Genomic DNA, 72,089 nt, shown 5'->3' with positions numbered 1-72,089 from the left:
GCTGATCTTGGTCATAAAACTCAAAATTCAGATACGATTCCTATCATGCCCAGTCTGACCCAGACATATAGGCTAGGCCCTGGGATTGATGCCAAAAGATGCAAATATTCTGTGAATGTAGGCAGGCATTGAAAGAATATACTCTCCTTCAAGCTTCTTCAGATTAGCCACAAATATTAATGGTACTGCCACAGAGAATATAAACATTATAGCAATAGAAGAGTAATAAATGTTGGAGACTTTTAAAAAATTCTGTTTTGAGACATAGTATGGGAATCAGGAGAGGATGGTGTTGATGAGACTAATAAATGAAGATTCCAAGAAGGAAGTGTTCAGATATGTCAGATGCTCCACCCGTACTAAAAAGTAAAAGAAAAAAAAAAGACCCATTCTTTCCCAAAACATCACGCTGTGTAATTGACCACCTCAAAGTCAGTGTGCATAATACTTCTTTCTGAATTTTTGGCAACCAGAACAATGTCTGGCATAAAATAAACAACTGGAGAGGACAAGCATCAGTGAATTTCAGTCTGAGATAATTATATGATTATGATATCCCTCTGTGCAGTTTGTCCAGAGTGCTGATTTGGAAGCATATCTGTGATCAACCTTAAACAGAACATTTTTTTCAGGGAAGGCTTTTCTTATGTTCTCCAATTCAAACTGTCCTACGTGTTCAGGCCCGCCCCCCCTTTTTTTTTCTGTCTTTTGGAAATGATTCCCTATGTGATTGCTTGCTGACTTTTTTCAGATTAGGTAGAGTAATGAACAACAGTCCTTGCTTACCCTAAAAGCACAGAGGAAGAGAGTTAGGTCTAAAAGTCTGTATCTTTATAATTACATTGAATAAATACATCTCTGTATTCTAGGACAATCCAGATTTTTGTTTGTACTTCAGCATAATTATTTAGTGGCACCCACACAGGACCTGCTTTAAAAAATACATTATACTGTCACTCTGATAGCTAATGCCTCTAATGATCCCATCTGGAAACCAGCAGGGGGCAGAAGCAGGCCATGAATTTTTCCCTTTCTTCAAAGATGCTTAAAGCAGGTTTGTTTCAGAATTGAATAAATGTAAGTGAGGCCAGGCCTTTAACAGTTTTGGAATAACTGAAAAGATGAGAAACTTCTACAACCCTAGTCCACGGAGCTAGATGTTCAGGGGTTCTAAATATGTTTGCATCAAAGAGAGCTTATTCACCACAAACCCAGAATGGTTTTAAAATCCCAGTTTACATGAATGGTTATAACTATTCATTTTTGAATGTTCTCCTTTATTCTATATTATTTGTATATTTATATATATTTATTATTTTAATTATTATAAATTGTATATCAATAAATAGTATTCTCATGATTAAAATATTGGAAAATGATTATCCATTATTTAGAAGAATGATAAAAAATTATGTTGCATGGTGCATCTAACTGGAGCCATCTGGGTGTCTGAGAAGTTCCCATCAGGATTTGTATGATTTGATTAGCTTATGACATAAATGAACTTCTATGCTCTTATTATCTGTTCTTGAAAATACTCAGCAACAGCAAAATATAAAAGAGAGCATTTGATGATCTATGTATCAGTCAACTGATTCACATTTTTATATTGATTATTGATGTCTTCATCTCTTTGTTTTTGTTTTGTTTTATTTCAACTGGACTGTTTGGAAACCCCTTTCTATCATCAAATCTTTTTCACCTTTGATTTGACCTCATAAAACCTTCGACTTAAAAATGAGAGACTTTTCTTTACCTTGTGAATTCCAGATGTACATATCAATTCAACTTTCTTCTAGACCTGGATGCTGCTAGCATGGTTGCCTTGTTGTTAAGGTCCATTAAAAATGAGGCTCCAAAATTCCCTACTGTTCAATACCGCCATCTCAGCCTGAGAGCTTTGGCATTTAGGAAGACATGTTAAATGAGTCAACTCACACTTGGTAAATTCTCATCTGGCATACATTTTTGTTAAAAGTCAAAATAGGGAACTTCCGTTGAGATTTTTTTTTCATTTCTCTGCTAAATTTAAAGACTCTATATTTACATACTAAATTATTATATTTTACTGTGATCTATTTCTTAGCTTTCAATTTTTTCCACTGACTTGCACGTTAATAATATTATTTTAATATGCATTAAGAATGGAGAAAATTAAGGCATTTTCAGATAAACCAAAACTAACAAAAATATTTCCAACAAATAAAAATAATATTAAGCATGTTCAGGAAAAAGGAAAATGATTTTAAGGGGAAGGTTAGAAATAAAAATGTATGTTAAGCAAATACATAAATAATTACAAATATTTCTTCACTGTTTAAAGTAATAATAATAGAAAATTTAGGGGATAAAACTACAAAATATTTAAAACATACAACAAAAAGGATAGATTGGAAAGGGGAAAAATGGAGATAAATTGTTCTAAGTCCATTGCATTATCTTGGAAAAGAGTAAAATAACAAATGGATGTTTGTGTCTGGGAAATTAAGGATGTAATTGTAATCATTGAGATGTACTTATTTTTGTTTCATTTGTGTAATATATTTTATAAAAATTGTCAAAACACTCCAAAATGGCACAAAACAAAATCTATATAAAGGGAAACACATGCTATCTTAATGGATAGTACAACTCAAGATTTCTATTCTCCCCAAATGTGTCTCTAAATCCAAGGTAATCTCATTCAGATCACAAGCTAATTGATCAAAGAAACTGTCATTCAGAATACAGATTCAGATAGCCTCATCCACCAGAGGGCAGACAGCAGAAGCAAGAAGACCTACAATCCTGCAGCCTATGGAACAAAAACCACATTCACAGAAAGATAGACAAGATGAAAAGGCAGAGGGCTATGTACCAGATGAAGGAACAAGATAAAACCCCAGAAAAACAACTAAAGGAAGTGGAGATAGGCAACTTTCCAGAAAAAGAATTCAGAATAATGATAGTGAAGATGATCCAGGACCTCAGAAAAAGAATGGAGGCAAAGATTGAGAAGATGCAAGAAATGTTTAACAAAGAACTAGAAGAATTAAAGAACAAACAGAGATGAACAATACAATAACTGAAATGAAAACTGCACTAGAAGGAATCAATAGCAGAATAACTGAGGCAGAAGAACGGATAAGTGACCTGGAAGACAGAATGGTGGAATTCATTGCTGCAGAACAAAATAAAGAAAAAAGAATGAAAACAAATGAAGACAGCCAAGAGACCTCTGGGACAAAATTAAATGCAAAAACATTTACATTATAGGGGTCCCAGAAGGAGAAGAGAGAGAGAAAGGACCCAAGAAAATATTTGAAGAGATTATAGTCAAAAACTTCCCTACTATGGGAAAGGAAATAGCCACCCAAGTCCAGGATGTGCAGTGAGTCCCATACAGGATAAACCCAAAGAGAAACACACCGAGACACATAGTAATCAAATTGGCAAAAATTAAAGACAAAGAAAAATTATTGAAAACAACAAGGGAAAAATGACAAATAACATACAAGGGAACTCCCATAAGGTTAACAGCTGATTTGTGAGCAGAAACTCTACAAGCCAGAAGGGAGTGGCATGATATACTTAAAGTGATGAAAGGGAAGAACTTACAACCAAGATTACTATACCTGGCAAGGATCTCATTTGGATTCAATGGAGAAATCAAAAACTTTACAGACAAGCAAAAGCTAAGAGAATTCAGTACCACCAAACCAGCTCTACAACAAATGCTAAAGGAACTTCTCGAAGTGGGAAACAGAAGAGAAGAAAATGACCTACAAAAACAAACCCAAAATAATTAAGAAAATGATCATAGGAACATACATATCGATAATTACCTTAAACATGAATGGATTAAATGCTCCAACCAAAAGACACAGACTGGCTGAATGGATACAAAAACAAGACCCCTATATATGCTGTCTACAAGAGACCCACTTCAGACCAAGGGATACATACAGACTGAAAATGAGGGGATAGAGAAAGATATTCCATGCAAATGGAAATCAAAAGAACGCTGGAATAGCAATACTCATATCAGATAAAACAGGTTTTAAAATAAAGACTATTACAAGAGACAAGGAAGGAAACTACATAATGATCAAGGGATCAATCCAAGAGGAAGATGTAACAATTATAAATATATAGGCACCCAATATAGGAGCACCTCAATACATAAGGCAACTGCTAACAGCTGTAAAAGAGGAAATCGACAGTAACACAAATATAGTGGGGAATTTTAACACCGCACTTACACCAATGGATAGATCATCCAAAATAAAAATCAGTAAGTAAACAGAATCTTTAAATGACACAATAGACCAGATAGATTTAATTGATATTTATAGGACATTCCATCCAAAAACAGCAGATTACACTTTCTTCTCAAGTGCGCACAGAACATTCTCCAGGATAGATCACATCTTGGGTCACAAATCAAGCCTCAGTAAATTTAAGAAAATTGAAATCATATCAAGCATCTTTTCTGACTACAACGCTATGAGATTAGAAATGAATTACAGGGGAAAAAACGTAAAAAACACAAACATATGGAGGCTAAACAATACGTTATTAAATAAGCAAGAGGTCACTGAAGAAATCAAAGAGGAAATAAAAAATACCTAGAGACAAATGACAATGAAAACACGACGATCCAAAACCTATGGTATGCGGCAAAAGCAGTTCTAAGAGGGAAGTTTACAGCTATACAAGCCTACCTCAAGAAACAAGAAACATCTCAAATCAACAATCTAACCTTACAGCTAAAGGAACTAGAGAAAGAAGAACAAACAAAACCCAAAGATAGCAGAAGGAAAGAATTCATAAAGATCAGAGCAGAAATAAATGAAATAGAAACAAAGAAAACAACAGCAAAGATCAATAAAACTAAAAACTGGCTTTTTGAGAAGATAAACAAAATTGATAAACCATTAGCCAGACTTATCAAGAAAAAGAGGGAGAGGACTCAAATCAATAAAATTAGAAATGAAATAGTGGAAGTTACAACAGACACTGCAGAAATACGGTGCATCCTAAGAGACTATTGCAAGCAACTCTATGTCAATAAAATCGATAACCTGGAAGAAATGGTCAAATTCTTAGAAAAGTATGCCCTGCCAAGACTTAACCAGGAAGAAACAGAAAATCTGAACAGACCAATCACAAGTAATGAAATTAAAACTGTGATTAAAAATCTCCCAACAAACAAAAGTCCACTACCAGATTGCTTCACAGGTGAATTCTATCAAACATTTAGAGAAGAGCTAACACCCATCCGTCTCAAACTCTTCCAAAAAATTGCAGGGGAAGGAACACTCCCAAACTCATTCTGTGAGGCCACCATCACCCTGATACCCAAACCGGACAAAGATACTACAAAAAAAAAAGAAAAATACAGACCAATATCACTGATATATATAAAAGCAAAAATCCTCAACAAAATACTAAAAACAGCATCCAACAACACATTAAAAGGATCATACACCATGATCAAGTGGGATTTATCCCAGAGATGCAAGGATTCTTCAATATATGCAAATCAATCAATGTGATACACCATATTAACAAATTGAAGAATAAAAACCATATGATCATCTCAATAGATGCAGAAAAAGCTATTGACAAAATTCAACACCCATTTATGATAAAAAAAACTCTCCAGAAAGTGGGCATAGAGGGAACCTACCTCAACACAATAAACGCCATATGTGACAAACCCGCAGCAAACATCATTCTCAATGGTGAAAAACTGAAAGCACTTCCTCTAAGATCAGGAACAAGATAAGGTTGTCCATTCACACCACTATTATTCAACGTATTTTTGGAAGTCCTAGCCATGGCAATCAGAGAAGAAAAAGGAATAAAAGGAATCCAAATTGGAAAAGAAGAAATAAAACTGTCACTGTTTGCAGGTGACATGATACTATACATAGAGAATCCTAAAGATGCCACCAGAAAACTACTAGAGCTAATCAATGAATTTGGTAAAGTTGCAGGATACAAAACTAATGCACAGAAATCTCTTGCATTCCTGTACACTAATGATGAAAAATCTGAAAGAGAAATTAAGGAAACACTCCCATTTACCATTGCAACAAAAAGAATAAAATACTTAGGAATAAACCTACCTAGGGAGACAAAAGACCTGTCTGCAGAAAACTATAAGACACTGATGAAAGAAATTAAACATGATACCAACAGATGGAGAGATATGCCATGTTCTTGGATTGGAAGAATCAATATTGTGAGAATGACTATACTACCCAAAGCTATCTACAGATTGAATGCAATCCTTATCAAATTACCATGGCATTTTTTATGGAAGAAAAAATCTTAAAATTTCTATGCAGACACAAAAGACCCCGAATAGCCAAAGCAGTATTGAGGGAAAAAAACGGAGCTGGAGGAATCAGACACCCTGACTTCAGATTATACTACAAAGCTACAGTCATCAAGACAATATGGTATTGGCACAGAAACAGAAATATAGGTCAATGGAACAAGATAGAAAGCCCAGAGATAAACCCACACACCCATGGTCAACTAATCTATTACAAAGGAGGCAAGGATATACCATGGAGAAAAGACAGTCTCTTCAATAAGTGGTGCTGGGTATACTGGACAGCTACATGTAAAAACATGAAATTAGAACACTCCCTGCCACCATACACAAAAATAAACTCAAAATGGATTAGAGACCTAAATGTAAGACCGGACACTATAAAACTCTTAGAGGAAAACATAGGAAGAACAGTCTTTGACATAAATCACAGTAAGATCTTTTTTGATCCACCTCCTAGAGTAATGGAAATAAAAACAAAAATAAACAAATGGGACCTAATGAAACTTCAAAGCTTTTGCACAGCAAAGGAAACCATAAACAAGACAAAAAGACAACCCTCAGAATGGGATAAAATATTTACAAATGAATCAACTGACAAAGGATTAATCTCCAAAATATATAAACAGCTCATGCAGGTCAATGTTAAAGAAACAAACAACCCAATCCCAAAATGGGCAGAAGACCTAAATTGACATTTCTCCAAAGAAGACATACAGATGGCCAAGAAGCACATGAAAAGCTGCTCAGTATCACTAATCATTAGAGAAACGCAAATCAAAATTCCAATGAGGTACCACCTCACACTAGTTAGAATGGGCATCATCAGAGAATCTACAAACAGCAAATGCTGGAGAGGGTGTGGAGAAAAGGGAACCCTCTTGCACTTTTGGTGGGAGTGTAAATTGATACAGCCACTATGGAGAACAGTATGGAGGTTCCTTAAAAAACTAAAAATAGAATTATCATATGATCCAGCAATCCCACTACTGGGCATATACCCAGAGAATACCATAATTCAAAAAGACACATGCACCCCAATATTCATTGCAGCACTATTTACAGTAGCCAGGCCATGGAATCAACCTAAATGCCCATCAACAGACGAATGGATAAAGAAGATGTGGTACATATATACAATGGAATATTATTCAGCCATAAAAAGGAATGAAATTGGGTCATTTGTTGAGACGTGGATGGATCTAGAGACTGTCATACAGAGTGAAGTAAGTCAGAAAGAGAAAAACAAATATATATTAACGCATATATGTTGAACCTAGAAAAATGGTACAGATGAACTGGTTTGCAGGGCAGAAATTGGGACACAGATGTAGAGAACAAATGTATGGACACCAAAGGGGGAAAGCTGCGGGGGGGAGGGAGGTCGTGGTGGTGTGATGAATTGGGCGATTGGGATTGACATGTATACACTGATGTGTATGAAATCGATGACTAATAAGGACATGCTGTATATACAAAAAAAAAGAACCAAAACATCTAAAACAATTTTGAAAAGGAAGAAGAAGATGTGGTAGTGACATGTGTGGAGACTTAATTTATGCAATAATAAGACTTTTAAAATAAAACTTGTGTAATGTTGGCATGGGAGTGGGCAAGTACTGTATGTCAATGTAACAGTTCAGAGTGCTCAAGAAATGACCCACATATAATGAGAACTTGGTGTTATTATAAATTGGCAGTATATTGATTAATCAATATATTGTGCTAGATAATTTTGTATGAAAAAAGTCAACTTAATTCTATTTCTAGGTCTTTTCTTGGAGTTTCAGACTCATACTCAAACAATGTATCCCAAACTGAATTGATTGTAACTTGTCAAACTATTCCTTTTGTATTCTGTGTATCACTAGCAAAGAAATTTGAGAGCCAGTATTTATTCTTCTGCCTCCTAAATTTATCTCGCACAACCAAGAAATAAAATATTTTGTAGAGTTTAAAATAAAAAAATACAGATTCATTCTAAATGTATGTGAATGAGTAATTTAGAAAGAACACATTAGATATTTAGACACACTCTAGAACGTATTTAAAAATAAAGATTTTAAAAATATGATACTAATGGAAGAGTCAACAAACAGAATAATGGAACATATGGAGAGTTCAGAAATAGATCCATGTACCTCTGGGGCCCTGAGCAGTGACAAAGGTGACATCACAAAGCAAAAGAATAAATTGATTAGTAAATGATATTTGGGAAAACCATTCACTACTTGAAGAAAACTGAAGCGATATTCCTGTCACCCTCTATATGCAAATCAGAATTTCAAGTAGAGTATAAACCTAAAAGTTAAAGTAAATTGACAACAAAATATTAAGGAAAAAATATTTGTATTTAAATATTAGGGGAAGAAATTTTAACCCTGATATCCAGGTACAAAGAATGAAAGGAAAATTAATCACTTCAGGTCAATGAATGACACCACAGACAGAATTAATATAGAGATGACAATCTAGAAAAGCATTTTTAACATTTAAAACCAACTAAAAGAATTCTTAAATTTTATCCAAAAATAAGACAATAATAAAAAGTTGAACAAATTCTATGAATAGAATTTCACAAAGACTGAATTGACAAGAGAATTAATGATCCTTAAATAAAGTAGTAATTAGGTAAATTCTAATTTTAGAAAGATGTGATATCACTTTTCACTCCTAATAATATCACATTAGAAGGTTGAATAAAATCAAATGTTGGACAGGAAATTCTAATAGGAATATAAACAGTATACACAATTTTTGAAAGCAGTTTGCTAATGTTAACAAATTAGCAGACTTTATTTTATATAAAGCAACACCACCCATGTTTATATTACACAGGCTATTTGGTTTCGTATAAAAGAGCACATTGGAAGATATTGATTTTATTGGTGTTCGTGTTGGTGGAAATGGAGACCATCTCACTGTTCATTATAAGGGAAAGGCTAAATAAAGCATAATAAATGGATATTATTTTTGCAGCTGTAAGAACCAATCAACTGTATTTTCTTTTTTCTTTTTCTTTTCTAAACATCTTTATTGGAGTATAATTGCTTTACAATGGTGTGTTAGTTTCTGCTTTATAACAAAGTGAATCAGTTATACATATACATATATCCCCATATCTCTTCCCTCTTGCATCTCCCTCCCTCCCAGCCTCCCTATCCCACCCATCTAGGTGGTCACAAAGCACCGAGCTGATCTCCCTGTGCTATGCAGCTGCTTCTCACTAGCTATCTGTTTTACATTTGGTAGTGCATATATGTACATGCCATTCTCTAACTTTGTCCCAGTTTATCCTTCCCTCTCCCCGAGTCCTCAAGTCCATTCTCTAGTAGGTCTGCGTCTTTATTCCAGTCCTGCCCCTAGGTTCTTCATGACCACTTTTTGTTTTTTTTTTTAGATTCCATATATATGTGTTAGCATACAGTATTTGTTTTTCTCTTTCTGACTTACTTCACTCTGTATGACAGACTCTAGGTCCATCCACCTCAGTACAAATAACTCAATTTCGTTTCTTTTTATGGTTGAGTAATATTCCATGAGATATATGTGCCACCTCTTCTTTATCCATTCATCTGTCGATGGACACTTAGGTTGCTTCCATGTCCTGGCTATTGTAAATAGAGCTGCAATGAACATTTTGGTATATGACTCTTTTTGAATTATGGTTTTCTCAGGGTATATGCCCAGTAGTGGGATTGCTGGGTCATATGGTAGTTCTATTTTTAGTTTTTTAAGGAACCTCCATACTGTTCTCCATAGTGGCTATATCAATTTACATTCCCACCAACAGTGCAAGAGTGTTCCCTTTTCTCCACACCCTCTCCAGCATTTATTGTTTGTAGATTTTTTGATGATGGCCATTCTGACTGGTGTGAGGTGATATCTCATTGTAGTTTTGATTTGCATTTCTCTATTGATTAATGATGTTGATCGTTCTTTCCTGTGTTTGTTGGCAATCTCTATATCTTCTTTGGAGAAACGTCTATTTAGGTCTTCTTCCCATTTTGGGATTGGGTTGTTTGTTTTTTTGATATTGAGCTGCATGAGCTGCTTATAAATTTTGGAGATTAATCCTTTGCCAGTTGCTTCATTTGCAAATATTTTATCCCATTCTGAGGGTTGTCTTTTCATCTTGTTTATGATTTCTTTTGCTGTGCAAAAGCTTTTAAGTTTCATTAGGTCCCATTTGTTTATTTTTGGTTTTATTTCCATTTCTCTAGGAGGTGGATCAAAAAAGATCTTGCTGTGATTTGTGTAATAGAGTGTTCTTCCTATGTTTTCCTCTAAGAGTTTTATGGTGTCCGGCCTTACATTTAGGTCTTTAATCCATTTTGAGTTTGTTTTTGTGTATGGTGTTAGGGAGTGTTCTAATTTCATTCTTTTACATGTACCTGTCCAGTTTTCCCAGCACCACTTATTGAGGAGGCTTTCTTTTCTCTATTGTATATTCTTGCCTCCTTTGTCAAAGATAAGGTGATCATATGTTTGTGAATTTATCTCTGGGCTTTCTATCCTGTTCCATTTATCTATATTTCTGTTTTTGTGCCAGTAGCATACTCTCTTGATGACTGTCGCTTTGTAGTATAGTCTGAAGTCAGGGAGACTGATTCCTCCAGCTCTGTTTTTCTTTCTCAAGATTGCTTTGGCTATTCGGGATCTTTTGTGTTTCCATACAAATTGTGAACAATTTTTTTCTAGTTCTGTGAAAAATGCCAGCGGTAGTTTGATAGGGATTGCACTGAATATGTAGATTGTTTTGGGTAGTAGAGTCATTTTCAGAATGTTGATTCCTCCAATCCAAGAACATGGTATATCTCTCCATCTGTTTGTATCATCTTTAATTTCTTTCATCAGTGTCTTATAGTTTTCTGCAGACAGGTTTTTTCTCCTTAGGTAGATTTATTCCTAGGTATTTTATCCTTTTTGTTGCAATGGTAAATGGGAGTGTTTCTTTAATTTCACTTTCAGATTTTTTATTATTAGTATATAGGAATGCAAGAGATTTCTGTGCATTAATTTTGTGTCCTGCTACTTTACCAAATTCATTGATTAGTTCTAGTAGTTTTCTGGTAGCATCTTTAGGATTTTCTATGTATAGTATCATGTCATCTGCTAACAGTGACAGATTTACTTTTTTTCCAATTTGGATTCTTTTTATTTCTTTTTCTTCTGTGATTGCTGTGGCTAAAACTTCCAAAACAATTCAACTGAATTTTCATGTAATATACTGAGTGAGAGAAACAAGCAAAAATGATATTTTATAGGAAAATTCAATTTGTATAAATTACATAAAATCATTGTGCATTTTACAAGGATACATAAACAGTTTCTAATTACATTAGAAGTGATAACAATGTAAGGTTGAAGGATATATTGAAAAAATAAAAGTAAACCTTTTACAGAGTGGTTGAAAATCTGCTATAAAGTAAGACTCTGCTTGAATTTCACAATTATCATCATTATGCTCGTCACTGAAACAGAAACAGAACAGTGGAAGTAATGTATACAATCTTTCTCTTGGATATGGGAGTACAGAATACATACTCTTTTTGTTTGCCCAGAATCTGAACAAGTTGAAAAATATATCAAATTTATACAGAGGAGAAATTGTTAATCCAAACAATGATAAAGTCTGCCCTACTTCTTTTACTAATTTCTTAATCCTCTAAGCACTGCTTTATCATTTGCTAGTCCTAATTGCATTTTTCTCACATATTGCCCTATGTACTCTAAGTGACACAAGCATTTAGTGTAGGCCAGTGGCGGGGTGGGGGGGTGTCAGTTATCAATTGTCTCTTAATTCTTAATCCACTCTTAATTGCCCATATTGTGATGATGGATGTAGACTCTGAAAGAAGCTCTCCTTTTCAAGTTGGCACGATGTTAAGTTTTGTTAGTAGAGTGTTCTGGAGAGGCACTGGAGGAGGAAGGGGATTCTCTTCCTAGTTCTGCTGTGATTCTCTAGTCAGGATGCTGCAACCATCTCTGTCTGTACAGCTCCAGGCTTCAGCAAGGTGCTCAGCTTCTCCAGGGCCAGCTTCCAGCAACACACATGGCTTTGCAGCGGTGGACTGCTAAGGCAGGATCTCCGGTAAATGGCTCCCTCTGACACCCCAGGAGTAATTCTGTAATCCAGTGTTGCTTTTCTGGAATTTTCTCATGAATCATTTCTCCTGTTATACCCCCAGGCAGTTTCATAGGAACATCTGAGGTGCAGTTCCTCCTCCTGGGTGGCTGCCCCTGGCACCCCAGGGAACAGATTTTCAATAAATGCTGCTGACATGGCACTTCCCAATGGATGGATGCCTATGTACCTCACTTCAGGTAGCTTTGCAGCCTGAAATTTTTTTCAACCATGCATTGAGCCTTGGGCATGTTCTGTCTCAAGAGATCTGGGGAAAAGACCTCTCTCATATTGTTTCTTACTTGAATGTTCTATCTCAGCACTAGGAACAGTGCCTGCTTCCTATATCTTCTATTCTTAGCGATTTAGAGTCCTCTTTACTCCTCAGTAATCAGTCTTCCAGTTCTCCAATCTCTTGTTATAATTAACAATGTGATTTCTTTCTCCCAGCTGGACCCCGACTTGTACATTCAGCTGTGGCTATTCAGGAATGAACAAATCACACATATCACTGAATGTAAGAGGTTGGGGAGTGGGGCATGGCTTGTACCAGATAAGAAATAATATTTCTAGTCTTCCCTGGTGGTGCAGTGGTTAAGAATCCGCCTGCCAGTGCATGGGACACAGGCTCGAGCCCTGGTCCGGGAGGATCCCACGTGCCGTGGAGCAACTAAGCCCGTGAGTCACAACTACTGAGCCTGCACTCTAGAGCCCACAAGCCACAACTACTGAAGCCCGCACACCTAGAGCCCGTGCTTCACAACAAGAGAAGCCACTGCAGTGAGAAGCCTGTGCACCACAATGAAGAGTAGCCCCCGCTTGCTGCAACTAGAAAAAGCCCGTACACAGCAACGAAGACCCAACGCAGCCAAAAATAAATAAATAAATAAACAAATTTAAAAAATAACAATATTTTTGGTTATGTTTTTTCTCTTTAATGAGACAATTCTTTCAGGTATCATCATCGGTATCAATGATGCCACTTCTACCCATATTATTCATAATAATTATAACAAAAATGCTATTTAGTTTACATTTGCTGAGCTGTGTGTCAGGCAATGCGAAGTGCCAGATGTTGCAATGAACTTTTTTGTGCACTTTATCTCATTTAATCCTTAAAATCACACCATAAGAATGATATCATTTTGGGTATTTTACAGGTAAGAAAAATGAAGTTCAGCAAAGTTAGCTAATTTTTCACAAAGTCAGAGCTAATAAGTAGTAGAGTTTTTTTTCGATCCAGGCTGTCTGATTTCAAAATTATGTTCTGAACTGTTATACTATCTTACTTTACATGTCAATTAGCAGTGCAAGCATCTCATGAATAATGAGACTGTATCCTCTTGTTTGTGAGTTTTTAATTTTAAGTATATCCCCCACAGTGTTCACCAAAATTCATATACTCTTCTATTCAAATTCATATTCATAGCTTATTCTATTCTATTCCATTCCAGGCAGTTTTGCTTCAATTCTCTTTCCTATTTACTTGAAATTCTCAGAATACACAAACACATTATTCATCGATGATTTGGCATATGTTATCCTCCCTTTCTTTTCTGGTTTTTTTCCTCTTCTCTTTTGGACAAGTATCTACTTATCTTTATCACCCATTTCATACCAAGAGCTTCACTCTCTGATCTCATAAAGCCTTGTACACACTCATCTATAGTCACTTGTTAGATGCATTACCTTCAGAATCTTCCCAACTAGATTCAGAATTGGGATGCAGCAGGGGACAAGGATTACTTGAAATTCATATATTATTTCCAGAATCAAGCATCCACATAAGTGACTATTGAATAATAAAATTAAATTGGCATGTGTTGCTGCTGGTAACACTATGTTAATAACTACAAAGGCAGAGAAACCATCAGAGACAGGATAAGGAAGAGAGCAGACCACCAATCACTTCCTGGATGTAGATGTTAAACCATCTTGAGGAGAATGGAATTCCATTTGGTGTAAGACCATGAAAGAATTACAAGACAGCAGTGAATATCAAGCCACAAAAGCCCCTTTTTACATTGTCTTCAGTCCTATATTTATCACAGTATTACAATACAAGGGAAGAGGTAGCAAATCTACCTCCCCCTGGTTTCTGTCCTTCATGCAGATCTTTATAAGATGACAGAGGAAACTAGGATAAGAGCGGTCAAAGGAGGAGGAGCAATAAGGACAGTAAAATACATAAGGAAAATCTTAGGAGAACAGTGGTGTCTTTAGGCAGAAGAACTTAGTGGAATTATGGCTGTTAGTTTCTGGACAATTAAAGAGAGAGAAGACATTTACAAGGAAGGCTAAATAAAATAATTGATTTAAATAAAACATAGCAATGATCTAACTCCCAAATCAAACTGCAACTTGAATTCTTTAAGGGAAAGTAAGAATAAGCAGCAGAGTCTGTTTTCCACTTATATTAGCTGTTTACAACAACTCCTGTCATGGAGTCCAACATACAGATATATTTTCCCAAGGTCTCAACTAGCCCCTTATTTGTTTATGAATTAAATGCCTGCCCTCCCGTGTGAGAAACATCTGAGTGAGAGATGTGAAATAATTTAAATACACCAGTGCAATGAAGATAAATGTTTTTATTAGGCAGAGACCAGATGCTCAAAACTCTTCTTTATTTTTCTGTGTCCAGATTTTGGGCTCTGAGGACAAAAAGGTCTTTCCTGAAAATCAGGAAAGGGAGCTTAGTGGTAATTGTGGGCCAGGGCATTAGCCACACCAGGCGCCACCTTCTGATAGGCAGCCTGCAACTCCGGGGTGAATTCATTTTTAAGGTTCTCAGCCAGCACAACCACCAGCACGTTGCCCAGGAGCTGTGTGGAAGAGTCGAGAAACAAGGGCGTGGTTATAGAGGGACCCAGCTTGGACTCAGCATATTTCAGTCTCATCACAAACTGTGCCCCTATAATATAATATAATTATGACATTCATCCAGAGATGTGCGGTTTTATCATCTGTTTGAAAAATTACTTTTCAGTTAGAACTCTTTTGTACATGCTCTAGTGTTCAATTTTAATTCTCCAAGTAGACCATTTCAGCAAACTAATCTATATTTTTCTGGATAAAGCAGTTATTATTTACTCTTCTCTCCCAGATACACAATATCTTAGTTACCACAATTTGGGCATTCTTCCAAAAATAATAAACTAAAATAAAATATAACAAAATCAATTAAAACTAAATTAAATGAATACAATTAAATAAAACAAAAATGCTCCGTGAAGAGCAGAACTCATAGAAACAGAGGTCATACACACAGAATAGTTTAAGAATAGTATGGTTTAACTCATTTAAAAAGAAACAAAGTCATATTTCTGTCTATAAAACAATAAATTCAGTATAACCATAACTTTGATAAAGGAATTATATTCTAATTATTACAGAACAGTTAATGTCTCAGTTAGTAACTTCCTTATCAATACTTCCTCTATTGGGCTCAGATTTTCATTCAGAATTAGCTTTGTTTACCTCACAAGTGGGCTATGGTACTGACATATCAAGAGCAAAGGGACAGTCTCTCCCAAGTTAAATCTGGAACTGTACATCTTTAGAGGCAGAATCTTGGCTTCAGTCTGGAAACTGTTTACAAATATGTAAGGCATTAAATCCTAAAGCCAAACCTTCAGGGCCCTTCTCTGAGGCTCAAGAGATGGATAATCTAGAATGTTATGCTGAATTCCCTTGACATTAAATTAGTTTATTTTAAAATGATTATGGAACGCACAGTATTAGTTACTTCCCTTTCTCTCTCATCACCTTCCTTCTCCCCTCCCCTCCCCTCCCCTCCCTTTCCCTCTCTCTCTGACTCTCTGGCTCTGGCTCTCTGTCCTTGCCTCCTTTTGCTTTCCATCTCTCTTTCTTCCACACACATACCCCATCTTCATGAACACATACTGAACATAGTCTATAAAGCAACATGGTAGCAGAAAATAGAAATAACCGTTGGGTAACTTATCACATAAAACTGAAATTAAATATTAAGGGATTAATTTTACTCCTAGACTTTTATGGAAGCTCCACTTTAACAAGGAATGAAAGCATATAACAAGCTGCCAGAGTCTCCTTCCATCTTTTGACCTCCTCACTCCCGATGGGGAGACACCAACACCTAGTATATAGTAATTGTTTGAGCTGGATCCAAGTCTTATCCCAGTGATGTTCTCTTGAATTCTCCAGTATTGGAGATTTTCAGGCCCAACTTCTTGTCTAGATTCATTGGCCAGTTTCAGAGGTGAAGGAACAAAAGAGAGTGTAGTAAGTCTTTATATAGTTTTTATTTTTTATGACCATTTAGAGGGAAGAATGGTACTTTCTTTCCTCATTTCCAGATCGTGAAACCCACAGCCTCTCTTACCCTCTTTCTAATCCTTGGAAAATCTCTTTGTCTCCTAAGGTCTGATTCTTATGATGACTTTTCTGTGCTCAGGAGTGTGAAAGGAAACTTCCTAAAATTCTCCTGAGGCTCCTCTGCTTCTGGGATGTAACCAGGTGGTTCTTAAACATACAGTTGAGATATAGAGCGTTCTCAGTGCCTACTGTGTGCAATGACCTGAGAAGAAACAAATAAACACTTAAAAATCTTCTGCCTTCAGTTAATTCACAATATAGTGGTGAAACAGTAAACTGTAATGCATTGTCTATAACCTGGTGGTAAAACAGAATTATTATAAAAACACCTTTTATAGATGGAAGCAACATGTTCTGTTTCAGGTAGTCAGGTAAGTCTAAAATTAATCAACAGGAACATGATATAGATTTAAAGAAATGCATATAAGTTAGAAGGTTCTCTAAATCCTTCTAATGTTACATTTGACAAAATTAATGCTCAAAGATACTTTATTACCTATGATGACACAGCAAATGTCTGATGAGTGGTTTACTTTCCTATATGCTTCCTCAGTGGTTTACTTTCTTTGTGCATTAACACAAAGAAACCCTATGCAATGGTCTATTGTTTGGATTGTCCTCTACTCCCAGGAGTTCTAAGACAAGAAATAATTATTCATTCATTGATTACTTCATTTAATAAGTATACATTTACTGTCTATGGAGGACCTACTGTAAAAGGCACAGTAGTCACGTAGGATAGTACAAAATACACAGAAATGCTTATACAGCATGGAGGGTGAGTGTGCTTGATAGGAAGAAAAGTGAAAAGTGGGTGAAGGTGGGTGGGGGGTATGGAAAAATTTCCTTAGGCAATACTGGAAAGTTCATTGAGACCAGGGTCAAAAGATATGTGAGCAGGTGGAATGTGAGCAGGGAGGGTAGGGTTAATTTTGAGGTCTTTTGGGGCTAATGAGAGAGGGAGGTTATGCCTTAGAACAGGAACGTCTGATGTAGTATAGCATTGCTGCCTACAGCATGCAAGCAAGAGAAGTAGGACAAAAGGAGACATAACAAGACTTTGAGCAATCATTATGTCTCTGATTAAGCACATTATTTTTTGAGTAATTACTGAAAATGGATCAGAGCATTAACCTGAAGTTTCTCTCTTAGGTTTGAGGTCTACCATAGAGCCCCTGTAATGCCGGTATCCACTCTATATTTCAAGCCTTCTTGACAGTTTTTACGCTCTAAGATAGAAGTTTCATCCATTACTGACTGTGTATGGCCCCCTTCCTTTTCTCATTTCCCTTGACCTCTTTGTATAAGACACAAAGACACCCTATCTGCAGACCTTCAGGGACCTTCCCATATCCTTAGGGAAAGAAATGAGTAAAAGGAATCAGGAAATTGTGCTGAAAGTTCTTTATTAGGCAGAAGCCATACCCTTGAGGGTAGACATTATTTCCCCAAGTTCAGAAAATAGAATCTAGGGAAATATGGTCTTCCGATGGTCACCAAGAAATAGGCCAGGATCTCAATGGTACTTGTGGGCCAAGGCAGTAGCCACACCGGCCACCACCTTCTGATAGGCAGACTGAAGCTCCGGGGTGAATTCCTTGCCAAAGTGGCGAGCCAGCACAACCACCAGCACGTTGCCTAGGAGCTGTGTGGGAGAGATAAAAAGCAAGAGCATGGTTAGTAGAGGGACCCAGCTTAGAGTATTTAAGTCTCATCCCAAACTGTGTCCCTAGGGTATAAGCAGAAAGGTAGCTGAAGTGTAGGTGTTACTACTGATGTGAACCCATCCATATCAGCCTGAATTTATATTTAGAAAGGTTTCTCTCTTTCTGCCTTAATCCAGAACGTGTTTTCATTTTTATTCTTTAGGACCATTTCAAGAAGCAATACAACATTTTATCCTCCTTCCTTCAAAAGGAAGAGATAAGAGGAAAATATTAGATAACATTTTTTAAGTGGATAAAAAAAGAGAGTCTTTTTTAAAAATTAGACACTCAAAATAAAGTGTGATTAAAAAAGGAGAAGCCATTGCAAGAGAACAAACGAGGAGAACAAGAATGAATAAGAGGAGGTGATGGTTGTGAGCAAACAGGGTAAAATAAACTAAAATAAACAAAATGGTCCCAAGGAGTCCATAGTGCCATAACCAGAATACCTCTCTTCCATTCTAAACTGCATCCTGCCATTGAGCCCTCTCCCCATGACACGAGCTTGACCACAAAAAGAAGAAGGAGAACATTGATGGTCCCATAGACTCACCCTGAAGTTCTCAGGATCCACGTGCAGCTTGTCACAGTGCAGCTCACTCAGCGCAGCAAACGTACCCTTGAGGTCATCGAGATGCTTCAGGCCCTCACCAAAGGAGGCTAGCACCTTCTTGCCATGTTTCTTCACGTTAGGGTTTTTCATAACAGCATCAGCAGTGGACAGGTCCCCAAAGGACTCAAAGAACCTCTGAGTCCAGGGGTAGACAACCAGCAGCCTAAGGGGTGAAAACAGCAAAAGGACAGAGGGAGTCAGCACCTGTCAGAATCTCAGGGGCTTTTTCTGTCCCCACGTGCCCAACTGCCATTCACTCTCCTTAAGCCTGCCTTGTAAGCTGGATACCTACCTGCCCAGGGCCTCACCACCAACTTCCTCCACGTTCACCTTGCCCCATAGGGCAGTGACGGCAGACTTCTCCTCACCAGTCAGATGCACCATGGTGTCTGTTCGTGTAGTTGCTAGTGAACACGGTTGTGTCAGAAGCAAGTGTAAGCAGACGCTGGCCTCGCTCTTCCTTTTATGCCCAGCCCTGCCTCCTGCCCTCCCTGCTTCTGTGACCAGATTGGCCCAGCCTGGGGTGTGGTTCCACAGGGTGAGGCTTGAATGATGACAGCCATACGTCTCCTTGGCATTCCTGGCACTGACTCTAGGCCTTCAGCCCTCTCTGTGGGTATCTCCAGGTCCCACTCATTCCAGCAATACAAATTGCTCCTAAAATCATCATCCTTGGCAAGTTTACTTGTACAATTTTTAGAATCACAATGTAGTAATCTCTTAGAGACTGCCTCCTCTATTTTCTTAGTACACAAATGAAGAATCTGAGGTCCAGAATGTGGAAGGGATTTGCCCACTGTGATTCAACTGAAGACTCTATGGATGGATCATATCCTGTGCCTTCAGAATATGCAAAATTATTACAAGGACAGCATGGCTAAAACCTCTGCCCTAGTTCTAAGTATGTATCTCTTTTCTTCTCTTGATTGGGATTAAATCCTTCTGGTAAGAAAACAAATATTCATTCATTCATTCATCTACTCATTCATTTTTTTCTTAATTTATGACCAAATAAATAATGATAGAAATATGAATCAAGAGGTCCTGTGAGATAGTTCGTCTATTAGAGTTTGGGATGAAACAGAGATCTCTCAGTATAGTAAGAAACACAAATAAGTAAAAAATTGATCACAACTCCAAGGTTTTAGTAACCCTGAGGGAAGCAATGTTTTCAAAGACTAAACAGAGGCATATAACTTGTTTCTTCCTGGACTGACCTGGGAAAGGATCTGGGAGAACAGAGAAGCTTCTCCATGATTTAAAAGGAGGGGTAAAAATGTGGAAAGGCATTCTAACCTTGGCTCAGATTATTTCTTTTCCTCCCCTAGGCCACTAAGAATGCTGTGTTTATAACAATTTCTCTTATTTAAATTCATCACCCATCATTCTATTTTTCTATATATTTTTGTTTGTTTGCTCCTTCTTTTACTAAAATTCATTCCTCTATATGTACGACTTTTCCAATATGCCTTCTCCCTCTTTTTTCTCCATGTAATAAATCCTGTTAACTTCTTAGGCAGGAAAAACTTCTCTATAAGTATAGAGTTCTGCTTCTTACTATTAAAAAAGTCAATGAAAAAAGCAAAAGGAGCAAGCATGTCTGAGCTCAGCAGAAGATCTCAAGTGCCCCTATTAGTTATTTTCCCTACTTTTCCTCATCTCTACCTTCTGCATCTTGCCCGCTTCCTGAATTCTAATTTCCTTTCAGTAAGGAAAGGGCCATACAATTTTTACTCACCATGTTTCTCCTACCTTAGAATCTCCTGATTCGGGCAGCTTGATGTCTAGAATCACCTTTCTCTCTCCTTTGTCATCATTGGCAACACATGTTTAACAAAAATCTCTCATCCTTTCAGCTCGAAGGCTCTGAAACTCCAACTAAAATAATTTTTAGGTGAACTAGAAGAAAAGGACGTCTCTATTTCTTATTGTTCCAAAGAAATACATACAATTCCCACTTTCATGTCTCCATTTTCCAAAATATTGTCTCCATCATTGCTAGATAAATAAAGATTCCTCAACCCTTTGACCTGTCCCAAGCCCCATCCAGCGCTTTGAACAAATTCACTCTGATTATTCTCAGACATGTAAGAAAATCTTGGTTCTTGCTTTGCTATCAGGAGGTTAGGGCAGGATTATATGCCCAAAAAAGATTATCAGGGTAAAAAAGATAGAATTTAAACATTTTCCATTTATATTCATTCTTTTCTAAAACCTTGAAGCAAAGAGGATCTTACTATTGTGCTATCCTTGGGAAAAAAATTTTACATGTTGACTTCTGGGGAAAGACGTCTTTCAAATGTTTGAAATGTTAAAAACAAAAACAACCAAAAAAACCAACCCCACATTTGGTTTGACCTTTAGGTTTTGAGTTTCATTTTATTCAATTGAAACCTCTGTTAACTTTATCATTGTTTTACATTTGTACTCTTTTCAAGACCCTATTTCAGACTCCTGATATCAGAGGTCAGGCATATGTACATGAAAGGACCACTTCTGGGGAAGTTTGGACGTATCTTTTCAGGAAACCTGTGTCATGGAAAACTCATGGAACTTACTAAATAATAGTGTAGAATAGGTCTATATTTTCCTGTAAAGAGCCAAATTATCAAGGCTACAATTTTGCCGTCTTGACTGACAGAAATAGCACCTACTTAAAGAATTCCCCTACCATTTCCTGTTTTCAGAGGTGGTTTCCCTAAATTCTTTTGATTTTAATTTTAATTTAATTCATTTTAATTGAAGTATAGTTGATCTACACTATAATATTAGTTTCAGGTGAACAGCATAGTGATTTATTTAGTACTTTTATAGATTATACTCCATTAAAAGCTATTACAAGATAATGGCTATAACTCCAGTGCTATACAATACATCCTTGTTGCTCATCTATTTTATACATGGTAGTTTGTACCTCTTAATTCCCTACCCCATCCTGACCCTCCCCTCTCATCTCTTCCCACTGCTAACCAATAGTTTGCTCTCTATATCTGTGAGTCTCTTTTTCTTTATTTATATTAATTTGTTTTGTTTTTCAGATTCCACATAAAAGTGACAACATACAGTATTTGTCTCTCTCCGTCTGACTTATTTAACCAAGCATAATACCCTCCAGATCAATCCATGTTGTTCTTATGGCTGGGTAATATTCTGCTGTATACATATACACCTAAATTCTTCAATTGTGTCTTCTTTCTTTTTTTTTTTTTTTTAACATCTTTATTGGAGTTGTGTCTTCTTTCTTATGCCTTCCTCTGCCATGGATGGCCTATGAGCCACTCTTTTGTATGGACAACTGTGGCAGCCACCACCATCCAAGCCTCAGGGCAAGAGTTGCTGCTTTGTTTCACTGTTGCTACTTGGTATGATTAAAGAGTGAAACAGGTTTCTCATTCTATTACCATAACCCTGCAGGGACAAGGCTTCAAGTTGTAATAAGGCATAAAAAGCTCAGACATACCAGGCAAATATAAGGAAGAGTGAATAGAGTGATAAATGGTGTATGTTCAGAGCCTCAAGCTCAAATCAAGGTCAGCACTCAAAGGTTCTGGAACACTTCTCAGGCCCACTGACGCCTTCATCATTGTGAGCTAATTTGTAGTCTGTGAAGGGATCACAGCATGTCTGCTCTACTTTGATTCCAGCCGCAGTGAGCACTAAACACACACATGCCTGGCCCCCCGCACACACACACATGCTACAAGTCCCTGAGAGAGAGGGTTTTTTTTCTTTTTCCTTTACTCTAGTCGGTCAAGTTTAACTAATTCCAAATGTTCTATACCAGATGGGCCTAGTCTGAATATAATTAAGAGGATGATTATTAACTTTCTTCAAGAGAATCATGACATTCATCCAGAGATGTGCGGTTTTATCATCTGTTTCAAAAATTACTTTTCAGTGAGAACACTTTTGTACATGCTCTAGTGTTCAATTTTAATTCCCCAAGTAGACCATTTCAGCAAACTAATCTATATTTTTCTGGGTAAAGCAGTTATTATTTACTCCACTCCCAGATATACAATATCTTAGTTACCACAGTTTTGGCATTCTTCCAAAAATAATAAACTAAAATAAAATATAACAAAATCAATTAAAACTAAATTAAATGAATACAATTAAATAAAACAAAAATGCTCCGTGAAGAGCAGAACTCATAGAAACAGAGGTCATACACACAGAATAGTTTAAGAATAGTATGGTTTAACTCATTTAAAAAGAAACAAAGTCATATTTCTGTCTATAAAACAATAAATTCAGTATAACCATAACTTTGATAAAGGAATTATATTCTAATTATTACAGAACAGTTAATGTCTCAGTTAGTAACTTCCTTATCAATACTTCCTCTATTGGGCTCAGATTTTCATTCAGAATTAGCTTTGTTTACCTCACAAGTGGGCTATGGTACTGACATATCAAGAGCAAAGGGACAGTCTCTCCCAAGTTAAATCTGGAACTGTACATCTTTAGAGGCAGAATCTTGGCTTCAGTCTGGAAACTGTTTACAAATATGTAAGGCATTAAATCCTAAAGCCAAACCTTCAGGGCCCTTCTCTGAGGCTCAAGAGATGGATAATCTAGAATGTTATGCTGAATTCCCTTGACATTAAATTAGTTTATTTTAAAATGATTATGGAACGCACAGTATTAGTTACTTCCCTTTCTCTCTCATCACCTTCCTTCTCCCCTCCCCTCCCCTCCCCTCCCTTTCCCTCTCTCTCTGACTCTCTGGCTCTGGCTCTCTGTCCTTGCCTCCTTTTGCTTTCCATCTCTCTTTCTTCCACACACATACCCCATCTTCATGAACACATACTGAACATAGTCTATAAAGCAACATGGTAGCAGAAAATAGAAATAACCGTTGGGTAACTTATCACATAAAACTGAAATTAAATATTAAGGGATTAATTTTACTCCTAGACTTTTATGGAAGCTCCACTTTAACAAGGAATGAAAGCATATAACAAGCTGCCAGAGTCTCCTTCCATCTTTTGACCTCCTCACTCCCGATGGGGAGACACCAACACCTAGTATATAGTAATTGTTTGAGCTGGATCCAAGTCTTATCCCAGTGATGTTCTCTTGAATTCTCCAGTATTGGAGATTTTCAGGCCCAACTTCTTGTCTAGATTCATTGGCCAGTTTCAGAGGTGAAGGAACAAAAGAGAGTGTAGTAAGTCTTTATATAGTTTTTATTTTTTATGACCATTTAGAGGGAAGAATGGTACTTTCTTTCCTCATTTCCAGATCGTGAAACCCACAGCCTCTCTTACCCTCTTTCTAATCCTTGGAAAATCTCTTTGTCTCCTAAGGTCTGATTCTTATGATGACTTTTCTGTGCTCAGGAGTGTGAAAGGAAACTTCCTAAAATTCTCCTGAGGCTCCTCTGCTTCTGGGATGTAACCAGGTGGTTCTTAAACATACAGTTGAGATATAGAGCGTTCTCAGTGCCTACTGTGTGCAATGACCTGAGAAGAAACAAATAAACACTTAAAAATCTTCTGCCTTCAGTTAATTCACAATATAGTGGTGAAACAGTAAACTGTAATGCATTGTCTATAACCTGGTGGTAAAACAGAATTATTATAAAAACACCTTTTATAGATGGAAGCAACATGTTCTGTTTCAGGTAGTCAGGTAAGTCTAAAATTAATCAACAGGAACATGATATAGATTTAAAGAAATGCATATAAGTTAGAAGGTTCTCTAAATCCTTCTAATGTTACATTTGACAAAATTAATGCTCAAAGATACTTTATTACCTATGATGACACAGCAAATGTCTGATGAGTGGTTTACTTTCCTATATGCTTCCTCAGTGGTTTACTTTCTTTGTGCATTAACACAAAGAAACCCTATGCAATGGTCTATTGTTTGGATTGTCCTCTACTCCCAGGAGTTCTAAGACAAGAAATAATTATTCATTCATTGATTACTTCATTTAATAAGTATACATTTACTGTCTATGGAGGACCTACTGTAAAAGGCACAGTAGTCACGTAGGATAGTACAAAATACACAGAAATGCTTATACAGCATGGAGGGTGAGTGTGCTTGATAGGAAGAAAAGTGAAAAGTGGGTGAAGGTGGGTGGGGGGTATGGAAAAATTTCCTTAGGCAATACTGGAAAGTTCATTGAGACCAGGGTCAAAAGATATGTGAGCAGGTGGAATGTGAGCAGGGAGGGTAGGGTTAATTTTGAGGTCTTTTGGGGCTAATGAGAGAGGGAGGTTATGCCTTAGAACAGGAACGTCTGATGTAGTATAGCATTGCTGCCTACAGCATGCAAGCAAGAGAAGTAGGACAAAAGGAGACATAACAAGACTTTGAGCAACAATTATGTCTCTGATTGAGCACATTATTTTTTGAGTAATTACTGAAAATGGATCAGAGCATTAACCTGAAGTTTCTCTCTTAGGTTTGAGGTCTACCATAGAGCCCCTGTAATGCCGGTATCCACTCTATATTTCAAGCCTTCTTGACAGTTTTTACGCTCTAAGATAGAAGTTTCATCCATTACTGACTGTGTATGGCCCCCTTCCTTTTCTCATTTCCCTTGACCTCTTTGTATAAGACACAAAGACACCCTATCTGCAGACCTTCAGGGACCTTCCCATATCCTTAGGGAAAGAAATGAGTAAAAGGAATCAGGAAATTGTGCTGAAAGTTCTTTATTAGGCAGAAGCCATACCCTTGAGGGTAGACATTATTTCCCCAAGTTCAGAAAATAGAATCTAGGGAAATATGGTCTTCCGATGGTCACCAAGAAATAGGCCAGGATCTCAATGGTACTTGTGGGCCAAGGCAGTAGCCACACCGGTCACCACCTTCTGATAGGCAGACTGAAGCTCCGGGGTGAATTCCTTGCCAAAGTGGCGAGCCAGCACAACCACCAGCACGTTGCCTAGGAGCTGTGTGGGAGAGATAAAAAGCATGAGCATGGTTAGTAGAGGGACTCAGCTTAGAGTATTTAAGTCTCATCCCAAACTGTGTCCCTAGGGTATAAGCAGAAAGGTAGCTGAAGTGTAGGTGTTACTACTGATGTGAATCCATCCATATCAGCCTGAATTTATATTTAGAAAGGTTTCTCTCTTTCTGCCTTAATCCAGAACGTGTTTTCATTTTTATTCTTTAGGACCATTTCAAGAAGCAATACAACATTTTATCCTCCTTCCTTCAAAAGGAAGAGATAAGAGGAAAATATTAGATAACATTTTTTAAGTGGATAAAAAAAGAAAGTCTTTTTTAAAAATTAGACACTCAGGGCTTCCCTGGTGGCGCAATGGTTAAGAGTCCGCCTGCCGATGCAGGGGACACGGGTTCGTGCCTCGGTCCGGGAAGATCCCACATGCCGCGGGGCAGCTAGGCCCGTGAGCCATGGCCGCTGAGCCTGCGTGTCTGGAGCCTGTGCTCTGCAACGGGAGAGGCCACAACAGTGAGAGGCCCGCATATCGCAAAAAAAAAAAAAAAAAAATTAGACAATCAAAATAAAGTGTGATTAAAAAAGGAGAAGGCATTGCAAGAGGACAAACAGAGGAGAACAAGAATGAATAAGAGGAGGTGATGGTTGTGAGCAAACAGGGTAAAATAAACTAAAATAAACAAAATGGTCCCAAGGAGTCCATAGTGCCATAACCAGAATACCTCTCTTCCATTCTAAACTGCATCCTGCCATTGAGCCCTCTCCCCATGACACGAGCTTGACCACAAAAAGAAGAAGGAGAACATTGATGGTCCCATAGACTCACCCTGAAGTTCTCAGGATCCACGTGCAGCTTGTCACAGTGCAGCTCACTCAGCGCAGCAAACGTACCCTTGAGGTCGTCGAGATGCTTCAGGCCCTCACCAAAGGAGGCTAGCACCTTTTGGCCATGTTTCTTCACGTTAGGGTTTTTCATAACAGCATCAGCAGTGGACAGGTCCCCAAAGGACTCAAAGAACCTCTGAGTCCAGGGGTAGACAACCAGCAGCCTAAGGGGTGAAAACAGCAAAAGGACGGAGGGAGTCAGCACCTGTCAGAATCTCAGGGGCTTTTTCTGTCCCCACGTGCCCAACTGCCATTCACTCTCCTTAAGCCTGCCTTGTAAGCTGGATACCTACCTGCCCAGGGCCTCACCACCAACTTCCTCCACGTTCACCTTGCCCCATAGGGCAGTGACGGCAGACTTCTCCTCACCAGTCAGATGCACCATGGTGTCTGTTCGTGTAGTTGCTAGTGAACACGGTTGTGTCAGAAGCAAGTGTAAGCAGCCGCTAGCCCTGCTCTTCCTTTTAAGCCCCACCCAGCTTCCTGCCCTCCCTGCTTCTGAGAGCAGATTGGCCCAGGGCACAACACAAGTTCATTGGTTTGGGGGAATGTGAGATGCACTCTTGTTCCTCAGTTCCCTTCATCTGTGATTGTCTGGTCCAGTGTGTCGGGACTCAGAAACCCTGCTCTCCCTGTACTTACCTCCCAGCTTCATTTCCTTCATCAGTAGCTTCTACAAATATACTGCCAGTCTCATTTATGCATAAATGTTTTAGTCAACATTGTGGAATGTATCTTACAGTTTAACCCATCCAACTCTTTCAATTCATACATAAGAAAACTGAAACCTAGAAAGCAAAAATTTTATGAAGTTGACTCTATATGGAACTTCACTTTGTCTCTAGATATGTTTATAAGTGGTTGGAGTGGATAAATATTTTGCCATAGATTTAACTTTCTTTCTCCTTTGTATAATACTTTGGGTCACAAAATTCTTTCCTTTCCCATCCCTTCATTGAAATAAATGTCCATTAAGTGAAAGAAAAGTAATAAATATTGTCTCTCTACCACCTACTGAAATAGGTTTGGGGAGCATGCATTATATGGAACAATTTAATGAGAAATAAAGAAAAAGATGTGATACCTATTGCATAAGTACTTAAATATATGATGTGAATAAAGAGAGAATGCAAAGGAATTGCAAACAAGATTTATCTTATTCAGCCTGTTAAAGTCTAACAGGGTTTCTGGGAAAACGCCAAGTGCAGAAATTTCCACAGCTGGGTCCTCAAGAAAAAAGTGGAGTTGGACCCAGGAATGAAGATTCAAAGCGAATTTCACTCTTTTCTCAATTGAAAATAATACTACAATGGTATACAAATATATACCCACCAGCATAGCTGGAAAGAAGGAAGGAAGGAAGGAAAGAAGGAAGGAAGGAGGGAGGGAGGAAGGAGGGAGGGAGGGAGGCACAAAGGAAGGAGGGAAGAACGGAGGGAATGGAAGGAGTAAGAGAAGGGAAAATAATGGAATGAGAGGGAAGGAGGAGGGAAAAGAATATAAAGAAGAGGAGAGATGGACAATTCCAAAATTTCACAAGGCTGTAGATAAAGAAAAGTTTTTATACTTTGCTAACGATAGTGTAAAACAGTATAATTGCTTTTGAGAATATTTAGTGGTGTCTACTGAAGCAGAATATATGCAGCACCTATGACCTGGCAATTATACTTTTAGATATACAGAGATGCTTGCTTGTGTGCATCCAAAGGCATGTATAGGAATGCTTGTAACATCAATATGCCTCAGAATCTCAATTCAGTAGCAACTTAATTGTTCCTCATTTAGTGGAATAGATAAATTATACTACGGTAAAAGAATGAAATATTATACAACAATGAAAAGAATCTGTATCACATGCTGTAATACAGATTAATTGTACAACATAATGTTGATTAAAAATTACCAGGGATAATAATTCAAATTATATGATTTATATATAGAAAGATGGACAGTGTGACTATAATTCAGATGACCAGGGGGGAATGTTATATGATAGGAAGTTGCTATGAACGATCTTTACACTATGTTACAGTTTCTTTTTCTTTAACCTGAAAGTCAAATAAAACTTGAAAAATTCAAGGACTGGAGCGGCACGATTTGATTTGTATTATTTTGGCTTCAGTGGACATGGGGGTAAAATAAATGAGAGACAAATAGGATGATGTTGTATTAGGGAGGGAAGTAAAAACATCTCTATTTTCAGGCTTGAGCAATTGATGATGGGATAGTCATTAAGAAGGGGAACACAAAAAGAAGCGTCAGTTAGCAGGAGTAAATTAGGAAAAGATCAAGAGTTCAGTCTTGGACATACTGTATTTGTTGTACTTTTGAGCAATCCAAAAATGGGATATTAAGCAAATAGTTAGATATCTAGTTCTGAAGCTCAGAAATAATGCAATCAGCTCAAGAATATACAATGAAACAGGGTACAGGGCTTCCCTGCTGGCGCAGTGGTTCAGAGTCCGCCTGCCAATGCCAATGTTCGTGCCCTGGTCCAGGAAGATCCCACATGCCGCGGAGCAGCTGGGTCCGTGAGCCATGGCTGCTGAACCTGCGCGTCCGGAGCCTGTGCTCCGCAACGGGAGAGCCCACAACAGTGAGAGGCCCACGTACCGCAAAAAAAAAAAAAAACAGCAGGGCACAGAGGAACAGATCATAATGCATCATATAAACCACTACCACTACCTTTTCAAAAATGACAGACAATGCACTTTACAAATATCTCCTTGAAACCTTGGAATGTATTTGTGGGGTTAGGGATAATTATCCCATTTACAAACAAGGAAATTAATTCTGAAAGATGTTAACTAAATGTTTCAAGCCAATGGGGCAATAATTTGACATTGTCTGTTAATCCAAAAGCCCTGGCTTTTCACTTTATGCCAGGGACTTCAGTACAGAAATTTGAAGTGATTTTTACACAGGTGGCTATGCCCATTGCCAGCTCTAAGTAAGAGACATCTAGGTTTTTTCTTCTTCTGTCAATAGATTTCCTCTTTGCATTCACTAGACAGGGAACCTGGCTATCCTCCATGACTTCTCCACTCTCTATTTCACTATGCTTCAAGTCCTGCAGCATCTTTGCCACAGTGGTCCTTTATTTGATTTTTTTCTTAGTACCGCTGCTTCTGTCAAGTTTAGTCTTTTACCTATCACTTCATTATACTCACAGCAAATTCCTACGCCCAGATTCAGGGTAGATTCTGCCTTGTCAAGTCTATGCCCACACATGGATCAATTTCCCTAAAATACCCTATTGATTATGTCACTCTGGTGTGCAAGAAACCTCACTGGTAATTTTGTTTGCAACAATAGCTTCTTTTCCTTCTTTTTCTGGTCTCTCTAGCAGATTCTCTAATTTTATAAAACCCCACTGCTTTTAATGGGCCAGTTTCTCCTCTGTCAATTAGACCTCGCATGCTGATTCTTGAATTTGTCATTTTCCCTCATAAATGGCCTTTATCTCTACCAATAGAATTAGAAATGTGTTTCAGGTCAAGAGCTACCAGGTGATGACAGATTCAAACCAAAGCTTCCAGTTCATATGCTTTAGGGATGTTGCCTTCATTAGTACCATTGAAGATGCTAGGAAAAAGTTGAGAGCAGAGTCCTTAACTGGGTCTCTAAAAAGTACCATCTTCACTGCATTATAGCTGCTAAAAATATGTTTCTTATATTAAATAGAACTGAGCTATAGTCCAAAAAGAACTCTATTCTGAGTTTATACAAATAACAGCCTATACAGGTCCCCTACTTTGTGTCCTAACAACTCACTATCAATAATCATTTTGCATCTCTCAAGAGTAATTCCATTTCCTTCCTTTTTCTAAAGACCTTGTCCAACTCAAGAGTCTAGTTTCCCTTCGTAGGAGTAATTACCCTTTGAAGCCACTCTAATCCTGTAGAATCTTATAAGGGTCCCTTCTCTATCATCCCCAAACTCTCAATCTCCAATATTCTCATTACAATAGGAGTGCTTTCTTTTAGCTGAATCAACTTATAAAAGATAAAGACAGAGAGAAAATACAAGGATATTCCTTACAGAGCATGACTTTTATTTTATTTGTATTATATAGGAGTTAAGTCTGGAGGCAGGGCTCTCTCCCTCCACCTTCAGGAGATGGACTGTTGGGACCCAGGGCCCTCAGGTAGGCACCAACATAGATGGCCAGGCAACTACTGGTACTTGTTGGCCAGAGCATTAGCCACAGCTTCTGTCAGCTTCTGCCAGGGAACCTGTGTCTTTTGGGTAAATTCCTCGCTGAAGTGGGTTGCAAGACAATCAATATCATGTTGCTTAGAAGCTGGGAATAAAAAGAAGATAGTGCATAGTGAACAGAAGGTCTCAAGCTGCCCCTACAGCAAATAGATATAACATCCATTTCCTTCTTGATAAAAGGTTGAGCAACTTTCATTGTCATGCTCCCACAAAAGTGCATCATTATACGCTTGACATTGGCTTCAGTGACTCCCAGTCCTGAACCCCCAATGTGTTCTATCCTTCTCTCATTTTCCCTGCCAACTTCCGACCCCAGAGCATTGCTATGGATTGCTATGGATTGCTTAGCAATCCATTGCTATGGATTGCTATGGATTGCTATGGATTGCTTCTCTCCTTCTCTCCTTTTTTAAAAGTAGGATTATAGTGCTGGGGCTTGATACGCGTAGTCTAAGTCTTCAGATATTGCATACATTCAAATTGTTTGGACACCCATTTGACAAAGAATCCAGTGCTTTGTATACAAGAGCATTTCATCATTGCTGGACTTGAGAGGAGGAGGGGCAAACCATGAAAAAGTCGTTCTTACTTTGCCCTGCTTACTCCTGGTTCAAATCTCAAGAACCATGCAGAAATGTGTTCATCGATTTTTATAGAAAATTTCAGTTATCAAAGGCAAGGTGTTCTTCTCCCTGGCTCAATTTGTATTCTCCAGGCCAAACTATTTAGCTCACTTTTGTCCAGTGCTCTTCACGACATTTATTTTTAAGAAATATCAGATGGCCAGTGGCCTCCACTGGTCATAGCATAATTAATTACTCTACTTGGTCTTACCTTTGACCTTAGGAACAACCTAACTACCAAAATCAAGCTTTTTCCTGAAATATTACCTCCAAAAAATACCTCTATACGGTAAGACTTAAGAACCTGTGTTCCCTACTGTAACCACAGAACAGATACCTGGATGAAAGAACAAAGCACAAGCATGCCCAGAACTCACCCTGAAGTTCTCAGAATCCACATGCAGCTTGTCAAAGTGCAGCTCACTTAGATGTGCAAAGGTGCCCTTGAGGTCGTCCATGTGTTTAATGGCATTTCCAAAGGAGGTCAGCACCTTCCTGCCACAGGCCTTGACCTTAGGGTTGCCCATTATCGCAGACTCAGAGTATAAGTTAGCAAAACTGTAAAAGAACCTCTGGGTCCATGGGTAGACAACCAGGAACCTATGGGATGGTCATAGTCACAGAGCAGATGGGAAGTCAGAGTATGTAAGAAACCTGACCAATCCGTCTTTCTGGAAAAATCTCTGCCTTTCTGCCCCCTGTCCTACCTGTGTCCAGTGCTTACCTTCCCAAGCTCTCACCTCCAGCCACCTCTACATTCATCTTGGCCCACAGGCTAGCAACAACATCTTTCTCCTCAGCAGTAAAACGCACCATGGTGTCTGGGAGCTTACTGGTGATCACTAATGGGCCAGAAGCAAGTCTGTGCTGCTGCTTCTCTGCATGGCCTTTTATTCCTCATCTCTTGTCCCCAGGCCCTTACTTCTCCCAATAAAATGAGACTATTTTTCAAAGGTGGGTTGTCACCACCAGGGATGGGCCTTGGGCAAGGGAGGGTCAGTTAGATGGACATTTGTGTCTCTGATAATGTTGTGTGGCTCTATCAGGGGGATTCTGCTGTCCTCTCTCCTACCATCTACCATGCAATTCATATCTCAAGCTCCCTGCCACCATCCCTGAATTGACCATAAGGCATAAACAGAATTAGGAAGAGTAACAATTAGAACTCTGTTCAGCATTGTATCAGGTGTTTACAAGACATTGTTCTGCTCTTCAGCCAGGGTATAGAAGAAGTCACAGCTCTTCTTGGTTACCAGTGCTTCTAAAGCTTATATGGGGCTCATAATTTTATAGTTCTTGTAACCAAGAAAAAAGACCTCAATCCAGAATCTGTTTAGAAATAAGATAGGTAAGAACTGGGTAATTTAGAGAAAAATTGAGCACCACCCCATTGTTGTTGAGTTCTACCAATAATATATGCACTTGCCTGAATAATTTTTTTCACTCTGATTATATGGACAAGTGTCTCTGGCCAATACATATATCTATGCATTTGTATCAGAGAATACACAACTGGCTGTTGGGGAAATAGGTGTTCCTGTGTTCAGTGAAGAGAGTATTAGAATTCTCTTTGGCAATGGCTATAGAATAATGGAGTTGTCTCTTGTGTGCTGAATCCACACTCTCTGGCTGTGTGTAATGTTTCTTCATATCTAATCAGGCAGAGGCAATCTTCACTGACAGTACTCCACACACCACTGCCACTGTGATCTAAGGTACTTTGGTCTCACACATCCAAATAAGCATTTACAGGACTAGAAAAGGCACACTTCTAGTGGGAGAGGGAATGGTTCATTTTGTTTCTTTATTTCAGAATTTGTTTTCCTACATTTTGACCTCCAGAAAGCTGGTTTGTTTGTTTCTCCCTGAGATCAATCTTATAAATATATATACATATAATAATAATAAAAAAAAAATCTCCATGTGTATTTACAGAGGTACTCTAAAATTTAAAGACTTCAACTCGATATATTCAGTATATTATAGATGAATTTCTACTACTAGAAAATAAATCCTTTCTGTCTATTTGATATAGCAAGAGGCTTTTATCTATTCAGCTTGGAAAAGACTTAAATGTAAAATGTGGATAAGAATTGCTAAGTTTCTGGAAGCTGGTTTACCATGACAGACATGATTATCTGTGAGCTCTCCATCCCAAGCTATGTTAATGTGAGCACTTTGGTACAGAGATATGAAGAAAAGAGTTTGAATTAATGCTAAAAGAATTTGCTTCAAGATAAGAGGTCAATGAAATAAAATAAAGAAGAGGGACTTATGACTACAGCTAGGAATCCCAGTCACACTCAGGTGTGGGTTTGGCCTGCCGGGGTGGATCCAGGTACTTGCTGTTTGGTGGTCCTGACCCCCATCTTCAGCAGAGTATGTGCACCCTGCAATCCCCCAGATTCAGGGGCATCTGCAACTCTGAGTGTCATGGAATAACCACCCATCTTTCCAGGAAACCAGGCAACAGTTCTGGAAGTTACCTCTAACTCCTGTTTTTCTCTCACCCTTTTTAGATAATCACTCTCTCTGAGCAGTTTATAATGATCTCTCTTCATAAATGCTGTAGCCAATTTGCACACATTTCTCTCCTGATAACAGCAATCAATTTAACATTCCTAGGCAGCTTTCATCACTTTAACCAGACAGCTCTTTAGTAAATCCCACAACCAGTTCTTTGGAGTTGACTTTAAAAACAGTTATCCCTTGCTCTGATGTCCAACCCCTCGCATCCCTAGTCTATCCTCACAAGGTCTGTGACAAACCAGACACCAAAAACAACAGGAACTATGAACCTGCAGCCTGCAAAAAGGAGACCCCAAACACAGTAAAATAAGCAAAATGAGAAGACAGAAAAACACACAGCAGATGACAGAGCAAGATAAAAACCCACCAGACCTAACAAATGAAGAGGAAATGGGCAGTCTACCTGAAAAAGAATTCAGAATAATGATAGTAAAGATGATCCAAACTCTTGGAAATAGAATAGACAAAATGCAAAAAACATTTAACAAGGACCTAGAAGAACTAAAGATGAAACAAGCAACGATGAACAACACAATAAATGAAATTAAAAATACTCTAGATGGGATCAATAGCAGAATAACTGAGGCAGAAGAACGGATAAGTGACCTGGAAGATAAAATAGTGGAAATAACTATTGCAGAGCAGAATAAAGAAAAAAGAATGAAAAGAACTTAGGACAGTCTCAGAGACCTCTGGGACAACATTAAACGCACCAACATTCGAATTATAGGGGTTCCAGAAGAAGAAGAGAAAAAGAAAAGGACTGAGAAAATATTTGAAGAGATTATAGTTGAAAACTTCCCTAATATGGGAAAGGAAATAGTTAATCAAGTCCAGGAAGCACAGAGAGTCCCATACAGGATAAATCCAAGGAGAAATATGCCAAAACACATATTAATCAAACTGTCAAAAATTAAATACAAAGAAAACATATTAAAAGCAGCAAGGCAAAAACAACAAATAACACACAAAGGAATCCCCATAAGGTTAAAAGCTGATCTTTCAGCAGAAACTCTGCAGGCCAGAAGGGAGTGGCAGGACATATTTAAAGTGATGAAGGAGAAAAACCTGTAACCAAGATTACTCTACCCAGCAAGGATCTCATTCAGATTTGATGGAGAAATTAAAACCTTTACAGACAAGCAAAAGCTGAGAGAGTTCAGCACCACCAAACCAGCTTTACAACAAATGCTAAAGGAACTTCCCTAGGCAAGAAACATAAGAGAAGGAAAAGACCTACAACAACGAACCCAAAACAATTAAGAAAATGGGAATAGGAACATACATATTGATAATTACCTTAAAGGTAAATGGATTAAATGCTCCCACCAAAAGACACAGATTGGCTGAATGGATACAAAAACAAGACCCATATATATGCGGTCTACAAGAGACCCACTTCAGACCTAGAGACACATACAGACTGAAAGTAAGGGGATGGAAAAAGATATTCCATGCAAATGGAAACCAAAAGAAAGCTGGAGTAGCAATTCTCATATCAGACAAAATAGACTTTAAAATAAAGACTATTAGAAGAAACAAAGAAGTACACTACATATGATCAAGGGGTTGATCCAAGAAGAAGATATAACAATTGTTAATATTTATGCACCCAACATAGGAGCACCTCAATACATAAGGCAAATACTGACAGCCATAAAAGGGGAAATCTACAGTAACACATTCATAGTAGGGGACTTTAACACCCCACTTTTACCCATGGACAGATCATCCAAAATTAAAATAAATAAGGAAACACAAGCTTTAAATGATACATTAAACAAGATGGACTTAATTGATACTTATAGGACATTCCATCCAAAAACAACAGAATACACATTTTTCTCAAGTGCTCATGGAACATTCTCCAGGATAGATCATATCTTGGGTCACAAATCAAGCCTTGGTTAATTTAAGAAAATTGAAATTGTATCAAGTGTCTTTTCCAACCACAATGTTATGAGACTAGATATCAACTATAGGAAAAGATCTGTAAAAAATACAAACACATGGAGGCTAAACAATACACTACTTAATAACCAAGGGATCACTGAAGAAATCAAAGAGGAAATCAAAAAATACCTAGAAACAAATGAAAATGGAGACACGACGACCCAAAACCTATGGGATGCAGCAAAAGCAGTTCTAAGAGGGAAGGTTATAGCAATGCAATCCTACCTTAAGAAACAGGAAACATCTCGAATAAACAACCTAACCTTGCACCTAAAGCAATTAGAGAAAGAAGAACAAAAAACCCCAAAGTTAACAGAAGGAAAGAAATCATAAAGATCAGATCAGAAATAAATGAAAAAGAAATGAAGGAAACGATAGCAAAGATCAATAAAACTAAAAGCTGATTCTTTGAGAAGATAAACAAAATTGATAAACCATTAGCCAGACTCATCGAGAAAAAAAGGGAGAAGACTCAAATCAACAGAATTAGAAATGAAAAAGGAGAAGTAACAACTGACACTGCAGAAATACAAAAGATCATGAGAGATTACTACAAGCAACTCTATGTCAATAAAATGTACAACCTAGAAGAAATGGACAAATTCTTAGAAATGCACAACCTGCCAAGACTGAATCAGGAAGAAATAGAAAATATGAACAGACCAATCACAAGCACTGAAATTGAAACTGTGATTTAAAATCTTCCAACAAACAAAAGCCCAGGACCAGATGGCTTCACAGGCGAATTCTATCAAACATTTAGAGAAGAGCTAACACCTATCCTTCTCAAACTCTTCCAAAATATAGCAGAGGGAGGAAAACTCCCAAACTCATTCTACGAGGCCACCATCACCTTGATACCAAAACCAGGCAAGGATGTCACAAAGAAAGAAAACTACAGACCAATATCACTGATGAACATAGATGCAAAAATCCTCAACAAAATACTAGCCAACAGAATCCAACAGCACATTTAAAGTATCATCCACCATGATCAAGTAGGGTTTATTCCAGGAATGCAAGGATGCTTCAATATATGCAAATCAATCAACGTGATACACCATATTAACAAACTGAAGGAGAAAAACCATATGATCATATCAATTGATGCAAAGAAAGCTTTTGACAAAATTCAACACCCATTTATGATAAAAACCTTCCAGAAAGAAGGCATAGAGGGAACTTTCTTCAACCTAATAAAGGCAATATATGACAAACCCACAGCCAACATCGTCCTCAAATGTGAAAAACTGAAAGCATTTTCCACTAAGATCAGGAGTAAGACAAGGTTGCCCATGCTCACCTCTCTTATTCAACATAGTTTTGGAAGTTTTAGCCACAGCAATCAGAGAGGAAAAGGAAATAAAAGGAATCCAAATTGGAAAAGAAGAAGTAAAGCTGTCACTGTTTGCAGATGACATGATACTCTACATAGAGAATCCTAAAGATGCTACCAGAAAACTACTAGAGCTAATCAATGAATTTGGTAAAGTAGCAGGATACAAAATTAATGCACAGAAATCTCTGGCATTCCTATATACTAATGATGAAAAATCTGAAAGTGAAATGAAGAAAACACTCCCATTTACCATTGCAACAAAAAGAATAAAATATCTAGGAATAAACCTACCTATGGAGACAAAAGATCTGTATGCAGAAAATTATAAGACACTGATGAAAGAAATTAAAGACAATACAAATAGATGGAGAGATATACCATGTTCTTGGATTGGAAGAATCAACATTGTGAAAATGATATACTACCCAAAGCAATCTGCAGATTCAATGCAATCCCTATCAAACTACCAATGGCATTTTTCACAGAACCTAGAACAAAAAATTTCACAATTTGTATGGAAACACAAAAGACCCCGAATAGCAAAAGCAATCTTGAGAACAAAAAACGGAGCTGGAGGAATCAGGCTCCCTGACTTCAGACTATACTACAAAGCTACAGTAATCAAGACAGTATGGTACTGGCACAAAAACAGAAATATAGATCAATGGAACAGGATAGAAAGCCCAGAGATAAACACACGCACATATGTTCAGCTTATCTTTGATAAAGGAGGCAGGAAAGTACAGTGGAGAAAGGACAGTCTCTTCAATAAGTGGTGCTAGGAAAACTGGACAACTACATATAAAAGTATGAGATTAGATCACTCCCTAACACCATACACAAAAATAAGCTCAAAATGGATTAAAGACCTAAATGTAAGGCCAGAAACTATCAAACTCTTAGAGGAAAACGTAGGCAGGACACTCTATAACATAAATCACAGCAAGATCCTTTTTGACCCACCTCCTAGAGAAATGGAAATGAAAACAAAAATAAACAAATGGGACCTAATGAACCTTCAAAGCTTTTTGCACAGCAAAGGAAACCATAAACAAGACAAAAAGACAACCCTCATAATGGAAGAAAATATTTGCATATGAAGCAACTGACAAAGGATTAATCTCCAAAATTTATAAGCAGCTCATGCAGCTCAATAACAAAAAAGCAAACAACCCAATCCAAAAATGGGCAGAAGACCTAAATAGACATTTCTCCAAAGAAGATATACAGACTGCCAACAAACACATGAAGGAATGTTCAACATAATTAATCATTAGAGAAATGCAAATCAAAACTGCAATGAGATATCATCTCACACTAGTCAGAATGGCCATCATCAAAAAATCTAGAAACAATAAATGCTGGAGAGGGTGTGGAGAAAAGGGAACACTCTTGCACTGCTGGTGGGAATGTGAATTGGTACAGCCACTATGGAGAATAGTATGGAGGTTCCTTAAAACACTAAAAATAGAACTACCATATGACCCAGCAATCCCACTACTGGGCATATACCCTGAGAAAACCATAATTCAAAAAGAGTCATATACCAAAATGTTCATTGCAGCTCTATTTACAATAGCCCGGAGATGGAAACAACCTAAGTGTCCATCACTGGATGAATGGATAAAGAAGATGTGGCACATATATACAATGGAATATTACTCAGCCATAAAAAGAAACGAAATTCAGCTATTTGTAATGAGGTGGATAGACCTTGAGTCTGTCATACAGAGTGAAGTAAGTCAGAAAGAGAAAAACAAATACCGTATGCTAACACATATATATGGAAGTTAAGAAAAAAAATGTCATGAAGAACCTAGGGGTAAGACAGGAATAAAGACACAGACCTACTAGAGAATGGACTTGAGGATATGGGGAGGGGGAAGGGTAAGCTGTGACAAAGTGAGAGAGAGGCATGGACATATGTACACTACCAAATGTAAAATAGCTAGTGGGAAGCAACCGCATAGCACAGGGAGATCAGCTCGGTGCTTTTTGACCTCCTGGAGGGGTGGGATAGGGAGGTTGGGAGGGAGGGAGATGCAAGAGGGAAGACATATGGGAACATATGTATATGTATAACTGGTTCACTTTGTTATAAAGCAGAAACTAACACACCATTGTAAAGCATTTATACTCCAGTAAAGATGTAAAAAAATATAAAAATAAAATTTAAAAAAAGAGTAAATGATGGAGAAGATACAATATTAATTTTTGATCACTGAACAGAATGTACTTTATTAAAGAGAAGCCGGGCTCTCAAGGCCAAACTCCAGTCCCCACGTGTAGAAGGAAGGCATTGGGGACCAAAAATGGTGAACTGAAAGGAGAATTCAGTGGTACTTGTGGGCCAGAGCAGTGGCAACACCAGCCACCAGCTTCTGCCAAGCAGCCTGCAACTCAGGGGTGAATTCTCTGCCAAAGTGCGAAGCCAGAATGATCACCATCACATTGCCCAGGAGCTGTTAGGTGAGAGACAAAATGACAATTAGATATGTTGAGTAGAATTTTCCTAAAAGAGTTGCAGAAAATAATGGCTTAATACCTACACCCACTCCTAACTCCACATCGTAAACTGCTCCATGGTTTGTATCTGTGCAATAAACTCTGATAAGCTAGTTCTTAAATTTTATTTAAATTCTATGAGTCCTCCATTCAACATTCTGTCTACCTATATCCCCTCACTCTCTCCCATTTCACCATTTTTATTTGCCTCTCTCCCTCCCTCTCACATTTACCAATTGTCTAATCTTTGTCATCATAGGATTTCAGGGCTGCATAGGTTCTTAGAGTGAGTTTAGTAAAGTCTCCAACCAATGCAGGAATAAGCTTCCACTTAGTCCCAATATTGATGGGTAATTTAATATATTTAGAGAATTGATTGATATTTCTTTGAGACAATCTGCCTAAAAATTATTCTCCCAAATATCTTCCTAAGCTTCAATCATCAGGAGCCACATAAAATAAGACATTTCTCTTTCCTTGAGACAGGTTTTCATCTACCAAAACCCAGATTCCATTCCTCCTTGAACAAGTCTGTTATTCTCTGATATTCTCTAGGGTAAACAAATCCAGTTCTAACAAAAGTCCCAGAAAACTTTTAAGCAAACTCAGGCTTAAAAGGGCTAGTAGCCCTTTAGTGTCACTAGTCCTGAATCAAGGTGCTCTTGGTATGTCCACTGGAATTCTGCCCTCTTAACACCAACTTTGATCTATGATTTCTGAGATCTTTGCTAGTCTTTGCAACCAAAGACTCAACTTCCATTATCATTCCAAAGTAAAAAGCATAAAAAGAACACATGACCATTTCCTGAACTCACCCTGAAGTTCTCAGGATCCACGTGCAGCTTGTCACAGTGCAGCTCACTCAGCTTAGCAAAGGCGCCCTTGAGGTTGTCCATGTTCTTAACAGCATCTCCAAAGGATGTCAACACCTTCTTGCCATGGGCCTTGACCTTGGGGTTTCCCATTATGGCAGAGGGAGAGGACAGGTTGCCAAAGTTGTCAAAGAACCTCTGGGTCCAGGGGTAGACAACCAGGAGCCTATGAGATGAGACCATAACAGATAGAAAATCAGTGACTCGAAAAGTTTGAAGAATTTCCTGGTCAATTTACCAGGCTCATATTCACCAACCTCCCCCATGAAGTCCAGTTGCTACCTGCCCAGAGCCTCGCCTCCAGCCTCTTCCACATTCACTCTGCCCCACAGGCCAGTGATAGCAGCCTTCTCCTCAGCAGTAAAATGCACCATGATGTCAGGTCTTGAAGCTTACTGGTGATCACAGAAGTGTCAGAAGCAAGTCTGTGCTGCTGCTGGAAGGTGTGGCCTTTTATTCTTTACTGCTGAACTTCTGGCCCTTTGTTCCCCCTAATCCTTTAAAGTCATTGGTCAAGGCTGAGCTGTGTCCCTCAGGGGTGGAGTCAGGTCAGGAAATGGTCAGCAAGGAAGATGTATATTGAGTCTGTGATAATGTGTTGGTTCCTGAAACATCCTTCTTTTGTTGGCTCCTCCTCCATCCTCAACACAATTTTTCATTCATTCTCTCTTTTCACCCTCTTCTCTCCCCATGTCATCCCCCATGATGACATCCATCTCTCCCACTCTCCTTATCCCAGAAAGACCCATAGAATGCAGCTAAGCCCAAGATAGAGTTCCAGTCAAACCAGGTTTAATATTTGGGTTAAGGATGGTGAGATGGTGACAGGGACAAAAACACAGTCAAGAAAAAAAAATACAATTGTTGACACAGAACCTCAGCCAGTTCTAGCTCTCTTGAGGAGTGGATTATAGCCAAGCTCTGGATTTTAGTTTTCTAAGGGAGACAAAACACATACATGGTTACTTCAGGAAGCTGAATGGAAATGCAAGGGATCTACAATAGAACTAAGACCTCAATCCCAAAGTAACATAACCAAAGATTATTTCATAGAGAGAACAGGTAGAATAAGCTTACATCCTGTGCTTCCAGGGAACTCTCTCTCTGTCCATTTCTCTATGACAGCAAGGGAAACTGTCTACTCTGGAGACATTGCCCTGAGTGCTCTTCTTGATTTTCTGTACTTATTTATACCAGCGTGGCTGCTAAGGAGTCTGAAATTATTTAAAACCAGGACTTGTGATCAAACTGAGGAGTAGATGAATTGTTATGATAGGCTAGCAGTTGGAGTATGTTTAATGTTTGTGGAAGCCATCAGTTCAGGAGACTTCAAGTTTCTCTAGTGTCCTTATTTTTTGTTTTCTTTTGTATTTTGATGTCCCTGTTGGCTCTGGGTTTCCCTAAGAACACATCATCATGAAATAGATTATGTACCTTGCAACTTTTCCAGCTGCAATCCTCTGTTATTATACTGGAGTCCTGTTAATATAGTGGTAAGGAATGGTGGAGGAGAAGCCATCTATAATTGTATAATTAAAAATCAGCCTTCAGTGGACCAGTTTTCCTGGGCTGTGACTTTCACAAGTGTTTCTTAGCTTATTCCCCCCTTAAGAAAGATAGGAAAAAATCCCTGGGCTAGACTATGTAACCTAGGATGACAGAATTCTAGGTTGAGAGAGAAGACATTTGATCACTGAAGTAGAGGACCAATGAAAGGACAAGAAGTATCTGGCTACTCAGTGAAGAATAGCCCTTGTATGAATAAGAGTTTTATTTATTTATTTATTTATTTTTAAGTATAGTTGATTTACAATGTTGTGTTAGTTTCAGGTGTACAGCAAAGTGATTCAGTTTTATATATATATATCTTTTCAGATTCTTTTCCCTTATAGGCTATTACAAAATATTGAGTATTGTTCCCTGTGCTATATGGTAGGTCCTTGTTGTTTATCTATTCGATATATAGTAGTGTGTTTATGTTAATCCCAAACTCTGGTAACCATAAGTTTGTTTTCCATGTCTGTGGGTCTATTTCTGTGTTGTATATAAGTTCATTTGTATCATATTTTTTTAGATTCCACATATAAGCGATGTCATATGATATTTGTCTTTGTCTGGCTTACTTCACTTAATATGATAATCCTTAAGTGCATCCACATTGCTGCAAATGGCATTATTTCATTCTATTTTATGGTTGAGTAATATTCCATTGTATGTAAGTACCACATCTCTTTATCCATTCATCTGTCAATGGACATGAAAGTTGCTTCCATGTCTTGGCTATTGTACATAGTGCTGCTACAAACATAGGGGTGCATGTGTCTTTTTAAATTACGGATGATTTTTTAATCAGTAGAGATAGAGTTCTAGGTTTCCAAGGCAAATTTGTATAGATCCACAGTGTGAGTACAGTGACCCTTCCCTTAGACCTTGGGTATGAGGATCAGACATTGTCAAAGCCCAGGGAATAAGAACCAGGCTGCACAAGACCAAGAGTTTGGGAAACAAACCTCATCTGAAGCAGACAGTATGAGTGTGTTCCATTCTCCTTCCAGTTCAGAGTGTGGACACCAGGCTTCTCTTAAATTCAGAGTGTGGAGTTGATCTCCCTTCTCCTCCCTTATACCCATTTCAGGGCTCATATATCCTTCTCTAGTAACAGCATTTGGGAAAAGAACTGGCTTGCCTCCAAGGATCCGGCCCATCCCTTGCTTTCTTATTACTAAAGGTGTGGAAAAAGGCTTCAAGAAATGTTACAGGGTTGAAAGGCAGCATGTCTGTAACTCAGTTCAAGGCTTATGAATTCTGATTCTGAAGTCACTTAAGCTGAATATACTTTCATTTTTGCTTAGGTGCTTGTTGATTCAAGCTCAATTATCTCAGCTGCTCATTTTGAAGTATTTATTTATTTCTCCTGTGAAATACCATGATTATTGTCTCTTTTTCCCAGATGAAAAACCCAAAGTTTAGAGAGATAAATGACGTGATTATCCATGATACATCAGAAAGATTAAATGGTCAAAAAAAAGAAAAAACTAAGATTATTCATTTATTGCCTAGAAATTAAAATTAATAAAATAAAAATGTTATCTCTTAAGGTATTTAAATGAAAAGTTTTAAAAGAAACTTCAAAATTTGTTAAAGATTAACTCCTGCCTCTTAGGATATCCTGTGACATTTGTACTTTGGTAAACTCTACGCAGGATTTTAAGAAAGATGTAAGATGCCTCTTTTTAGCAAGGAAAAATAAAATATTTCCTTAAATCTTGCTAGCTCATTTATGACATATATACTAATCCTGTGAGTCAAATACTGTATTATCTTTAGGTGCTATTAGCATGGAGGATTGTATAAATTACATTGTTAGTAGATAAAATAGGTCTTTGATCCCACCACATTTTTTCACAATATTAGCTGAGAAAAAATCCTTCAAAAGTTATTCTTTACCACAAATGAGTTTTTTTTCTATTTTTAATTTTAAAATTGGAAAATTATGGACTGGGTCTATAAACCATTGAAGGTACAAAAAAAGCTGCTTAGGATTCTTGATTAGTGAAGCTATAAGTTAGTCTGCTTTCATTATGCTTCTCAATTTATCTTCTTATAGCAGAAATAGATGGGATAAAAGTCTTATTAAGTGTTGCATTAGTCTAGAATAAATTGTGTGCCACGAGTAGCAGGAAATTCTAATGGCTTCCATGCAGGGAGCCAATGAATATCTTCTGTTATGATTGCAAAGAATGAGAGAATAGACCACGACCACTGGTCAAGCAACACTACTGCTTTGTAATTGCTGGGCCTCTGCATCATATCTCACAAAGGTTGCCGGTGACTGTGAACCCAAGCTGGGTCTCATTCTCAGAGGCATTTCTTTTGTTGGAGGCTTATAACACAGACATTGATGGTTTGACTGACCTCTGGGACCACTGTGACTAAGGCATAGCCAGAGATGCATGTGAGTGTTAATTAAGCAAGAAGAATCTTCACTGGGAAGAGGGAGTGGAAAGGCAGAACCAGCCAGTTATTGTACACTTGTCTACACGATGAACCTTGAAGGTTAAAACTGGAATCTGGCAACTTAGAAAAGTCAGAAACTTCCCATATTCCCATTTTATAACTTCACTTTCTTGGCTCCCTTGATGCTTTTTGACCTTAAGCAAAGTTGTTTTCATTTATTTTTATGATTAAATTTTTGAGAAATTCCTGGTTTTTTATGTTGTTTAAATAGTATTGCCTAGTATATTCTATGAACTAAGACAGCTCTGAATAGTTAGAAGGAATGACACTATCATTAGAGCCAGTGCTTGCTAATCTTCCTTCCCTCTACCACACTACTATATAGCTCATTGGTCCATATCTCATGGATCTTACTCGAGACTTTAGTCAAGTAGTAATTTACAAACTTTGTTCATATGTAGTAGCTCTGAAGCATACGTAAACTCAATATTTAAATTTCTACCTACGATTGATTCAAATGAGATTCTTCTAGGTTTAAGGCTTAGAATCCTGTGTCCCAAGATTGGGAAGTCCTTGACTTGATGACTTTGAATTTCGAAAAGTTAATGACTATTTTTTTTTTTTTTTTTTTTGCCTAGTCACGTTATCTTCAGTACTTTGCGTACTCAATACTGAAGCTATAGCATAGCATGTTTCTTGAATAAAAAATCTGCATCTATCAAACAGTATAAATTTGAGGTTTGGTAACTATGCAGGCCTTAAATGGAAGCAGTATGGTTAGATCCCACCCATTAACAAGATCATCTACCATGAGGAATTATGAGAAACTAGGATCCTTTGACCTAGTGAGGGCAGTTAATGATCACTCCTCTCCCAAACCCCTTTCAGCCTTTGCTAATTCTAGCCCCAGAAGGGTTCCTTCTGAAACCAAAATTTGACAACCCCTATCTTACTGAGTCTGAGGCATCTCTGAGGGAAAGGAAAACCTCTTAGATTACTAGACCAACAAGCTACTGTAGCCCTTCTCTCTACTCCAGCCCCATTTAGGCATTAATGTCACCAGTTATTTCCTGCACCTGTTTTGTTTTTGTTTGTTTGTTTGTTTTTCTTTCCCTTCCCTTTCCCCTTCCCCTTCTTCTTCTTCCTCCTTCTCCTTCTTCTTCTTCTTCTTCTTCTTCTGTGTATTCATTTGTTTTCTGGGGGTTGGGGGGCATTTATTTTATTTTGGTTTGTTTTTAATTAACAGAGGTAGACAGATCCAGTATTTTTCTCCTTCTGGGGACTTGGGCTGGTGATAGCTGGGCGGGGTCAGAAACTGTGAGCTTAGATAGGAGCTCAGGACTACACAGAGCTGTGGCAAAGAAGAGGACTAGCTAAAGAAGTGAAAGACAAAGTGCTTTTCTTACTGGCTTCAAAGACTCTGTTCTTGGCTTTTATACAAGTAGACAAGTGAAAGACATTTTGGGTTAGTGTTTGGGGGTCTTGCATGGTTAACTGTTTAGAAATGCCTGATAAATATGCTCTGCGTAAAATATATTTGTGTGCGTGTGTGTGTGTGTGTACAAATATGTGAGTATTATAAAAATATGAAGGCAACAGTGACTAGATAATATGCAAGACCTCAAAGGATAGGGGAACAAATCTCACACTAATTTCAATTGCTATCAAAAATAAATTTAGTGATAAAAAAGAGAGACTCAAAGTCACCTGAAAGAAACAGAATGACTCCCAGGCCAGAAGCTCTGAACTATGATTATAATTAGATTATAATCTATGGAATGTTCTGATGTATAAAGAGAAGTGTATTAATCATTAGAGAGTTGGCCAACAAGGAAAGTATAGGAAAAGGAATGTTGTTCTGTTGGCTCAGAATCTAGAGATGTTTTGAACCTCACATAACAGTTATGTCCAAGCCAAACTTATCCTTCCCATGAAGATGGATGAATAAGCTATGTCTGAGCCTAGTGGCAAGATGCTTACTTAGCATGATTGTATCCAGCTGCTTGCTTTGGAACAGTTTGTTTCCTCTACTTTTTCTTGATTGATACAAGGAAAGAATGTATTGCTCACAAAGACATGAGTATTCAAGTTATAAATCTCAATGTAAATGGATAAATAAGTACACAGATTTCTATTTTTAGGTTTGTGTGCCTTTCATTTTAACAAGAATAAGACTTCAAGGGTCAATCTCAGCCTACAGGACAAATGGGCCACATCCTAGAACTAAGTAATTCGATCAAGGTCCTGGTTGCTGAGGTTTAAATACATCTAGTTGGCATTACCTCTTTTGGCATCACTACACCGTATATCTTGGTATGTGTGTAGCGGTGGGTGTATGTGTATATGTCTTTGTAGTGATAGATGTATGTGTTTGGCTCTTCAGTTGTTCATTCAATACTGCAAAAGTTCTGAGTATACAGAAGCAAAACAAAACAAAACATTTTCATGGAGTTGATAGTAAGCAAAGTGAAACAATAAGTAAATAAACAAATAAAATATATGGTATATGCCAAATGATGTTAAGTGCTATGGAGGAAAAGAATACTGGAATGAAGGATAGAGTTTAATGGGGACAAGGGTGGAAGGGTATTACTACTTTAAATTGTGTGGTAGGGATTTCTTCACTGTAAGGGGACACTTGAGAAGACACCGACAGATTATAAATAGCCACTGCATATGGATTAAATGTTTAAGACATAGGGAATTACAAATATAAGTATCTTAAAGTGGGAGGATGCTTAGAATTTTCAGGGATTGAAAATAAGGCCAATGGAGGAGCAGACTGAGAGGGAGAGTAGAAGTGCTGGTTGTGGAGGTGCTAATCTATAAAATTTGTGACAATAATAATACCTGTATCATAGAGTTGTAAGAAAAAGCATATATATATTTATAAACATATATGTATACATATTATATCTGCACATATGTTATATATATACACACATATACACCTATATTTACAAATACACATATAAACATGCACATATATACACACACATATACGTGTGTATGTGCCAACAAACGTTGGCAATTGTTGTTATTGTAGGAAATTGTTATGGTAGGAAATTTGGCTTTATTATGATTGATGCAGGAAACTATCAGAGACCTTTGGACAAAGAGGTTACCATACCTGATTTACACTTTTACAAGTGTGTTTTGGCTGCAGTATTGGGAAGACACTGTCCGGTGGCAGTTGTAGAAGGAGACAGATCAATTAGGAGTCCGCAGTAAGAGTTCAGGTAGAGATTATAACGCCTTACACCAGGGTGGTAGCAATGCAGGTGGTAGCAAGGGGTCAGACTGTAAATAAATGTTTAAAGTAACACCAAATGGATTTTCTAACAGGATGTGGAATTTGGGGGGTGCTTTTGTGTGTGTGTGCACACGTGTATGCCCATGCTCTTGTACATGTTAATTTCTGAATATGAGTATATGTCAGTGTGAGGATTTGGAAGCTGAACAAGGAGAGTCTTTATGTTGAGTTTTGTCAGTTCCTTTGTTCAGCACACTAACTGCCTCAGAATTCTTGCTTTAAAATGAAGATGGTGGAAGGGTAAGTAGGAAAATCAGAAAATATCTCACACGTCAGAACTTTACCCAAAGTGATGTGAAGACTGCGAGCATCTCCTGGGTGCTGAGCAGAGGCTTATAAGTTAAGACGCTTTCCCATGACAGTAGTAGCACCAAGACTGGCATGAGATATTTCCTTAAGTTGAGGGTTCCCAAGTGGCATCCCTAGTCATGACCAGCATGTGAGCGTGGGACCTCTAAGAGCACAGAGCCTTTGTCAGCAGATGTCTGGGGGTACCCTAAAATGCTGAACAATGTTTTCCTTTTCCTCTGTTTCATGCCTCTCTCTTTCATCCTCATATGTCAGTCCTTACCTACAGGACACTGCAAAGTAGGTGTGCAGTATCTGGAATCTTAAAAAGGTGAGACCTGGAAAAATTATTTAGTCATCCAGCCCTGCCACATCTTTATATACATGAGGAAACTGTATATAAAGGTTCTGTCCTGAGTTATATGGTGCATAAGAAAGGGTCAGGGATCTCACTAGCAAAGGTCTTATGCTTCTAATTACTCTGATCACATTTGATTAATGACTGTATATTTTGTGAATTAAAAATCCATACACATGTAGTTATAAGGGTTTTTTTTTTTCCTGCTTCTTGGTGTGAGAGACTACCTGCAAGATGATTGTTAGATAAACAACAACTGATCATTCTATGGCATTTATGGGACAGCCAGAAATATAGTTTTAAATCCAAAGGGAGTATATTCCAGGACATGTCACATTCTGCCTCTGTATCCCTCTCTCTTCATTATGCTGGCTGGAGTTCTCCTTTCTTGTCATCTGTCCTGTAAACCTCCTGCTGGGGACCCAGATAGCAGTCATCACGCAGGGCTGAGAACATCTGGCCATACACCCTAAGCCTCAGCATGACTCAGCATGACTCAGCATGGCTGTGTTGGGGCCAGATCCCGGCCTATAAGGCTATGCAGACCAAGAAGATAGGGAGCAGGACATTGACTCAGAATGGGGCCCGGGCATAAATGTCTATGCTTAGAGTATGGGAAGGCAGCAGCCGAGGCTTAGACAAAAATGAAATATGAATTCAGGGGAAATTGGAGCTTATTTAATTGGAGATAAGGTGGCTGAAGGGGATAGAGGGGCCTGGGCTTGTAGGCAAGACAGTCATCTAGTAAATGTTTTTGGAGTAGTTGCTATGTGCTAGACACTAATTTCAGTACTTGAATCATAAATAAGAATAAGACATGTATCTTGCCTTCCAGCAGTCCTAGTCAAAAACAATAGTTAATTATATACAATATTACAATATTTTCCATACTTAATAGAGATATATGTGGGAGAGGAAACTTATGACTCTCTTAAGTCTGGGATCTTTTTAGGGAGTAAATAATGTACCAAAAGATCTTACAGGATTAAAGAAATGTAAGCTGGGTCTTGAGAGATGAATGGATTTTTCATAATGGAGAATACCTGTTCTCCAATGCTCTTTAGGCAAGGTGTATAGGACTAGCTAGAATGCAGTGAGACAAAGTGATTTAGCCTTAGAGAGGAGCCCCCCTGGTGCATGGTCACAGAAAGAGACTTCATCACTCACCACAATAAACTCTCCCTTCCTCCTCTCTTCTACATCAGAGGTTTCGTAAGTCTATTGAGGTCAGGAAAATCACAGAAAGGAATAGGGCGTCAGAGTCTTCAATGAATACAAGCCCGTTCCTGATCAAATAGGGCTGACAATGCTTTAGCCAAATGTTGCCATGAGGAATTGAGAGAGGTTCTGTGATCCCAACACCACCTACTTCTTATGTAACCTTGGGCAAGTTTCTTAATGTCTCCATGTCTTTGAAATATAGGACGGTAACATGACTTAGCTCATAGTATAAATCATGACAATTAATTTAGTTTATTACGTAAAGAGATAGAGATACAATATATGCTCACTAAGTATTATCTGTTGTTATATTATTATAATAAGTATTTACATATAACTATTAGAGTCACATCTTATGTCCAAAGGATGATTGGAAATACAGATATTTTGAATCATTTCTTTTTTATTTTTTTCTTTTTTAAATAAAAATCATACGTGTGTAAAGTGTATAACATGATGATTTGAAATACATATACATAGCAAAGTGATTACAATAGCAAAGTTAATTATCTGTCTTCTATTCTCCTTGCAGAGGAGAAAGACAGCATGAAACCCAAACGGATCTTGGAAAAGTTAACTTATAAATCAGGGTCCTGCACTGGTAACATTTGTGAGGACTCTCATTGTCAAGCTCTGCAAAGGGAGGTGCAGGGAACTTGCAGAACTTCTTCTCATTTTTTATATTCTTAACTCATCACCACAGCACTGCCCATGGCATGGTTTAGTGTCCTCAGTGCTTGGCACTAACTAAGATGTCACACAGACCTAAATAAATAGATACACATATGTTTTAGGTGCAGTGAGTTTCTAAGCCGTGCAGGGTAAAGAGAGAAGCAGGCAGCTAGGTCTGAAGAATAACTAAAGAATATAATACACTCTCTTCCTTAACCAAACTTGTGGCTTGGCCAAGGGTCAAGAGGTCATTTGGGCCACTATAGACCTCCAGTGTTCTCAGGGACCTATACATAACCTACAATCCAACAATCTCTGTAGTCCAAGCTAGAGCCTCTTTTTATTCTGAACTTGTTTCCAATTTTTTTCTTTAATTCATTCTCTTTCAGACTTTCTTACGGAGACACACCCATGTTGAGGACGTATGGTCTGCAATTATGACTTGAACCCTAATCTCTAATATCCAAGGTATAAAAGTGGGGAATAGGGGCAGTTTAATCTGCTTCTATTTCTTGGGTCCACAGTAGATGTCCGTGTTGGTGTTTTGTTGTAGGAAGAGCACAGTCTTTAGCAGCAGCAGAACTGGGCCTACATCTTAACCTCACTACTTACTAGCTCTATGAGCTTGGACAGGTTATTTCATCTCTTTGACCCTCAAGTCCCCCACACTTAAAAAGAGACAGTGTAATGTAGACAGTAGGAGAGCCTGGACCACCTGGGTTTAGATTGCAAATTGGCTACTTATTCAAGAAATTGTCTTACATTTTCTGCACCTTGGTTTCCTCATCAGTTGAGAAACATTAATGGACTTCTGAATATTGGTATGAGGATAAACTAATTCATATAATGAACTTAAATTATATCTTAGTATATACTAAATACTCAAGAAACATCACTTATCATTAGCATGCATACAGCATGTTTCATGATATATACTTCACAGAACTACCATATTAAATGAGACTATTTAAATACCCTAGAATGGTACCTGACATATAGAAAGATTTCAGTAAGTATTAATTCCCATCCTCTTTTAACTTTCCTCTAGTCTAAATCTCCTCTGTTTTTTCAAATATTTTTCTTGTGGTCTCTAGTTCCTTAATCATCTTGTTTCCTGTTCAACTTCTGTTCAGATTCTTAGTGGATCTCTTATGCTTCAGAATCTAGGATTGTACGTGCTCTTTGTGAAGTGAGGTTTTCTTAAAGTGCAAACTTGCCGTCATCTGCCTTCATCTGCACCTGTGGCTTCAGGTGTTTCAGCCTTAAAGCTAAGCTCTGGACTTTGACCACAGTACCTGGGAAGATAGCCCTCCTGAGGGAGGGGAAGGCTCCTCTCACACGACATCTCAGGCCATTGTTAAATGATATATTGGGCTTTGAGAGTCTCTACATATTTAAGAGTGATTGGTGTTATTTTCTAGAACTTACCTGCTGTTTTGAGATGTCTGGTCCCTAGGGAACCCATAGCTCTGGCCTGAATTGCTGTTACTGGTCCAGACAGTGTGCATCTCTTTTGATCCTCCATAACCCCATAAGATAGATGTAATTATTACTCTTATTTTACAGATGTCAGCACTAAGTTCTTTGCCACTAGTTGAGGGGATGGGGAGTCTCACTTGGTGGTAAAATGTAAATTGCTGCTATGCTGTGCCTCCCTCCCCTTTCCTGTGCTCACTTCTATACTCAGTCTATCTGCCCTGAGACTCATGGCTCCACCCGGAGCCGCCAACCTGCCCTAACCACCTATCTGAGCCCACAGACCTGTAGCCTTTCTGGACTCTGATAACTGGCAGCTAGCCTTGGCCCTGCCCTCTCTGTGATCTCTGATAGACACATCTTGCACCCCAGCTCCCAGGGTCCCCATGGGGACCTCGGGTTTGCTGAGTCAAGGTTCGTTGAAGTTCAAGCCCTAAGAAACTCCTGCTCCCAAAGTTATAGTCATGGACCTCTCCATGCCTGCCTCCTTCAACCAGAGCCCCAGGCCCTGCTTTCCTAGGCCTATCCATCTAATGTTCCTCAACAGTGCAGCAAAGGGCTTGTGAGCAGTAGATCCAGTTTCTGACTTTGGGTCCAAGAACTAGCATTGTCTCTTACATGTCTGACCTTAGGCAAATTCTTTGATTCCTCTGAGCTTAGTCTTGTCATCTAAAAACAGGAATAATAATTGTATCCATCTTATGGAGTTAGTATGAGGTTGGAAAGAAATATGACACACTGTCTGTGAAGCAGTAGCTTGTTTAATTAGACTTTAGAAAAGTTCTCAAAATATAGTAGTAGATTTTATCATCCATTAATCCTGTCCAGCTTCTCCCGCACTCTCCTACTCACTCTCTCTCCTTATTCCCCCATATTCCTCTTCATCCTCTCTTACTTATAGTGATGTTGGATATTTAGAATGGGATTTGGGGATAAGCCATTAACAAGTGAAGTATTTCTTGAAGGAGCCATACTCATCCAATGGATCATCTCAGCAGGGTTCAGGGGGAGGAGGGAGGGTCAAGGTCAACAGCAGGAGCCAAGGAAGGAACCCTGGGCAACTGGATTCGGAAAACTGAGAGTAAGAAGCTGAGGACCAGTCTCTGGGTGCTGGGAGGGTCTCGTCATGGGAAACTCCTTCAACTAAGAGGGGCACAGACTGGGAAGAATAGTTTCTGGATGGAGGTGAGGATATTCTGATAGGACAGTTTGAAGAGAAGGGCTCTGGAGGTTTGGAGCAGGGGGCTCCCTGTCACATGAAGGAAACCAGCTCCATGTGGGCACTGGGTCTCTTTCCTATGCATGTCCCATGGGGCTCCTGATTTTCAGCCAGGCTTCACAAAGCCCTAAATTCCCATCTGCTGGAGCCCTGAATGGGGAGAGAATGTTTTGGTTTTCACTTCACTTGGAACTCTTTCTAGCTCTTTTTCCCAATTTGCCTCAAGACGTCCCCTTGATAGTTTGATTCATCCAATCAAGAAGTGTGGGGAGGACTTCCCTGGTGGCTCAGTGGTTAAGAGTCTGCCTGCCAATGCAGGGGACACAGGTTCCAGCCCTGGTCCGGGAAGATCCCACATGCCGCGGAGCAACTAAGCCCATGTGCCACAACTACTAAGCCTGTGCTCTGCAGCCCATGAGCCACAACTACCGAAGCCAGCGCGCCTAGAGCCCATGCTCCACAACAAGAGAAGTCACCGCAATGAGAAGCCCGCACACCGCAACAAAGAGTAACCCCAGCTCTCAGCAACTAAAGAAAACCTACGTGCAGCAGCAAAGACCCAATGCAGCCAAGAATTAAATAATTGAATAAATAAATAAATTTGTGGAAAAAAAAGTGTGGGGAGAGCCTTTTCTCATGTGCATCCATCATCGTGTATATGATGAGGAAACAGAGAATAAAATGTAATGGCATAAGCCTTCACAGAGCTATGTGAGTCTAGGCATTCATCAAAAACTACCTTCTGCTTAGGGTATGAATCCCCTCTGAAACATCCCTGTTTCATACTATCATGAGTGAAGCACTTTCTAACATGAGGAGGCACTCATGGCTTTTCCACTGAGCCCATGTTTTTGTTAGACAACATAATATTTACAAAGTTCTTATGCAAATGAAAATCGTTTAATTTTTTTGTCACGTAGTATAACTCAAATCCCTGTTTCAGAAGATAACCTTTCCATATTGGAGTATTCATACATTTGTTAAACCCACATTGCATGCTTTGAAACATGTGCTGGTGACATAACAGTGAACCAGAGAGTCATGTCCTTGACTTCACAAAGCCAACTACTTAAACAAAGACAGTAATCATAATCACTACCCTTCCTCTACTTGGTATACTTGTCCCTGACCTCAGAGAAATAAGTTAAATGATATAAGTTATGCAAAATCATTACAATCTTTGCAATGTCTGGCACATTAGTAAGCCTTCAATAAATGTCAGTTATTTTATTATTACTGTTATAAATGAACTGATGTAAAGTGCAGAATAAAATAGTGGTCTGCTGTAGCACGTTGGACACAATAAAAATAGCAAAGGTCTCTCAGAGTACTTAGCATATATAAGCCACTACGTTGCATATATTAACTCTCTCAATGTCAGAACAATCTTATGAGGATGTTAAAACCCCATTTTACAGGTGAGAGAACTGAGTCATATAGATACAAAGAGCTGCTGAGTTCAGCCACTCAGGCCGTCTGGCTCCACAGTCTGTTCTCTTAACCACTGCTCTCTACCGCCTAAGACTTCCCTGCAGTAAAGGGTTGAATCTCTGAAATGAGTTAGTGGTGATGGTTAAGTGGGAAGGGTGTCAAGTTCTTTCCTAAAGGTATGAGAAGAGAGGATAGAAGGGTATTCTCTCTTCTCCACATGCACAAGTGAGCCAGCACACACACAGCTAGTACCCAGTGGGCCTGGTTAAAGAAGAATGAGAGGATCTGAGGATGTCTTGCTAGTATTGGGTTCAAAGAAGTCCTGGTTTAAGAGTTAAGGGAACTTCTGAATTTAATCAACAGAAATTCTCTCCTGGCAGAAGGGCCATTTACTCTAGTCTGTTGTTTACAAAAGAGAGATCTGAAGCACAGAGAAGGATGGGGACTTTCTCAGTATGATATAATTTGTCATAGAAATGCCCAGTCTAGGACTCGAAGCTCCTGACTTGCTCTCCAATGCACTTTCCCTGAGCCCCTTTGCCTTGAACTGTGGTCTTTCTGAGAGAAGGAACAGATGGAATCTAAAATATCTTAGGTAGTTTCCATGCCACAGCCAGGCTGAGTGGGCTCCTGGTTAGCTCCTTAAAAATAAATATGGCATTTGAATACAGAGCTAAGCAAACCCTGCTCAGGGGCTGGGAGGGAGAAGCTGCCCGTCCTGGGTCCTGGCCCTACAGATAGTGTTATCGGAGACCTCATAGAGCCCCTCCCATGCCTGGGCCTTGAAGTGAGTCAGCCTAGCACAGGGGTAGGACAAGCCATATCATTCTGACCTGGATGCTAAGTGGGAGAGAGGAGAAAGGGCTCATAGTCCACAAACTCAGGCTATGACTCTTCTCCCCCTAAGAAAAGGAATGACACTCAGAGGTCTGTATATACCTTGCATCCCTTTTTGTGTGCCTTAGACCTTAAAGAGATCTCTGCTCTCAACGTCATGGTGAGGTCTTTGCACTATATGCCACACCATACAAACCCTTGTGTCACACCACACCCGACATGGACCATACCTTCCCTCCCAGGTCCACATGCTTGTCTTTGTATGATAGTAAAGGAATCACTGAAAAATTTACTATTTCAATTTTTTCTTGTTTCTCTTGCTTCAGTGACTTAGTGGGGAAAGTGCATAATTTTTTCCCCATAAATTGACAATAGATTTAATTTCACAACAACTTTGTTGTGTTTGTGGAAATTCACAATAGCTTTTAATTGTTAGTGTCTGGGAAAGTTATGTTAGGTGAATAAAAGAGAAAGCCATACAAGTTCAGAAAATAAAAGCTATCATCAGACTTCCCTGGTGGCGCCGTGGTTGGGAGTCCACCTGCCGATGCAGGGGACACGGGTTCGCGCCCCGGTCCGGGAAGATCCCACATGCCGCAGAGCGGCTGGGCCCTTGAGCCATGGCCGCTGAGCCTGCGCTTCCGGAGCCTGTGCTCCTCAACGGGAGGGGCCACAACAGTGAGAGGCCCGCGTACCACAAAAAAATAAAAAATAAAAAGCTATCACCACTGGGTCTTAGTTTTTTATCAATAATATAAATATTATAAAACGAACGCAGTTATGTGATAATGTATATATAGCACCTAGTCCAATGCCTGACACATGGTAAAACATCAAGGAAAGGCATTGCAGAGGTTTCCAGTGACAACCTCCTGACCCTGACTATAGGATGGTAAACAGTAGACAATACATAGTTAATGTTCCCAAAACAGTGACTAGAGCAGGGTCGGGATGGAGGTCAGAATTTAATTGTTAATAATCAAAAAGAGCTTAAATCAAAAACAGGAGCTTGGGTCTTTCTAAGCTTGGGGACTGGATGGAATGAGTAGTCTGTAGGAATCTCTGTAAAGAGTTAGTGGTCCCCAAAAAGCCACTGCCTGGAGGTAATATTTTTTCTCATACAAAAAGTGCAAACAAGTCCTTTTCCTGTCCTTTAAAGTCAGCAGAGAGTGACCCTGGTCCACCTTCAGGGTAAGGAAAGACTTGAAGAGTTTAGGACTGTGACTTTGGGGGTTGACATACTGTTCTTTGTCTACCAAGTTCAACTCTCCTGTCTACTTCCGCGGCTGACACAGTAAGAGAGAGACTGAAAGTGTTGAGAACCTGTGATCTCAGATTCAGGGAAAGAGGAGTCATTAGTGTTCATGCCCTATTTTTGTTTTGAACTATAGTTGATTTATAAGATTATATTAGTTTCAGATGTACAGCATAGTGATTCAGTATTTTTACAGATTATACTACATTCAAAGTTATTACAAGATAATGGGTGTAATTCCCTCTGCTGTGCTATGTGTCCTTGTTGCTTACCTATTTCATACATAGTAGTTTGTATCTCTTAATCCTGTATTCCTAATTTGTGCCCCCTTCCCTCTTCCCTTTGGTAATCTCTGGTTTGTTTTCTATATCTGTGAGTCTCTTTTTGTTTTTCATATACACTCATTTGAATTATTTTTTTAGATTCCACGTACAAGTGATCTCATACCATTCATTACCCATTAAACGCTCCTGAAAATTTTTAGTTCCATCATCTATGAAGCATGAGTTGTCGGTCAGAAATTGGGTTTTTTTCCCAAACCTTTTGATTTCCTTTGACATCAGAATTTAACTTAGGCACTGATGAATTAAATAAGGCCGGTATATCAGATCTGAGACCTGGGGCTTTCCTCCTGTCCTGCCCCCACTACCACAAATTATGCAGTCGAGTTTCCGACATTTGGGGAAATTGCAGGGGTCAGCACATCCAGAGTGCAATGGATAAGCCTTGCCCTCGGAAAACCACCTTTGTGATCATGGTATCTCCCTTGCCAGGTTAGTATGAGGCCTGGGCTTTTTAAACAGGGTAAGGAGACAATCAGGAAGGGAAGCATTTACTTCATCTACCCATTCATCTATTCATCTATCATCTGTCTATCTATCTATCTATCATCTATCATATTCATTCGTTCATAAATGTAAGCAAAACGCTTAGCATGTAGAATAGTATGTAAGTGCTCAGGTTTGTGTGTGTGTGTGTGTGTGTGTGTGTGTGTGTGTGTGTGTGTGTTGATATGTGTGTTCAGGGTTGAACTAAAGTGGAAGTACAACTCTGCTGCCCCCCTGTGGTCCCCAGACTACCTTGCAAGTCTCTGTTAATGGCTTAGCTTAATTTTGAGATGCTTTGGGGGGAGTAAACCCTGCCTTCTTTGTGTTTTAATATCCTCATAATAACCACAGAATAATAATTTTCAAAATATGTGTAGGAGGGCATTATCCAAAATTAGACAAACTGCAGTTTGAGTTCAGTCTTTGGAACATACATATGACATTGAGAAATTTAATTAACTTGTATAAGTCCAGAGATCTTCAGCATGAAATTGGTATAATAGTGTCTCCCATCTAGTGTTTAAATTAAACCTTAATTATCTAATGCATCGACATACTTATTATAGTGACTAGCATAAAGTAAGAACCTTATAAATATTACCTTTTAATATATATATTTTAAGCACCTTCAGCATATCATTTACTGATCTGAACTTTACATGCAATATCTCACTGAGTCTTTAATAAACTATGCAGCAAGCATTTATTCCCCTTTTCCAAGTGAGTAAAGTATAACTCAGAATATGCAATAAAATATTTAAGCATTGTATAGCTAGAAAATATTTTCATTTATAGAATACTCTAGCAATACAAATGCATATAAATTAAAATTTGAAAGTTCTTATGCAACCCTAACTTCCTAATCTCATTCCTCTCCCTAAAGGAAACCAGCCTTAGCAGTCTGGTGTGAACCTTTGCGGAATATACTTCTGATATATGGGGTGAGGGAAGCTGTGATGGAGAGGGAGAGAGAGAAAGAGGAACAGAGGGGTGAGGAAAGAGATTCAATATTTGTGTATCTCTTGAAAAAGCTCTTTCCATTACGTTAAATTGAAGGTAATATTGTCCTTTCTGAAATCCTGGAATAAATAAAGACAGATAAATATCTAAAACATTTTGAAGGTCTGTGACATTTTGAAAATGCAAGGTGATGTTTTACTATCCCTTGCTTTACTATTAGCCATTATCTCAGGGGACATTACCGGGGAAAAGGGAAGCTGGGAGAGGTACCCAGATACCTTCCCTCTGCAAGGTGGGGGCACCCACCTTCAATCAAGAGACCCCCTTCAACAGTCCCCTCATGTGGGGGCTCCACCCATCTTAGCCTAGTAACTTCATCAGTATTTCCTTCCTTCTAATGGTCATAGCAACAGCAGCAGCCTAATTGTCTAAACAAATCTTCCAGATATATGTCGGAGAATATAATACACTAATTAAAAGACTATATATATCTATATATACATATTTTTTGTCTTTTTTATCATTGTGATTCCCACTGACATTCTCAGTCTTTCACATGATTGCTCAGGTTTTAACTGAGGTCCAACCGGCTGTGGAACATTAAATCAGAGAAGAGCTTATCTTTATGCTTACAGGTTTAAGCTGAAACTGCTAAGCAGAGTGAATTAGAAAGCTTACAAATGTTTTCCAGAAACAATTCTTCTCCCAGTCAGTGCATAGGAAAGAATAGTGGACAGTGGGCCCTATATTATGATGAGCAACCCTAGCATAAATCCGCACCGATTATTAGTCCAGACATAAGCACAGGCTAAGTGGATCATGTCATGAAGACAAGAGGACAGAGATGGTGGGAGCAAGAAATGAAAAGCCATTTGATCTAGGACAGTAGAAAAGAATAGGCAGGGCATAACAACACATGATTCTGATACTAACAGTTCAGGAGGCTCTGGTAATAAAGATGGAGGCATAATGCGGGGAGTAGCAGATAACCACATGGTAGTCAAAGGATCTGGTTGTCAGTACAGAGGATTCCATAAGGGGTAATCTAAGGAGGAAGCATTATTGGACATAGGCTTAAAAGATAAGATCTGAGGCATTCAAACACAGGACCCGTGACTGTGGGGAGGATGAGGAAGGTAAAGACCAGATGCATTTAATTCCACATGGAAAGGAACATAGGCTCATGAAAGAAGGGTTCCTTCCTGATGTTGGCCAGAATGGCAGCACTGCCCATGAGGACATGTAGAGACAACAAAATGGGATAGAGATCCAAACAGGGAGGGCTAGGGATGTGTCTGTGAGATTAAAGTAGAAGGTTCTTGGTGTTAGTCATTCTGGGTGTGACTGGTAAAACACTGCAGAGGCCTTTTTCTTAAATCTATTCAGAAATCTGGGTCAAAGTTCAAATGTCTAATGCATAAGGATGCAACAATGGATTTAGATAAAGCGCAGTGATTCCTTACAGTTCATGAATGATGGTCAATTTAGGTGACCTTGAGGAAATGAGCAAATGTGGGGAAAGAACTAAGAAAATCTTTTCCATTTTTGGAGGTCTGGAAGCAATAGTCTCTTTATCCTAGGTGAGAATTTTATTGTTTTTGTTTACGCAGGCCTCTCACTATTGTGGCCTCTCCCACTGCGGAGCACAGGCTCCGGACGCGCAGTCTCAGTGGCCATGGCTCACGGGCCCAGTCGCTCCGCGGCATGTGGGATCTTCCCGGACCGGGGCATGAACCCGTGTCCCCTGCATCGGCAGGCGGACTCTCAACCACTGCGCCACCAGGGAAGCCCTTAGGTGAGAATTTTAAATGGCATTGTCAACAGAAAGTAGGATTGGAGTAAAAGGAAACAAATAAGGCATAAACAAATACAAATGCATGATATCAGACCCATGATTTGCTTCATTAACTTTAGGCAGCTTCTCATACAATTCGGGTTTATTTATTGCTTATGTCACAGGCAGATAATAATTATTAGGTAGTTCTCCTGGGCGCTCACCTCCAAGCAGAGGCACAGGAATCCGGACTCTTTCCAGCATCTGAATTCTCTACCTCAGAATCCTTCTCTTCCTCTCATATGGAAGGAGAGACAGAGAGAGAGAGAGAGAGAGAGAGAGAGAGAGAGAGAACATGATGAGAAGGCACCCCTGGCTTTGCCGCTTTGCCAGGAACACATTATTACCTTCATATTCCTTTAGCCAGAACCAGTCCCATGGCCAAGTTAATCATAAGGGCTGATGGAACAGATAGAGGAGCATGTAGATTTCAGGGATCTGTACTGTCTCTGCCATACGAGTCACTGGCGTTTAGCATTATCTCAAAACCTTCTGTCCAAAAACAACAGGAGTATTGATTGTAAAATCAAAGGCATAAAGGAGCATATATTTATTGTGCTTAAGGAGTGAGAATAAGACCTGGAGTGCCAAAATATTACCAGACTCCATAATAAATATTATACAACTAAACAGGTTGAATCTATCTTCTCTCACCTCAAACTGTATCTTATTCCAGAACAAATAATTTAGGCTTTGAAAAAGGTGTCTTATGTGTATTGTTGCACAGTAGTTAAAAGCATATATTCTGGGGCTTCCCTGGTGGCGCAGTGGTTGAGAATCTGCCTGCCAATGCAGGGGACACGGGTTCGAGCCCTGGTCTGGGAAGATCCCACATGCCTTGGAGCAACTGGGCCCATGAGCCACAGCTACTGAGCCTGCGCGTCTGGAGCCTGTGCTCCGCAACAAGAGAGGCCGTGATAGTGACAGGCCCGCACACCGTGATGTGTGTCTTAAATCTATTTGATTTACTGAAAACGCATCCCCCCGCTCGCCGCAACTAGAGAAAGCCCTCACACAGAAATGAAGACCCAACACAGCCAAAATAAATAAATTAATTAATTTTTCTAAAAAAGCATATATTCTGGAGCAAAACAGGTGCATTGATATTTTCCCTCCGCTATTTACTAGAAGCTTGATCTTGGGATATTACTCGGTGTCTCTGTGCTTCTCATCTGCAGAAAGGAGGTTAAAATAGCCCCTGACTCACAGAGTTAATAATGCGTTAACATATGAGCAGTGCTTTGTACATAGAGTCAGCCAGAATAATTATATTATTTTTACTATTACTAGTAGTGTATTATCTTTGAATTATCCTGCTTGTGTATGTTGAGGGTATGGGGAGTTGGAGCAAAGACATGAGGATCGTGTATGGGTAGAAGTGAAAATAAAAGAACGGAATTATATCATCAAGGGTTTACATCAGTTTTTCTCTGAAAAGGGGTAGAGAAGGTTAGTCCCTTCCACAGAAAGGCATGGCAAATGTAACATTTATTCAAGAGAGGCCATGCATTCTATATCCATGTGGTGACTAGCAGAATGCCCAGGAGAACTCTGACTCAGAGCTTTTGGGAACCATGTGCCAATGGACAGACACACCACTCTATTGATTGACTCATGGGTGGATGTGAGATGAACCTCTCTTCTCGCATATGCTAAGACGTGGTTTTATTCTAGAAGTATTTAGAAGACTAGGTCCTAGTTTTTATGGATAAGTACTTTATGTATCGATCATTTGGAGTATAACAAAGTTTCTTCCTTAGAAACAAAGTTCAGTGAAAATTTAAAAGAGTAGAGAACAGACATGTGAACACAGCGGGGGAAGGGGAGGGTGGGATGAATTGGGAGATTAGGATTGACATATATACACTACCAAGTGTAAAATAGATAGCTAGTGGGAACCTGCTATATAGCACAGGGAGCTCAGCTCCGTGCTCTGTGATGACCTAGATGGGTGGGATTGAGGTTGGGGGGAGGAGGTGGGAGGCAGATCCAAGAGGGAGGGGATATATGTATGCATATAGCTGATTCACTTCATTGTACAGCAGAAACTAACACAACATTGTAAAGTAATTATACTCCGATAAAAATAAATAAATATATAAATAACTTTTAAAAATTAAAAAAAATAAAAGAGTAGAGAACATATTATGCTTATTTATTTGAGGTAAACCTTTGAAAATGGATGTGATTTTATCAGGTAAATCAAAAACAAAATCTATTTCTCAAAGAAGCAGAAAGAACAAAGTCCAAAGGGAAATTCCCAGTAATGTACAGAGATTTCTGATAGGAGTATGACATATGCTAATGTATAAAAGTTTTGCAAGTAAGTTAAGTAGTGAAGGATTTGAGAATCTCAGAGTTCATAGATCATTTAGAGCTTTGTACAGTCCTCTGCATTTTGCCTGGATATTTAAAATTATAGTAAATAAATCTGCTGCTTTTTCTCAGATATTTATCAGTGGGCAATCTGTGAGATAGCCTGTTCCATTAGTGTACAACTCTGATAGTTGAAATGTCTTTCCTATATTGATCTAAAAATGTACTTCCTTATAACTTCCCACAATAGATTTTAGTTATTTTATATAAAGGAACTCAGAATAAGGATTACTATTTTTTCCTCAAAATGCCACTTTTATAAAGATATGTTATCTACCCACTCATTTTCTTTACCTTAAACTTCAGTTCTTCTAATCCTTTCTCAGTTTCTATCTACGATTAGGTCTTTGTCACTCTTGTTTTCCTCTCTCCAGTACTTTTGTATGAATAGATTCCTACCTCTATTCATATTTAATAACAGATTAATGGATGCATTTTCAGTACTCAAGGACAGATTTAGGCTAAAACATCTAACCAGCATATATATTACCTTTTAAAATTTATTTGTTGTATTCATCTGTTTCACCATGACAACATGATGAGGAAATATGGAAAGAGAATTCCTGGTACATTTTCTCTTTTAAAGTCACTTCTTATCAGTTAGCTCTTTCTTATCTGCCCCTGGCAGTGTGAGCTGACCATCTTTTCTATGCTCCCAGAAGCTTCTGATAAATATGCTGCATTTCTTATAATTTATTTTGACATATTTCAATTCTGTATTTGCATTTCTTTCTCCCTAACTAGGCTACACAGCCCTAAAGGGATAATTAGGGATATTTTATTTACCTTTGTTTCTCCAGTACCTATTGTAGGACCCGGTGCAGTTTAGACACTTAATGAATTTTGGTGAATGGATAAATTTTAAATGATCCCTCAGGTATTTATTAGATATTCAGTATGATACAAACTTCCCACTGAGATTCAGGGAAGTAGATATACCCAGGCATACAGATATAATAGAGGAATAGACACCTGTGAGCCAGAGGAAGTTGATATCTCTAGGCACACCAGAGGACTTAGGAACAAACCTGCACACTTTTACACACACACTATTCATAAATATAGCCCCTTCACACAGACAAGCATAACGTAGGTCTTACATATACTCTCATAAACATAGCCTTGCCAACCTCCTTCTCCTTCTTCTTAGGGTCACTCACCCTCATACATCTTTCAGATATGACAGCTTGAGCTATGTACCCCTCACTCAAGTCTTCAGCAGGTACACAAGGTCCCTTTTAACGTGTGACAGATGGACAGAATATTCTACTTATGTTCATCTGACCAAAACACCTCACTTGCATCACAAACTCTTTTTTTATGAATATATCTTATTAAGTTCCACAATGTATGATTTTGGATAAAATACTTACCCTACCTAAGAAACCCACCTAAGTCTCAGTCTTTTCATCTGTATATTAGGAGTTTTAATCAAAAGTAACTCGAAGAATTTGTAGGAGGATCGATTAGATAAAAGTTTGAAGCTCTCAGGGCATTGAGTAGCAACACTAAGATAGGTCCACATAACTGACTTTATTCTATTATTGTTACACCCTGAACTCATGTGAGCATCCAGGTTCTACACCTAAGCTTTCAAGCCACCTTAAAAAATACCTGTATTTCCCACTTACAGTTATGGAGTTGAATCTTAATTTTAAATGCAGTACCTATGTTTATCCTTATTACAATTCATTTTGCTAGTTTTGTTCCCTTGCCCCATCTGTCAACAATACCTTTGGATCCAGCTGTTCAACAGTGATAAAGTTTGATAATCATGCCAAGAGGCTTGGGTGGGCTATCAGAGAAGTCAAGGCTAGTGAATGCTATAAGGGGAATCAGTAAGAGGTCAGATAACAGGAGTGGTTGGGGAAGAGGTCTCATGAAGGAGTATCCACAATATGGACAGAAAATAAAGAAAGGAGGAAAATTATACATATAATATAAAGACAACAAGACTCACGTGATTGCTACAAGGTACGTGAGAAAGAGAGGTAAAAAGATAGGAGGATCTGGCATTTAAGATTTGGATGTGGGAGATTTCTGGCTGATGGAAATGGCTTAGGAATGGGCATGGAAAGGGTGGTCAAAGTGGAACATAAGTGGAGGTTAACACCAGCCAATTGAAAATTATTAAGAAACGGTAGAAAAATAGTTAATATCCATGTAACGGAACATCCATATGAGAAATACTACTCAACAATGAAAAGGGAATAAACTATTGATAAACACAACATCTTAGATGAATTTCAAAGCCATTATGCTAAGTGAGAGAAGTTAATCTTAAAAAATTACACATCATACAATTTTTGTTATATGATGTTTTTGAAAAGACAAATGTGATGGTCAGGGCTTAGGCATGGAATGTGTAACTATAAAACACAGCGAGAAGAAGTTATTTTAGGATGTTGGAAATGCTCTGCATCCTGAACAAGTCCATTTTACAGTATGCTAATTAAGAGGGAGAGACAGAGACAGAGAGAGAGAAGATCCAGTAACGTTGTTTCGCAGATGGAGAAAATGGAAACTGAAGACTGAGGTGAGGCCTGGAGAAGATCACATGGCTAAAGAGTGTTTCTGGGGACACCCGCACCCACACATATGCACTCGCCCATGCACAGACTCACACACACCCATGTCCATGCCTACAAACCACCATGAAATAAGGGGAAGAGGACAAGACCCAGGGAACGGAGATTTTAAGAGGTTTAGTAAAATGTTTGTGAAATGTAGTGGTAAAAATTTTTTTTTTCAGATTTCAGGCAAATATAAAAGGAAAGGAAAGAAAAATTACAACATCTTCATTACCATGTTTAAATTATGAAATGTTGAAAACTGTCACTTTTCATTTGTAAATCAGAGTTGTTAAATAATTGTCAAATTCTTTGCCCATAAACAGAGCGTTTGAAAGCTGGGTGTTGCTAGTTCCAGCCTGGCAATGAGTCATTGAAGTTACTTATCCCTCCTCCCCTGAGGTAAACATGTGCTAGAAAATACTGTGAAGAGGTGCATTTAGATAGAGTAGAATAACAGCCAGCCAGCAACCATCTTTTCCTCTAAGATGTAGATATGCTTTTACTACCCTTTTACTACCCTAAATCAGTCCTTCCATAAAGCATATTCATGAATTAACACATTAGTGAGATACACATGTCATCTTGTTGCCCTGACAGGGCTCTGGGTGTGACTCTGACTACTAGCTTCACACAATTCCAGGTGCACTGAGGCCCTGGTGAAACTTAACATTGCAATAAAACACACCTGATTTTATTTAGTACAAACTGATACATTTAAATTATACGGCGTTTTAAAAAATTCTTTACCAATAACCTTTGAGGGCAGGGGCTATGGTCCAGGCATCACCTCCACTTAAATCAACATTCTCTAGCAAAACATAGGTGCTCAATATATGCTGGCTTGCCATATGACCCAGCAATCCCACCACTGGGCATATACCCTGAGAAAACCATAATTCAAAAAGAGTCATGTACCAAAATGTTCATTGCAGCTCTATTTACAATAGCCCGGAGATGGAAGCAATCTACGTGTCCATCATCGGATGAATGGATAAAGAAGATGTGGCACATATATACAATGGAATATTACTCAGCCATAAAAAGAAACGAAATTGAGCTATTTGTAATGAGGTGGATAGACCTAGAGTCTGTCATACAGAGTGAAGTAAGTCAGAAAGAGAAAGACAAATACTGTATGCTAACCCATATATACAGAATTTAAGAAAAAAAATGTCATGAAGAAACTTGGGGTAAGACAGGAATAAAGACACAGACCTAGTAGAGAATGGACTTGAGGATATGGGGAGGGGGAAGGGTAAGCTGTGACAAAGCGAGAGAGAGGCATGGACATATATACACTACCAAATGTAAGGTAGATAGCTAGTGGGAAGCAGCCGCATAGCACAGGGAGATCAGCTCGGTGCTTTGTGACCGCCTAGAGGGGTGGAATAGGGAGGGTGGGAGGGAGGGAGACGCAAGAGGGAAGAGATATAGGAACATATGTATATGTATAACTGATTCACTTTGTTATAAAGCAGAAACCAACACACCACTGTAAAGCAATTATACTCCAATAAAGATGTAAATACATATATATATATATATATATATATATATATATATATGCTGGCTTTAAGACAGGACAAAGTTTATGTCCCTAACCATTCATAGAGGACCTCTGCCTGCCTCTCTGGGGGATCTGAGGAGTCTGATTGTGGCCACAGAGACATGAATGGAGGCTGGAAAGGGGAGGCCCAGAACCATCACCTGCTCTGGGAAACACACAAGTTGAAGCACTGCTAGGAGATAGTTAGAGGGGGGCTTAGAATCGATCAACCACCCTGTGGAGAAGCATGTTGTGGGCCAGTTGATAACACAAGAGCTCCTAAGGGGCATGCGCTGCTTGTCCAGCTTTTGTGCTTGTGCTAAAGATTAGGTGCCTTAGAGATGAGCCCAAGTGGGCAAGATAAACAGTGAGTGAAGAGGACAGAGCAAGCCTTAGGTGGGCAGTGAAAGGTCAGTGGAATAAAGGGAAAGGAAAATGAGTGAAAGGATTATAGAAGACAAAGGAGAAAGGGCCAGAAAATTGAAATGAAGATCAGAAAAGAGTCAAGGGAAGGTCTTTCTGTGGGTCGGATGTTAAAAGAAGACGGGAAATCAGGGTGTTCCTCTGGGTCCCCCCAAAATTCAGGAAAATAATTCTTCACCAATGACTAACCCCTATCCAGGCCCAAGCAGGAGTTCCTGTGCATGCAGGGTTGGGAGAGTTAAGGTGGGGCAGTTATCCGAGCCCAGAGACACAGGCCCAAACTTTTAGCCCCTTCTAGGACTTGGAGTCTTATCTCTTAGCCACAGACCTTATGGTCTCTAACCACTCCTCTCCCAAGCTTTGCAAATACAGCCCACCCCGCTACAGTGAATGAACTAGAAGAAAGGCTCTAGGAAAGGGGCAGAAAACAGTCTCTAATATCTCAATGTGGTTCAGATGGAAGAGAACTGAACACAGGCACGTGAACTTGCAAAGCCCTTTAACCACTGAGTTTTAGTCATTTCTTTGTTAACTGGAATAAAGCCATTTTTAACAGAGGTTTTTGAAGTTAAGAAGAAAAGTGATGTTTCTGATGTGCTGACTTGTCACAACAGAGACACTCGCACAATGTATGCATTCAAATGTATCTTCTTCCTTAAGCATTCCCCCTGTATATATTCTCATTATCTCATGCCTCACAACCAAATCTTGACCAAGATGAAGCATTTCCCGGTCCTTACTCAGCAGTTAGTAAGGACTCAGACATTCTTCAAAGTTTTACTTCTACCAAGGCAAAACTACCCCTCTTACAATTACACCTCACAAGTAACCCCAGCTTCACTGGACTCTTTGCTTCTATGGAGCCGCCAGCTCACTCAGATTTGTTGCACCTTCAACCACTTAATTATGGCTCAGCATGGGTCGTCCAGTTATTACCTCTCTGGATTTCTAAAAACTTACTGTTTCATGCTTCTCTATACATAAACTAGTGCAGTACTTTTGGAATCAGACGGTCTGGTTTAGAATGTCAGTTTCCACTTACTGGCTGTGTACTCTGGCAAATCACTTCATCTTTCTGTGCTTTGGTCTGTTTGGTGTGTTGGATGGTTTTAATGATGAAATGCATTAATACATGTAATGTACCTAATCGTTCCTGGCCCATAGTAAATATTATAGATTTTTTGTTATTATTACTATGATTGTTATTATTAGACATTTTGTGAAAATGGGATTATTGGATATTCAGGATGAGTAGAGACCTGGTCTGACCTGCCACAGAAAGCAAAGACGTTGCAAAACTTTGCTTATAAGCACAATGCTCGAGAGTATGTAAGATATTCTAATGGAAAGATTTGCATTCTATTCTTACAAGAAAAACAGAACCTGGCGGAAGTTTTAGTCCTATTTATCACAAGATTTTTGAGGTTCCCAGAGACTGAGTGACTTAAGGTGTTATGCTTAGAAACAGGAAGAACCAAACTTACAGAGCTAGTGGTGGCTTTCCTCTGTAGGCCAAAGTGTTCTTGGGAGTAGAATGTTGAATTTGCACATTCTCGTGAGGATTCAGGGGAACTCTTCTCTGAGGATGTTAGAAGCATCTACTCAGAAACTTTTGCCTTCCTTGTGGCCCTCACAAATCTAGTATAGACCTGTAAGAAGCCTACATCATGGGTCAGTCATGTGAACCAGATTAGACAGATGTTCATTTACCAACATTTGTTAAGTGCCTTTGAAGTAGAATCTGTGCTAGAGTGCTTAGGATATCAAAATATATACGGCTATATGACCAGGATCTAGGATTAGACATTTAGGGAGGATGAAGTTTTTAAAGGTAGGTATTCATTCATTCACAAATATAAGCTAAGCACGTGCTTGCTATCTAGCACTGCATGAGGCCAACATGATAGAAGATGATACGTACGTGCATGCATGTGGGGTGATAGGCACAAAATGATAATTAATAGTTAGTAGAAATCCATTAGCAGTGGTATTTTAGCAGCCACTGTGAGCCACATGCAGCAGTATTAGGAGATTCACATTCATTATTCCTCAATAAAACTCTATGAAACATACTTTTTACATCTTATTTTTACTAATAAAAAATAAAATATGATAATTTGAGAAAATCTTTTAAGATCATGTAACCAGTAAATAATTGAGTCTTTTAAAATTTCTATGAATACTTTAAATAATTCCATGATACAAATATAACATAGTAGATATACTTCATACATGTTAAATATAAAGTGAAAAACCCCTCACCATTACCTTCGTACCTTCCTTAGAGAGAATCCCTATTTATAATCCCTCTGCCCTTTTTTCAACACACTTACATACACATGTATGAAAATACTCAAACATACAGTCTTGTTTTTGGAGCCAGGAGCTGTGTGGGGCTGTTTCCATCATCCTACACTAAGAGCATTGTTAGCTTGTGTGCATTCTTGGGTTAACGTGAATACAGACTAAGACTCCAAAGAAGCCAATGTTTTTTTTAAGAGTAATGACCTTGTTGTCTTTGCTGTCAACAATGGAAAGAAAAGGGACTTACTTTTAGCATCTCCCCTCGGGAAAAAGAAGTGGGGAAAGAGACCTTGGTTTCCCACCTCCAACCCTCCTTGTATGGGGTCTACAAGTTCTTCCCTCAAAGTGCCCTCTGGATGGCCCCAGCCGAGTCAGCGGTTCCATAAACCACTCCTGCCATCTTGTGGCTTGTACAGCATCTACATGCTGCTCCTGGAGAAAAACGGAGAAAATTAGAAGAAAATGCTACAGGCTACCAAACAGTGACTTAAAGGCAACCATGACAACAATAATCATGAAGGTAGTTATTATGTATTATTCCTATCATTAACAGTCTCAGTCTTTTATAGCGAACCCTAAATTTCAGAGTTTGGATTATTAATGCTATGAGACATCAAATAGGTGAAGAACATATCTACTTCTTATACTGACTGGCCAAGACTGGAACTGCTACAGAAAAGTGAGACAGAAATACATATATTATCTATGTAGACTAAACTAAAGTGGCCAGATCATCAGGTCAGAGTCATTTATAGAAAAAATTAAACTCAAATCTCTAGAGGAGCACTTTCCTTGATATGTTACTGTTCTATCACTGGGCATTGAGTTTTAATGATAGAAAACATCTATTCTGCTTTATTTAGTTAGTTAATGAAAATCATTTATTTATTCATTCATTCATTTATTTAATGGAAAGCCCCTATATTTTAGTGAGTACTAGTTACCGAGGATCTACCACTGCATATATTCTTTGCCTCTATGATGCTTCTATTTTAAGAGGGAAGGCAAATAAAGAAATTTTAAATGCAACAATAAATAATTACAACTTTATGTATCTGCTGTGAAAGAAATGAAAGGTTGATGCAATAGAGAATAACAAAGAAAGAAGTACATCGCTGATGCAACAACTGAGGGCTCTCAGAGGAGGTACTAGAATGTGATGGCAGAGACGTGGGGGTGGAGAAAGCTTTGCCTTACCACCATTGGTCCTGGAGCTCCAGCCAATGAACACGAAGCAGGAAAAGAGCCAAATAACCATATTTCAGAAAAGTGGCTACCCAGGGGGCTGCCTTTTTCAGAGGCACTTAGTGGTCAGAATAGTGATTGAACCCTTCTTTTTGCTGGCCCTAGCTATAGACCACCATGGATATTGAAGTAAGAACCTTTTTCTGGATTTATTTCCCCGCATTTCTAGTATATACAGGGCACTAGCACATGACTGTGATGTGCACACCACATTCTGATGTTCTGATGTTTATTCCTCAGTTCTCATAGGCTTTTCCCAGGAACCAGGGTCTTTTATATTCGTGTTTTATTTTTTTAAATAAAATACAAACATTCAAAAGAAAATGTGAATATAGGATTTTAATATTTTAGTAGGGAAACTGACCAAACAGTAAAAACCTGAGTTATAGCCTAGAGGTATAAAATTCCATCGTAAAGAATTAACAGAGTGACCAGAGGCAGAGGTACCTCAGTAGGTAGTGCTAACAGTACCTAAAGATGCTGACGTTATAAATTGAAGGAAAAAATAATAACTCACTATTTCCAACGGGTGACTTTAGTGTTAATAATGGAAATACCACAGCAGATCATCAACAATTAGAGAATCCAAATTTAATTTGTTTTAGATAAAAGCCCTGGGCTTCCCCGGTGGCGCAGTGGTTGAGAGTCCGCCTGCCGATGCAGGGGACGCGGGCTCGTGCCCCGGCCCGGGAGGATCCCACATGCCGCGGAGCGGCTGGGCCCGTGAGCCGTGGCCGCTGAGCCTGCGCGTCCGGAGCCTGTGCTCCGCAACGGAAGAGGCCACAGCAGTGAGAGGCCCGCGTACCGCAAAAAAAACCACAACAAAATATTTCAAAGTTAAAATTGAAGTAGTAGATTAAATCAAAAAACACCAAAAATACATACACATGTACACATATGCAGGATACGGTAAAGAAAATATTTCTATCCAGTGTAGATACTTGCAGGAGTCAGGGGTGCAAAAATTCTAATGAAATACCACAAATAGTACCCCTCT

The 72,089-nt window shown here is 38.7% G+C and overlaps 3 protein-coding genes and 1 non-coding gene across 5 annotated transcripts; all 4 read right to left on the bottom strand.

Moving 5' to 3' along the window:
• Nucleotides 1-18,200: 18,200 nt before the first annotated feature.
• On the bottom strand, nt 18,201-19,582 carry LOC101274054 (hemoglobin subunit beta). The gene is made up of 3 exons (XM_004279264.3): nt 19,423-19,582; nt 19,071-19,293; nt 18,201-18,456 (listed from the first exon to the last, which is right to left on the bottom strand). Exons 1-3 carry the CDS (start codon nt 19,512-19,514, stop codon nt 18,328-18,330), a joined length of 444 nt encoding a protein of 147 aa, XP_004279312.1. The 5' UTR covers nt 19,515-19,582; the 3' UTR covers nt 18,201-18,327.
• Nucleotides 19,583-25,785: 6,203 nt separating this feature from the next.
• LOC101273798 (hemoglobin subunit beta) lies at nt 25,786-41,426 on the bottom strand. 2 transcript variants are annotated; one of them, XM_049712848.1, is made up of 3 exons: nt 41,260-41,426; nt 40,921-41,143; nt 25,786-26,041 (listed from the first exon to the last, which is right to left on the bottom strand). In XM_049712848.1, the coding sequence occupies exons 1-3, from the start codon at nt 41,349-41,351 to the stop codon at nt 25,913-25,915; spliced, it is 444 nt and encodes a 147-aa protein (XP_049568805.1). In that variant the 5' UTR covers nt 41,352-41,426; the 3' UTR covers nt 25,786-25,912. The 2 variants fall into 2 exon arrangements, with proteins under 2 accessions (XP_049568805.1, XP_033260327.2); XM_033404436.2 differs by lacking the exons at nt 40,921-41,143; nt 41,260-41,426 and adding exons at nt 26,879-27,101; nt 27,231-27,390.
• Nucleotides 31,114-32,595, bottom strand: LOC101283527 (hemoglobin subunit epsilon-4-like). Its single transcript, XM_004279287.3, is given in 4 exon segments — nt 31,114-31,214; nt 31,217-31,241; nt 32,157-32,379; nt 32,504-32,595. Coding segments are annotated over 4 exon segments (441 nt in total).
• A 16,195-nt stretch (nt 41,427-57,621) lies between the features above and the next one.
• Nucleotides 57,622-57,785, bottom strand: LOC117196384 (U1 spliceosomal RNA). The gene has a single exon (XR_004476547.1). It is a non-coding gene; the product is annotated as a U1 spliceosomal RNA (small nuclear RNA).
• Between the last annotated feature and the right edge of the window lie 14,304 nt (nt 57,786-72,089).

The sequence above is a fragment of the Orcinus orca genome, chromosome 8 (genome assembly GCF_937001465.1).
Source record: "Orcinus orca chromosome 8, mOrcOrc1.1, whole genome shotgun sequence".
NCBI classification, from domain to species: domain Eukaryota; kingdom Metazoa; phylum Chordata; class Mammalia; order Artiodactyla; family Delphinidae; genus Orcinus; species Orcinus orca.
This window is presented reverse-complemented; position numbering and strand designations above follow the sequence as displayed.

What these genes read in the sequence shown, in the direction of transcription:
- LOC101273798 (XM_049712848.1), bottom strand. Translation starts at nt 41,351, where the DNA reads ATGGTGCATTTTACTGCTGAGGAGAAGGCTGCTATCACTGGCCTGTGG. An exon ending in GGAGGCGAGGCTCTGGGCAG is followed by an intron (nt 41,144 to 41,259) that starts GTAGCAACTGGA and finishes CTCATCTCATAG; the next exon opens with GCTCCTGGTTGTCTACCCCT. An exon ending in TGGATCCTGAGAACTTCAGG is followed by an intron (nt 26,042 to 40,920) that starts GTGAGTTCAGGA and finishes TCTCCCACACAG; the next exon opens with CTCCTAGGCAACGTGCTGGT.
- LOC101274054 (XM_004279264.3), bottom strand. Translation starts at nt 19,514, where the DNA reads ATGGTGCATCTGACTGGTGAGGAGAAGTCTGCCGTCACTGCCCTATGG. An exon ending in GGTGGTGAGGCCCTGGGCAG is followed by an intron (nt 19,294 to 19,422) that starts GTAGGTATCCAG and finishes TTCACCCCTTAG; the next exon opens with GCTGCTGGTTGTCTACCCCT. An exon ending in TGGATCCTGAGAACTTCAGG is followed by an intron (nt 18,457 to 19,070) that starts GTGAGTCTATGG and finishes TCTCCCACACAG; the next exon opens with CTCCTAGGCAACGTGCTGGT.